At 59.0% G+C, this 60,945-nt stretch overlaps 2 protein-coding genes and 1 long non-coding RNA gene across 5 annotated transcripts; 2 read left to right on the top strand and 1 right to left on the bottom strand.

The window, feature by feature from the left end:
• Nucleotides 1–751: 751 nt before the first annotated feature.
• Nucleotides 752–32,090, top strand: SLC9A1 (solute carrier family 9 member A1). The gene is given in 13 exon segments (XM_075173535.1): nt 752–853; nt 855–1,218; nt 22,964–23,424; nt 25,326–25,576; nt 26,040–26,257; nt 26,617–26,819; nt 27,086–27,175; nt 27,548–27,618; nt 28,078–28,251; nt 28,377–28,491; nt 28,902–29,003; nt 29,324–29,396; nt 30,218–32,090. Coding segments are annotated over 13 exon segments (2,547 nt in total). The 3' UTR covers nt 30,541–32,090.
• LOC142092901 (uncharacterized) lies at nt 3,413–6,529 on the bottom strand. The gene is made up of 3 exons (XR_012677232.1): nt 5,295–6,529; nt 4,496–4,596; nt 3,413–3,432 (listed from the first exon to the last, which is right to left on the bottom strand). It is a non-coding gene; the product is annotated as an uncharacterized LOC142092901 (long non-coding RNA).
• A 6,254-nt stretch (nt 32,091–38,344) lies between the features above and the next one.
• Nucleotides 38,345–46,214, top strand: TENT5B (terminal nucleotidyltransferase 5B). Of its 3 annotated transcripts, none has more exons than XM_075173534.1 (3): nt 38,345–38,799; nt 42,637–43,688; nt 45,838–46,214. In XM_075173534.1, the coding sequence occupies exons 1-2, from the start codon at nt 38,623–38,625 to the stop codon at nt 43,654–43,656; spliced, it is 1,197 nt and encodes a 398-aa protein (XP_075029635.1). In that variant the 5' UTR covers nt 38,345–38,622; the 3' UTR covers nt 43,657–43,688; nt 45,838–46,214. The 3 variants fall into 3 exon arrangements, with proteins under 3 accessions (XP_075029635.1, XP_075029634.1, XP_075029633.1); XM_075173533.1 differs by having other exon boundaries at nt 45,592–46,214; XM_075173532.1 differs by lacking the exon at nt 45,838–46,214 and adding an exon at nt 44,168–45,381.
• Nucleotides 46,215–60,945: the final 14,731 nt, after the last annotated feature.

Here is a 60,945-nt window from a genome sequence, read left to right as displayed (position 1 = left end):
ACCCCTTTTGCTCTGCACCCCCTCTTGCACTAGCACCCCCAGCTCCCACGCTCTCCCTTTCCTACCCCCCCTGCTCCGCAGCAGCACCCTGCTTTGCAGGGCACCCCATCTCCCACTAGCCCCCTCCACTCCCGTGCTCCCCCCTTTGCACCACACCCCCCCCCACGCACCCCCTTGCACTAGCACCCCTCTTACACCAGCACCCTTGCCCCCCCCCGCAGCAGCACCCCGCTCCGCAGAGCACCCCATCTTCCACTAGCCCCCCCAGTTCCCATGCACTGCACCCCCCCTCCACGCATCCCCTTGCACTAGCACCCCTCTTGCACCAGCACCCCCAGGCCCCTCCCCTGCAGCAGCACCCCGCTCCGCAGGGCACCCCATCTTCCACTAGCCCCCCCAGTTCCCGTGCACTGCACCCCCCCTCCACGCACCCCCTTGCACTAGCACCCCTCTTGCACCAGGACCCCCCCCCCCCCCGCAGCTCCGCAGGGCACCCCATCTTCCACTAGCCCCCCACCTTTGCACCACCACCCCCACTCCCGTGCTCCCCCCTTTGCACTGCACCCCCCCTCCACGCACCCTCTTGCACCAGCACCCCCAGGACCCTCCCCCCTCCCCCCGCAGCAGCACCCCGCTCCGCAGGGCACCCCATCCTCCCCGGCCCCCCCCGCCCCGCCGCCCTCCTCCCGCCGCCGCAGGCGCTGCCTCCGCCCCTGCCTCCTCCCCGCCGCCGCCCCGGCCGCTCGGTGGGATGTGCCCCGGCGCCGCGGCCGCCCCAGCTGCGCTCCGGCTGACGGCGGGGCGGCTCCTGCCCCACGCCGCCGGCGGGCCCCGCCGCCCGCCCGAGCCCCCCGCCGCCGCCGCCCCCCGCGCCCGCCGCCATGGGCGCCGCGGCCCTGCGCGCCCTACCCTGGGCCCTGCTGCTGCTGGGGCCGCTGCTGCCCGGCCAGGGCTTGCAGGCCAACCCCATGCTGGCCTCCGAGCCCCCGCAGGGACAGCCGGCCCAGCTGCCGGGGGGCGAGATCGGGGGCTTCACCCCCGCGCCGCCCGCCTCCGCCCAGGAGATCCAGCCGCTGAACAAGCAGCCGGCCAACGGCTCGGGTGAGGGGCACGCCAAGCCCCGCAAAGCCTTCCCCGTCCTGGGCATCGACTACACCCACGTCCGCATCCCCTTCGAGATCTCCCTCTGGATCCTGTTGGCCTGTCTCATGAAGCTGGGTAGGTTGGCGGCGTCACGGTGGGGTTCCGGGGGAAGGGCACCGGGGAGGGACCCCCCAGCACCCCGGGGAGGGCCCCCCGTCTTCATGGGGCAGACACCCTGAGCATCCCAAGGAGAGACCCCCTGAGCATCCCAGGGTGGGACCCCGTGGCTGAATGGGACAGGCACCCGCGAGCATCCCCAGGAGGGACCTCCTGGAGCATCCCAAGGAGGGACCCCCTGAGCACCCCAAGGACAGACCCCCCGGAGCATCCCAGGGCGGGACTCCCCAAACAAACCAGGGCAAATTTCCCTGCACGTCCTGTGCAAGCCTGGGGCAGGGGTGGGCACCGCTCTCCCCACGACCTTGCGTCTCTGCCGTAGGCCTGGCAGGCAGGGCAGCGGCTCCCCGGCCCCTTTGCTCAGCACGGGCTTGCTCGTCTCGCTCTCCGGGAGCGGGGCTGAAGATGCTGCCCGAGCCCTGACCATCCCCTGTTCGGACCAGGTTTGCTTTCCTCCCTTTGGCACTCAGGCAGCAGCGGGGAGGAAGCATCCGGTTTGTTTCTTTGCTTCCTTTCTCAACCACAGATGCCTTTTGTAACCTTGGAGAAGTCACTTCAAAAATTTCCCAGTGCTTCAGCCTTCCCTTCCTCCCCCTCCGCAGCAAACCGGGGTGGGCAGCCGCCTCTGCTGCAAAGCCTCCGGAGGATTGCTGCGTTAAAGATAACGAGCATCAGGGGCCATAGGGTTGGGAAAAGTCACCCGCTACGGTGACCCGCTCTGGGAAAGCATCAATCTGCCAGGGCGGGGGTTGTTGACAAAGTGTTTGCCAAACTTCTGCAGCTGGATCAATACCAACCGAATTACCCCAAAGTGTGTGCCGTGATGTAACTGCTCCGCGCCCGCCGGCACCGGCGTGCCGGACCTGGCCTCGGGCAGTGCCGAGGTCAAGCTGGTCCTGGTCCCGTCGGTGGTGATAAAGCCAAGAGGGCAGGTGAAATGTTTGCCTGTTCCTGCCTTAGAGCGGGTGACGGGAGGGAGGGGAGCTCTGCGTTTCCTTCATTTTGCTCCTCAATTACCATCAGCGATTTAATAACGCTAACGGCAGCGCTCCTTATGGAGCGCTCCAGCCTGCCAGTTGAAATCTTGCTTTGGGAGCTTTTTTGAGCTGGTGCCTGCTGGAAACTGTGCCTTGTCCTGGCCCGGAGGGGTCCGAGAGACCCCCAGGAGCTCACATACTCCCTGTCCAGCTTTTCCTGAAAATACCTCATCCCTTTCCCAGCCGGCGTGAGTGTGCGTAGGCAGGTAAAGCCCTATTTTCACAATCCCTCCTGGGTGTTTTATTTACATGTAGGCGCAGGAGTGCAAACACTTCAGACCCGGAGGCTTCCTGCCTGGCTGGGAGACAAGCAGTCGGGGCAGAGTGGAACCAGACGGGATCGGTGGGGTTTATCCCTTCCCAGCTTTACCCAAAATAATTTAGCTAGAAGGTGCCTCGCCATAGGCAACGCAGCCGCAAAATCTCCTTTCCCAGGGCTCACCCAGCGCATGTTAAGCGACCTCTGCTAGCTGTTCGGGGCTATTGCACTGCGTTTTCAGTCCTCCTGCCTCGGAGAGCAAAGAGTGATGAAATCAGAAGTATCTGTGCGGAAGCTGGTGGAGAAAGGAGGGGCTAACTGCGCTGGCCTGCGGCCCTGCTCGGGGTGTGCTTTGAGAAACCGCCGCTGGAAAGCACCAGAATGGGCAGCGGAAAGCGGCTTCTCGGGGACGTACGTGGTGGGGGGCACGGGGGCATCGCTGCCCGCCGGCCGCCTCCCTCCCACGGGCACCCTTCGTCATCGGCGCTGCGCCGGGTCGCTGCGTGAAGCTGTTTCTGCCGCCCTTGCCTGAAGTTAGGGCTCATTTGTGCTGCAGGAAAAGTTATTTCTGGTGGTGAGCTGAGCCCTGTCGGTTCTTACGTGTTAAAAGTATTATGCAAGACTGTGTGTTTAAGGGGTATATTTTAGGAGGAGCTGCCTTGCAAGTTTGGCAAGGGTCCTTTAGAGATGGCAGGTGCTCTGCGGAGCTCCAGGGATGCTGATTATGCCAAAATCCATACCTACACCTCTAACAGGGGCTTCGACAGCAGAGCAGTCCTGGGGCATCCTTTTCCTTGGCCTCCTCTCCATAGCATTGCTTGTTCATGTTGTCTTGGCATGTAGTTCCCAAGTTGTTGGGCTCCCTCTGCTCGTGACCTGCAAAAATCTCTCACTGCTCAGCGTCTAAATACCGGCCCCGTCGATCCCGCCCTGGATCAGAGGATACTGTTCAGGAGCAGCAAAATATGCTTTTTTTCACCCAGGAATAGCTCTTACACAACTGGGCGCTGCTGCACGCCCGTGCAGTCCAACCTGCGATGGCAGGATGAGGCACACACATCTCCAGGCTCCCTAAACCGGCCAGGGTTTGGAGCATCCAGCTTCCATGTAGAGGGGAAGGGGGACGACGAGCAGAACAGGAATTTGCAGCGCTTTCTTTCTCCCCCCTGTCCTGTGTGCATTTATTGATGCATCGGGGTAACCCTGCAAAACCCTGATGTGCAGGGGACAAACATCTTTTCTCCAAGAGGGGGAATTTGTGCAGCGTGGACTGTGTAGGACAGCTTGGCACCTCCTGACTTCTTTTCCCCAGCTTCTCCTCCAGCTCCGGATGCCCCTTTGCTGGGTTAGGGCTGGTGCTTGAGCCACGTGTTGCTGCAAAACTGAGTCTTCAACCCTATGAATGATTTTTAGGTGTCATCTGCTGGTGTAGTGCAGGGTGACCATGTAGAGGAGCTCAGAAGTGCTTACAGGGCTCTATTCTGGGCCGGGAGATGCAACCTGACCCTTGTCCTGTTGCTCAGTTTCCTCCCATCGCTCTTGACGCTTCAGACAGCTATTCAGGCTAAAATGCGTCCCAGGGTTGTCCCTTCCAGGTGATTCATCCTCTCTCCAGCAGCTCTAACTGTGAGTTAGTTTGGGGAATCGAAGGTGTGAGCTGAGCCCTTCCCCTCTTGATGCAGTTTTTGTAAAACGGCTCAAAGGAGGTTGGTTCCTGGAGGATTCACCACCTGACAGAGGGTGGCTTTCTGGGACAGAGGCACTTGTCACCCCAGCGTGTCCTGCCTGCGTGGGCTGTTTCTGCTTTGCTAATCCCAGTAGAGAAAGGGAAGGCTAGTGCTGGCTGCTTTACTTAATACTCACGCGATATTTTAAGACTGTGTAGGAGAAGAGGGGGTGAGGGATAGCTACAACCATGCCCTTCCAAAGCCCCACTTACGTGCAGACCACATCTGGTGATGGCTTGACTTTGCCCGTAAGAGTGGAGAAGCCTTCGCTGCTGAGGGTTGCAACCAGACTTTGTCTCAACCTGTTGCATTGCTGCAGAAAGTCAGACCTTCATAAAACAGCAAATCAGAAGCCCTCTGTGCCCACCTCCAAGGTTTTGCAAGGATATTGTAAGGGTTTCCTTCGTGCCGAGCCCAGGGAGCGGTAGGGAAGGGCTGGGGGTCTCTGAGCACAAGAACCTGGTTTCCTGACTCTGAGGACTGACGTTTCGGCTCACATGGCTCCAGGAGACGTTCAGGGGAATTCAGGTTCGACTGTAAGTATTTTTCCATTTCAGGGGAAAGGGAAGGAGTGAGTCAGGAATGTAAATAACAGATTGTAGTTAGCAGTCCCTTTGCTGGCTGTGCGGGCACGGGCTGGGGCCCGGTGGTCAGAGCTTTATTGCAAGCTACCAGGTCTTACCCACCTTGGAGAAGAGTTGGGGTTACCTGTGTCTGCAAAGCACATCTCAGGCCCTACCTTCTACAGCAGAAAAGCACAGCAGTCATATTTCCACCCTGCGTTAGGAGCCGCCTTCGATCGAGGCATGCCCTGTTGTCTGTCTGCGGGGCCGTCTGTCTGCACCAAACGGCTCTTCAGCATCTGAGAGCTTCCCACCCTCCTTGGAGCATCCTGGCCATTCCACCTCGCAGCTCGAGTGCGTGGTGGGGACTTGATTTCCTACATGTCTACACCGGAGACTGCTGCAGAGGGTCCCCGCAAGGCACTACTTCACGGCTGAGCTCTCTTACCCTGCTTTTGCTCGCTGATGCACGCTAGACGCTAGCTCGTTGCCTGCTGCGGCGCTCGGGTTGGGGTTGGAGCCTATAGCAATCACTGAGTCATTGCTCTGTCTCTTCTTCCCCCTTCGCAGCACTCAGGTTTTTCGTGTGTCTGGGTCGGGGCTGTTGGCTGGGGTCTTCCCCCTCCCTCCACACTGTCTGACGGCAGCCAGCGCCAACCCCGTACTTGCAGAAGAATCACCACCGTGGGATTGTCGGGCTGGTGTAAAGCGAGCCGGGGAGAGAGTCTGTGCCAAGCAAGCAGAAAGAGAGCCCAGAGCTGTGGGCAGCGGGGTGTTATATGGGGACACGCTGCTGCTTTGGGGGTTGTTTGGTGACACCCGGTTTACCGGGCACGGGGCATCCCGGCGGCAGGCTCTGGTGTTCAGGGCCCCTCCTGCGGCAGCCGTTGCCTTTGGCCGGTACCGAGCGTCCCCATCGCTGCTGGTGTCCGGGGAGGAACAAGATTAAGGAAGTTCCCGGTGCCTGCGGGGTGGTGATAGGAGCTGGGAAAAGAAGAGCAAAACATGACGGATGTAAATGAGGTTGTGGAGCCTCACGGAGGCTCTGGGGTGGCTCCTGTGCATGAAGGAGCAGGGACGATTTCAAAATTGCCAGAGAAACATTTTTAGAGGCTGGCAGCTGCTGGCTGGCAGTGAGATTTGGGTGCTAAAACACTTGGGTGCTTTTCAAATGCTTTTAGCAGCCCACATCCCTCCCCTGAAACTGGGGCTTTTGGAGGGGCCACCCCAGAGGTCTTAGAGACCTGTGCGTCAGGGACTCGAGGATTTGTTTGGTTCAGGGGCGATAAGCGGGGTAAGAAACCTGTTGCGGTGGTGGCACAGGATGCAGGAACTGGATCTTGAGACCAGATGCGGCAGAAACACCCAGGAGCAAAGCCACCAGCCTGGGGACACCGGTGCCACCTGCAAGGCTTGGAAATGGGACAGCAAAGAAGCGTTTGAAGACGTGCGTCACCCCAGCCTTCGTCATCGTGTTGGAAATACATGTCTGACGTACAGGATGAATGTGCTGGAGGTTATCTCTGTTCCCCTTCTGCCACCGCAAGGTTGGCTTCTCTTGGGCACCGGGCAGGGCTGTGCCGGGTAGGCTTTGCTGGGGACGGCCATCGGCAAAGCTTGGCTGGTGGGAAGGGCTGCCGGTGGTTTTGTGGGCTGTTTCAGCTGGATCTCTGCGACTGGTTGATGCGGATTCCCTCGCTGAGCCGGAGGGAAATGTTTGTCTTAAAACCTGCCCGCTCGCAAGCGGCAGCCCCAGCTTATTTCGTGCGTGGGCTGCAGATACCAAGGTGGCGTGTGGTCTGAGATCACCCCAAATGTTTCCCCGTTTGTATCGGTGAGCTGGTGGCTGTTCTGCAGGGGAATTGAGGCTTGATGAATAACTGTCAGGAAAGGATTTTGAAATACTGATGCAGCTGGTGCCACAAAAGTGTAAATTGTCATGATAATGAATTTAAATAGCCTCTTCTAATGCCGACTTGTTGCATTCCCACTTCCTTGTCGGGGAATGATCCAAATGCATGCTGTGGTTTCCCTTTCTCTCTGCTTTGCCATCTCAGAAAGAACAGCCACGACATTTTTTTTTCCTCCCTGATCTGCTGGTGTCTGAGCAAAAAAACATCCAAACTGTTCCTTCCACGGATCTGAGAAAACCATTAGATTAATTGGGGCTGGAAGAGTGAAAGGTTCCCGCTGTGAAATGCGGGATGGTGATGGAGTGGGAAAAGCTGAACCTGTCTGTAATCAACAGCCCATACCTCCCCAGTGAGCCCTCATGTCCATTAAAGCAGAATTACGCTCGGTTTGCAGCCATTTCTCTGCCCCCTGCGGGGACCCTGTCACCCGCAGCGGTGCCCGGTTCACCTCTCTGCTTTCTGGACCTTGAGGCCGCTCAGGAACCGAAGCTGTTGTTTCATCCCATTTATTAACAAAGGCTTGGACACCTCGTGCCGGGGGTCAGGGAGATGGGCTGGCTTCCCACAGTGTCTGCAGGTGGAATTTGGGATGGGGGTATTGATTTGCCGAGTCCTGCAACGCCCAGAGCCCAGATGGGTGCTGGCCTGGCTTGCAGGGAGATGTCGGGAAGGTGTCCCTTCCCTGAGACCTCCAACAGAGCTGGAGTCGTTTATGGGGTAGAAGCAAACGTGCTGATATTTGGCTTGTTTGGTTCATGTCTTCCATCCCAAATAGCCCAGGCACCCAACCGTGGCTTATCCATGATACCCAGAGGTGCTGGAGTTCCCTTGGGAATTAGTGGGGTGGAGAAGGAGTCTTTTGCCTGCAATTAGCATGGCTAAATAGAGTCCTTCGAGGTTTGAGAATTACACGTAGGAGAAGGGGAAACCGGGTGGTGGTGGAGGGAAGGGGAGAGGGTCCTTCTTTGGGTTACGAGCGTATAAACCTGGGGCACTGAGGGACTGAGCCAGAAGAGGGACAGACATCTCAGTGGCACTTTTCTAAACCAGGCTGGCAAAAGAGTATTTCATTAACATATTCCTTTTCCTTTTCCCTCCTGCAAGTCCTGGGTTTTGGCTGTAGACTGCGGAGATGATGGGGCTGTAGAGACTGTCCCAGGGTCATGCAGGAGTTGGTCCTTTACTAGAGCATCGTTGGAGCTGTGGGTACCGAGAGAGGAAACTTTAAAAGTAATGAGGATAAATTACTGCAGCTGCCTCGTAAACATTTGATTTCTTTTTTTTTTTTCTCTTTTGGGTCCCCAAGGCTTAATTTGTTCAAATAAAAACTGAAATCCATCTGGAATACTCCGTGAAAACACAGCCTTGCCAGGCAGAGACAGAGCTGGGTTACACCTCTCCCCTTCGCTGGCTTCACTGGGTCATCAGCGGTTTCTTCTCGCCCGTCGGGGCTCGAAGCTGCTGATGTAGGTTTGATAACAGCCTTGGTGTTCTGAAACCTGGGCTGGTCGGCTTCAAAGGGAACGGCAGAGGAGCGGGGAAGTTGTGGCGATGGTTTGACTTGGACCAAATATCAATGCTTGGTCCTCTTGCTTCACGATGCTGGCTGATATACCGCCTTAGGCAAGCTGTATGATCGCCATCTATTCTACATGGCGTTTGATATCTTGCTTATCTCTCTAATTTTCCAACGTTTTCCAGTTCTGTGTTAATTGAGGGATGCCTATCTCATCATGTTTTGTTCTTCTGCTTTTTCCTCGGGCAGAAGAACGCTTGTGTTTCTGCTTGGGAAGGAATAAATGAAATTAAAAGCTCTATAGACGGGCATGCACGCACATGTTGCTGCATGTTTGTCAGAAAAGGCGAGATCAAAGATTGGTCATTGCTTGGCGTGGAGCAGTGAGAACAAATTTGGTGGTGTGTCATCTTCCCAAGAGAGCTTGGCCCATCTGCGTGATGGATTTGATAGGGACAGGGGTGACCAAAGGCTTGTTTGAAGTTGGGGTGATGTTTTGAGATCCCTGAGCAGAAAGTTGGAGAATGCCAAGTACTTTTTGTAATCGGAAGAGAACAAATGCGTTTCCTTGGGTTGCCCAGGAGTGACTCATAAACATCATAGCATCAATCGTCTTTGTCTCCAGAAAGTCGCAATACAATCAACCTCGAGGGACAGCTCTTAAATTCCGCTTAATAGAGGGTGCTGGTAGGGAAATAATTCCCCTCTCTCTATCAAGCCTGCCAGACGCACATTTGCAGAAGCAGACTCCCTTTTGCAGATTTGCAGCGGGGCTTTTTTCAGTGCTTGGAATTATTCTGCGTTTCAGAGTCACGACATGCTAAATCTTAATGATGTATTTGGAGAGAAGGCAGCTTCCCACCCTGGTGCTGGAGATTTTAACAGCCCAAATGCCACAGGCGCAGACTTAAGCACGCGCAGGCCTTTAAAGAGAAGAGCTGGTGTATCCAGCCTTGCTAGTGCCTCAGTTTCCCTTGGGAGCGCTTTTCCCACGGCAGTCTCGGTCCCTGGGGGGGGGGTGTTTTGCAACGTAGGGGTTCCTCTCATGTCTGTGAAGTGCTGCGTAGAGGAGGGAGCATCTGCTCCCAGGAGCACTTCTGTTAGCTTGGCTGGGTGTGAAACAGCATCGCCTGCATCCCGGCTGGGGGGGGGATGCTGGAAGACTGAAATGGCGTCTGACGGGGACGGCTCTCCAGCCCACGGGTCTCACCAGCGTGGGCTCAGCCGGTGGGGTCTCTGCGTGCCGGTAGCTCCTGCCAAAAGCTGGGGAAGAGGTGAAGGCGACTGGGTGCTCACCTTGGCTCTCAACTCGCCGCTGGCGTGTGCTGCGAGTGGTGTTGCTTTGTCCGGGTTTGCAAAGCCCGGTAGTAATCAGTGATAATTGCAATTACCTCCTCCCTCCCATCAGAGTGGAGACCAACAGGTTATTTCCTGAAAAGCTTTTGTTTGTCTTTCCTGCCCGTGTTCCCGGTAGGAAATCTGCCCTTCCTGGGAAGGGCGATTGGCATTATTCTGCCTGTGGAGTTTGTCCGTGGTCACCTCGGGCTGGCTCAGCTTTAACTCTTCCCGAGGCTTCGAGGGCCAGCAGGAACCGTGTATTAAATGCTATTAAATGTGGTTGAGGGCAAGGAGCTGGGAGAGCGACTGGAGCCTTATTTTGGGTGACCAAATTACAGCCTTATTTTGGATGACCAGGTACCGTCTCTTCACATCGCCTTGAGTACCTTCTGCTCCAGAACAATTCAATATCCGCATTAAACAGCGTGAAGTTCTGCTTTGCGCCATGCAGAAAGTAACCGGGAGGGTTTTATTGTAGGAATCCCCCAGCTTCAGGCAGATGTGCTGCACTGACCCCTCCTAGCCCAGCTATTCGTGGCATCCAGCGCGTCTTGTGACAGCTGAAGCAATCTGGGAAGAGCGTGGCTGGAGGACGGTTATGTTTAGCTCCCGGCCCCTTTCCCTGGAGCATAAGCAGTTTTTCTAGACTTTCTTTTATTAGGCCTCCTCAAAATGTTCAAGTCCAGCTGCTGTTGCTGTTCTGATGCTTTTGAAGGATATAAACTCAGATGAGGATGCTGTTGCCCTACAGAAGACTCAGTTTTCCGGAGTAAATGATCTGTGCCAGGGAGAGCCCAGCCTTGCTGGCTTGGCTGCGTGATGCACCCATCCAGAGATGGTGGAGAAGAGTCAAGATGAGTCTTGGAGCAACAACAGCAGAAATTTGTGTGGCTGTTTGTCCCCGTGCACCTCCGTACCTGCGTGCCCAGCTCCTGCCGGATGAATGCCGCAAACTGGTAAAGATTTGTACAGTCCCACCTTAGAAAAACCGTGCGTGGAGCACACCTGAAGGCTTTAAACAGGTTTGCTAATCTCAGCCTGCGGTTTGGGAGCGGCCGTGTAACGTGCCCGTTAGAGGAATGTAGTCAGCGGGGATCGGGGTTACTGGAGTACCCGCCAGTCACCAGGGATTTTTAATAGCCAGCTTGGCACGTAGCGCCAAACCCTCAACTGGTTTCTCAAAGCTCCTCTGGAGGAGAAGGTTGGGTTTTGCAGCACCTCATCATGGGGCAGCTCTGGAGCTGGGGAGAGGTGGAGGAGAGCTGCTCTGCTCGCAGCTGTGCACAGCTGGATCTGGAAGAGGTTTCTTCAAGATGCGATGGGACCAAGCCTTGCGGCCTCCCCAACCATCGCTGCTTGCTCCAGCATCTCCAGTTGGCTCTGTGTTTTCCTCCCTGTTGCTGTAGCTGTTGGGTGACAGTCCAAGGTGCCGTGGGTTTCTCAGTCTTTAATAGCAATCAGGTCTTTCTTAATATCTGCTTTTCGTGCAAAGCGTCCTTGGTTTTTCTTCTGGTTTGAAGGAGAAGCGTTATCTAAACACAGGACTGGAAATTGGGAGCTGCTGGATTCTCACGCCAGCTCTCACGCCGTTCACTTGGGGACTTGGGCAAGTCCATTTAATATCTTTTGTCTCTCATTTCCTTTTTAAAGCTGGGAGGAAATTAATACCAGCTCTATAAAAGACTCCCAATTGATCTCTTAATTTCTTGTGAGTGCTTCAGAGATAAAATGAGGGTACATGCCTTTGCTGCATCGGTTCTCCCTGCTCTCAAAAAAAAAAAAAAATTCAAGTGTTTCTACTAAATGCCTCTGTCCGTGGATTGCCATCCCGGCGCGTTAGGCAGTGCCTGGGCACCTTCTCCTGCCGGGAGGCTGATGCTGTCCTCCCTGTCCTCCCCGGTGTGTTCACCAGCGCTCTCCCAACCCAGCCGAGGTGCCGTTGGGCGAGCGGCAGGCTGTGGTCGGTCCCAGCCTGGTCGGAGGGGGACGTTGGTCCCAAAAGGCAGCTGTTGTGATGATCACCTCCCGCAACGTGAGCCCTCGGGGCCGCCTGCCTGCGTGGATGCTCCCTGCGAGCTGCCTGGAGCCTGCCCGCCCTGCCGCCGCTTTCCGTCGTTACACATGGGGCCGTGCAGGGAAGTGGGATGGGGGGAAAAAAAAAGGGATTTTTAGGGCTTGCCTGTGAGGCGCTGCTGAACCAGGGGCGGGTGAGTCAGGGAGGCAGCGATCGCCCCTGCCCTGCCTGCGAGGGCAGCTGCGACCTGGCACTTCTCTGCCTGTTTTAAGAGGTTTTCCTGGCCGTGGGTCTCTCCCAAACGTGGCTCTTGCAGCGGGTGCCCCAGGTCAGGGCGAGCTCGGCGGGGAGGCGCTGGCTGGGCTGGAACCTGGGCAGGCTGGTTTCTAAACCTAAGCCTAACCTAAACCTAAGTCTAAGGCAAGTGAAAGCACAAGTTGGAGTGGTGCAGACGGGGAGCAGGATGAGTCCCGCTGATGGATGCCAGCGCCGCAATTAGAGTTTGCTGCAAGCTGCTCCACGCAGCACAGCAGAGCCAACTGCTTAGTTTGGGTTGATCTTAATTAATTAGTGTATCTTTTAGAGTTGGAGGGGGGGAGGATTAGAGCATGCTCGGGCTGTCGCTGGCTCGCCTGGCTGACCAGACCTGGTCAGGGCAGCAAGGTTTAATTGGGAGGAATTGCTGCCGGCTGTTTGGCTCTTGTCTGCGAAGTCACAGGCTGGGTGGCACAAACGTTCGCTGTCTGATTTGCAGAGCTGCAGGGAACGCCGGTTGTTGGACCATGCAAAGCTCAGCGGGCTTCCCTGAGCTGTCCCGTGCCGGGTGCTTGGGAAGAGAGAGGGATGCAGCCCCTTCGGATGGGGAAATAGCTGAGCGGGCAAACGGCAAACCAAGGAGCAGCTCCCTGTCCCCAGTTTTGTGCTGGAGGGGTGAGTTGGTGCTGAGCCTGGATCGGGTCCCAAGGAAGAGATCTCCCCTTGTTATCGTTGAAGTTCTCTTGGTCTGTGTAAACAGCTTGTTTATAAGTGTATACAGCGGCTTTCTGCAAGGGGGGTCCGCCCATCCTGGCAGGCTGATATCCAGGGTGCCTGCAGATGATTCACAGCTCTCCTGCGCGCCTGGGATCGTTGCATCCTCCTCCCGCTTTGCAGCACTGCAGCGCTGCCGTCGAGGTCCCGCGACGCTCGCGTTTCACTTGGCTGCAGCGCAGCATCCTCCTCCCCTGTGACCTTCCAGCAGGGCTGTGGGCAGAAAAATGAGATTTCCTTTGCCAAGGGGAGCGTTTTGCTTCTGGAGGGGGGTGTCAGGGCAGGTAGGGAGCTGGGCTCATCTGCATGCGGCTCGTGACTCCGGCTGCTGCAGGATGCAGCGACATCTTTGGTTGTGTTCCCCAGGCTGCTCATCTTTTTGGGACCTTTCTACGTCTCCGAATCCAGCCCTACGCTAAAGGAACAACCTTGTGGTTTACTGGTAGCGCCGTCATCGTCCGTGGGTATTTCTCTGCTGACGTTGCCCGCGGCTGGGAGGGGGCTGCATTGACAGGCTGTGAAGTTTGGCACCCCTGCATCCCTTTGGAGCCAGGCGATGCCTGCCACGGCTGGTTACGGCCCTCCGTGGAGCTGGCAGCCCTGGGGGGGCTGAGCAGGCGGTCCCAGGGGAAGGCAAGGTGAGGATTACAGGCACATTCCTACATGATGTTGCTGCAGGCACTAAGTTACCAGAAGAGGCTTGCCCCTTGCCCTGCCGTGGCTATTGCTGCTAGTGCGGGGGCTCGTGGGCAGCGTAGCTCAGCTCCTCGCCCTCTGCGCTCCCAGCTGTGCCGTGGCAGCAGCCGGCGCGGGGTGGGGAGGAGCGGTACCCGCCTGCTCACCCTCCCCTCCGTGCCCTGCCATCACGGCTGGTTTGACAGCATGCCGGACCCGTTCCCATTATCACCAGTGCCCATGGCCGTTGCTTATCCTAGCAGCTAAAATGCATGAAATGGCTCTAAATAACTGCTCTCTGAAGGGCTCCAGGCATGAAATAGCCCAGCCTTGCACCCCAGCTCTGAACTGTCCTCGCCTTGGCCCCTTGACTTCGCAGAGTGCCAGACCAGCATGGCTCCTGCTGATGTCCTGGCATCCATCCCCCGAGTGCACGGGGCATGGGGAGCTCTCAGCATCCTCCGGAGGAGGAAGGCTCTGGCTGCAGCTTATTCTCTGTTTATCCTGTTCTGGGGTGTGGGCTTTGCTCTCCGAAGGTCCCCAGGGGACAGTGAGATCTGGGAAAGGCAAGTGCGTGTCTGCTCTTCAGCTGCCTCGGGGGTGCAGGGTGTCTAGACTTGTCTCCTCTCCCATCGGAGGATTTGTTCGGGGTGCGCCAGTGGGAACTGGCTGCAAACTGTGCAACTGGGAAACTGTCAGACATCGCAGCCCTGCTGCAACCCCGCCGCCAGCCCCTCCTGGCAAGAGAGATGCAGAGAAGCCGTCTGCCCTTTGCCTGGGTTGAAGGGCTCTTCCCTTCTGTGATGCTGCACTAGCGGGACCGCCTGCTTTTGCTAACGTGGCTGTACTTCAAGGCCTTGACCAAGCCGGTTTGCACGAGTCCTTGCAAGGTCTGCAAGGGCCAGGCCGGTGCAAGTTATCAGTTGCTGTGGCTGACTGGGCTAAGCTGCAGCACGCTGGTACCTGACAGTGTCTGCTTTTTGTTCTGCAGCTTTCAGGTTTTGACTCATTCGTGGGTTGGCCCGATGCTATCAACGCTGTTCTTATCTTCTGCAAAGCAGGCAGGGTCCAGGCAGGTCACCTTCTCATGCACGCTTGCCTCGCCGTAGGCGTTAGGGCTGAATACACGAGATGGAGTGAGCCGGAGGCTGTACCAGGCGACTCTCGGTCTCCTATCGCAGGAAACTCTTTCCAGTTGCCCCCGGTTTGTTTGCCCTGGGGAAAAGAGGGAAAACAAGGGGCAATTCAGCGGCTGCAAGGTGCTACCCAGCTGTTTGAGCGAGGTCTGTAGGCAAGGGGGACGATAACGTCACGCCGAGAGAAAACAAAACCGTACCTTCGGCAACTAGCAACGGGTTTTAACGGCTGTTGACTGCGGTGACGCGACTTGTAGGGATGTTGGGTGCACTGAGGTCCGGGAGTTGGCCACCATCACAGCCGGGCTGCGCTGGGCACCTTGTGTTAGGGTGGACAGACCCTGCGGGGACCCAGCCTGGGTGCAGTGGGGCCAGCGGCGGTGGCTTCGGTGGGTCTGAGCTGGCAGAGCTCTGCGGTGCAGCACGGGGCTTCATCTCCCTACTCGCCTGCATCCCTGCTTAAAGCAGACAAAATGGTTGTACTCCATCCCCATTTCTTGTAGACTGAAAAGGTCTGGAGGCTGCAACGCAGTGCTGGATGCTGGTGGATTTTAACCTGAGTTAAAAGCGTCAGGCTGGTCACAGCCCCCTGCCCGCGGGTGGCTGGGGTGCAGAAGAGTGATCCCCGAAATTAGGGCTGGATGTCTTGCTTTTCCCTTCTCTCCCTGTGCTTGCTTTGCTCGCCAAGCCTGTGGTGAGGTTTGGGTGGGTGCCGGCTGTGTGGCCCCTGTGTGGTATCTGCATTAACTCAGTGAGTCACAAAAAGCAGTATAAATTAATTACCTTCCTGGTTCTTGGCTTTTCTTTGTAATTAGCGACAAGAAAATAATGAGGCTTGAATGAAACATTTGGTTTGATCTGGAAGAAATTGTTTTGCCTAGGAGCTCTTTCTGTACCTGTATCTTTTTTTTTTTTTAAAAAAAAGTCAACTTCTAAACACAAAATGTCATTTTGGAGTGGAAAATCCAAGCTTTTCCATTCTGGCCATTGAGGCGTCTCTTAAAGGGTGCCCCAAGCAACCCAAATTACTGAAACCAGCCCAAAGAGAGCTGCAGGAGAGCACTCGGGAGACCCGGATCTGCATTAAAACCCTGCTCTGTGGTGAAGCAGAAAAGGCTTTGGCAAAGCCGAGGGGCTGTTTGTTTCCCACCGACCTGCGGCGGGGCCCCGCGCGTGCCGTCCCGGCGGAGCGGCTGCCGGAGCGCGCGTTGGTGCTCGGTAGGGCTGAAGGTTCAGGGCAGGTGGTGACGTTGGAGCTTGCGAGATGCAATGGATGTAATTTAAGTATCATGGTTTTACCTCCTCCCCTTGCAGGGTGACACGAGCTGTGGCTTTGCTCTATTTTTAGGTGTAAATCACCAGCTATTTAATTCCTTTCTAGCAAGTTAAATTTTCATCCCTCTCCCTCGAGACTTCCCCATTACATCTGGTAGCCGTGCCGGTGCCAGGCACATACCAGCCCTCTCTCCGTGCCCTTCCCCTGGCTCCTCGCTCCCTGTCTTTGCAGGCAGGTCGATGGATCCGGATCCATTTTACGAGGGAGGCTGCAGAGCAGGGCTGAGACACGCTCCCAGCAGCTACGAGACATCCCATGAGGGTTGTGCTGGAGGCCACCAGCAATCAGCAAAGCTTGGCAGATCTTTGGGCAGCTGCAGCAGCAGCCCTTGGTCGGGCGGGGAAAGAGAGAAATCCAGTGCCTTTTTTGGGAGGAAAGGGGATAAATAAAGAGAAATCCAGGCAAAATCTGGGAGCCTGAGATGGGTTTTCCCCCAGGAGCCGATTGCAAAACGTGGACGCGGTGGGGTCGGGAGCAGAGCGCAGCCGGATTCCCAGCCAGCCTCCTGCTGCGGGACAGATGTCTGGCGGGGCAGCATCCCCTCGGCACGTCCGGCACGGACCCCGGCGGACCCGGGGACGAGGAGGGCCTGCGGAGAGGGAGGGAGCATGGTGCCTCGCCAGCACGAGGGATCTGGTTTAGGAAACCCTTGGCTGATAAAGCCGGAGCTAATGAGATATCGGCATGGCAGGAGAGCTGGCAGCAGGGATTTCTATTCCTGCAGGGCTTTAACCCTGCCTGGGGCTTAACCCCACATCCTTGACCCTTTACCACCCCAAAATACAGAGCTTGAAAGCCAGGTCAGGGTGGTCTCGGTGCTTTGCAGACCCTGGAGCCCAGCCCCAGCCCTCCTCCCCGCCCCGCTGTTTCTTCTGAGCAGAGAAAAAAGAAGGGAATGGTGCTGGGTAATGGCTTTGCAGATGACTAGTCCCCGTGGCTGGTGACACATCAGTGACTTTGTGGCTCATCCAGCAAAGAATCCACGTGTCAGGGCTCTCAGTGGTCCCCGTGTCCCACAGGAGCGTGGGAAGGTGCCTGCACCTTCCTGCATCCCTCACCACCGGGTCGATGGGTTTGCTGATGACGCAGGGCTGCTGCATCTCTGTAGAGCCCACCCGGACCCTGCCAGCCTGGTGTCCTAAAGGGTTAAAGTGGCCTTTGGAGGGACCCTGGTGCTGCTGAGACACGTGTGTCTCCTCCAGCCTGTGCTCTCTGCAGTGTCCTTCAGAAGGGCAGCCCTTCTGAGCATGCCTGCTCCCCCTCGCCGCCTCCTTTCCAACCCCGTGCCTTCTCCTGGGGCTTTTCCAGCACCGCAGCGCGCTCAGCATCCAAGCCGTGCCGGTGCTCTGTCCCACCCTGCAGCCCAAACAAGCACCCATGGGTCCCCAGGGCTGCAGCGAGCATCACCCGGGGGGGCTTCACCACCCCCTCGCCCAGACAAACTCCTCATCTACCTCCTTTCAGAAAAAAATCATCCAGGGGGTGGAAGAGCTGTCTAATCCCCAGTTAATAATTGTGTAATTTCTCTCTCGGGGCTGCTGCCTGCCTGCCGGAGCCTGCAGCTGCTCTAATAAACTTCTGAAGCCTGGGAGGATGGGGTGTTTTTGTAACCGTTCTCATTTCTTGTGCCTCCTCTTAGCTAACAGGCATCTTCCTGGAAGCAGCCTGGCTTTCCCGCAATGCTCCCGTGCGTGGGCGCTCGGGAAGCCGGGGTGAAGCCGCAGGAGCATCCCGCTTAACCGTGAACGTGCCGAGCCCTCCCAGCCATGCCGCGTGCTCCCTTCCCTCCTTCCTCCCCGTTTACCGGGCTCTGACTCAAACGCCGACCAAGCCGAGTGTCTGACGTGGGTTTTCTTCCCTCCTCCTTCGTATTTCTTTTCCTCCTGTGAAAGGAGGGGACGTTAACCCCAGCCAAATTCAACCTGCAGCTCTGGGAGGATGGGATGGCTGATGGCAATCCCATCTGCAGGGACTGGCTCCTGGGGACGAGCGTGCGGTGGCTCTGGGAGCCAGGGGGACCCCATAGTGCTTGTCCCCAGGGCTGTCACGCTCTCTCGTGGTGCAGGCTGCCTCTGGCATCGGTATTATATATATATATATTAAATTTTAAATTTTATTTTGTTTTATTCTTCATTTATCGCCTCTGAACACCAGTATTTCTTAGGACCATGGGGATTGCTCTTACAGCTCCAACTCCAGCAATGTCCCCGCGGTGGAAGCCAGGGTGGGAGATGTGGATGTCTCCCAGACCTGGCCTGGAGCAGGGAGGTACGTGAAGGCTTCGCCTCCTTTCTTTCACCATAAGTGTTCTTTTGAAGTGTTTGATTAAAATGTTCTTTCCGCACTGCTTTGAGAGAGGTCTTTAAAATTAGGGGAGCGCTGCCAGAGCTGTGACTAAGCCTGACCTGGGGTCCCATGCCATATGGAGCGGTATTGCAGCAGCCGGGGTGATGAGAAGCGAGAGAAGTCCTGCATGGGTGGGACAGGGAAATGCCGTCAGGCGGGGAGGGAGGGGACCTTACGGATGCTGTAGGACACGGCGCCTGTGGTCCTCGGGGCTTTCTGCTGTGCGATGAGGCTGGGCTGAGCAAAGGGGACGTTCCCTGCTCTCTTTTGCAGTAGGTTCCCAGCACCGGAGCTGCCTCAAGAGCTTCTGTTGGTTTGAGAGCGGCAAATCATCCCCTTCTGGCCTTGAGAGAGGGTTTCTGAATTGCTGTGAGCAGCTCGGGGCATGGAGATCGCCTCTATTTTAATGCTAATTTTTAGCATTATCCCTCAGGCAAATGCTCCTGTGGGACCCGGCTCATTTTGACAGCAGTGCTCCCCTGGGGTGGGGATGCTGGGTCTGGATTGGGTGCCCAGCACCCTTCCCTCCGTGTCCCTTCCCTCCGTATCCCTTCAGGCTCTTTGTGCCCAGGCTGAGGATGGAAGCAGATCAGATATGGTGGGTTTTGAGTCATTAGGCAGCGAAGAAGCGGATGCTGCTTATATAATGCCAGGCACAGCATCCGCCCCGTGCGCCGGGGCTGCGGTAACCCAGATACAGCCGAGGAAGGAAAAAACCACACGTAGGTCGGAGTCTCTCCCAAGCTGTTTGGTCAGGAGTAAATATTTACATGGCACTGCATCCGCCCGCAGCCAGGCCTTGGGAAAAGCAGCCCGGCTCCCCCTTGGTAGGATGGGGATGAACCTTTAGCAGCTGAAATGGGAACCCTCGCGTTTGCTAGGGCGAGGACCGGCCCTTACAAAGTCTGGAGACCGAAGGCTGCTCACCGTGCTGGGGCCGTGCTCGGGCGTCTTCGTTCAGCTTCCAGAGCCTCCAAAATACAGGCCTGCTTTATGCACCTAGGGGAAAACTAATCTGCCTTGCTGCACAATCCAACAGACACCGGTGGTTCTTGCCACCGCTGAAGTTAGTGGAGGAAAATTCCTGATGTTGCCCTCGATTGCCTGCACTTGGGTAGAAACGGCCCCGTGCAAATCTGCTGACACCAAAATGAAGATAACTCGTGTTCGGAAGCTGCAGAGCGAACTTTTGCAGCACGAGCATCGCCTTGCAATAGCTTTCCTTGCCCAAAATCTCTTTAATTTGAAGGATGGTGATTTCCTCTTGTTCTTCAAGTGCTTAGACTGCGGTTAAAACTGGAAAGCCAGTCCCCAGCTCCTTTCTGCCCTAACCCGAGGAAGAGCTGACCACCAGCGGAGCGATCCCCGTGTTCGCCTTGCTGGGCACCTAAGCCGGGGTGCGTGATGTGGGCAAGGAACCGTTTTAATAGGAACGATTAACTTCTGGATTTCCTTTTCCTTGTTTGCTCAAGCTCTCGGGGTTGATGTTTACTCAACTGGTTTTGCTTTTAATAGTTTCGGTCGTGTTTGATGCCATTGATAGGGGAACTGCTCCCATGGAGTTTGTTTTCCAAAGGAAGAAACTTGGGTGACTGTGCGTGCCCCGTGCTGGTGATTTGGGGATCATGGGTTGCTCTCAGGGAAATGGGATCTCAGGGGACTTCCTTCCTGGTGGGGTTCAGGAAAACCAGCCGAAACCCAACGGGTGCTTCTCCACGGGAAAAGCTGTTCCATGTGCTCGCCTACCTGCTCCCGCGCATCCCTGCTCATCCTCCGGACGCGGATGTGCTGGAGACCGGCTGCCGTGTCCCCTCTGCTTCCGCATCACTTGTTTATTCAGGGTGTGCTGGCAGTGGCGTACCGGGAGTCTCGTACGCCGGGTGCAGGCGCTGCCTCTCCGGTAGTGCTCCTCGCTCCTTAGGGAAGCGCTTTCCGTGCAGCCGGCGCAGCCCTCCCAGCCAGCGGGTCCTCTCGGGTGCCGGCTTCTGCCCTTCTACTGCGGCAAAAAGCACTTGCTGCTTAACAGAGGAAAAGCATTGGGGGTCTTGCTGTGCCCCCCCTGCCGCCCGGCTCGTCCCGGGTTTGCGTGGGCGGCAGAGGATTTGCAGCACCCGCTGCGGTAGATGGGTCCCAGTTTGCAGCAGGGCCACCACAGCTGGGGACAGGCGGGTGGCAGCAGTAGGTACCCGGGCAGGCAAGCGGCACAGGCAACTGCTGTGCAAATAACCTTTTACAGGAACAGGAGCCTGGGGGGGTTATTAAGGCTTATTATTATTATTAAGGCCATTATTAAGACTTACTCCCCTTCCCAATGCCCCTGGATGTGCCCGTGGCTGAGCATCCTTGGCTCCCGGCATCCTCGCTCCCCAGGGTCCTGCTGCAGCCTTCCTCTTCCTCCGGGAGAGAAATTCAGGTGCACAGCTGGGATGGGGCTGGTTCGCCCCTGCCTGGCATCACCCCCGCAGCGAGAGTGTTTCTTCCCACTAATCACCCCCACCCCGAAGCAGGATGCCAGCCCGGCACTCGGAGCAGGATCCCAGCAGGATCCCAGCAACAGATTGGTACCGATGAGCTTTCGAGTGCTCTAAAAATACTGAGCGGAGAAAACGGGGAGCGAAAAATGGCTGAGATTCAGCGAAATCAAAGGCATAATTAACATGCAGCCCATGTGAGTGTATTTTTAGGGCCCTACAAAAAGGCTCTAAAACATTGAATTCACATCAGCACGCGAATGTTCCAGTTTAATGGGATCCTGGGGCCTGTGGGGAAGAAGTGAGAGATGCTTAATTGTCAGTGTTTGTGTTTTATTCATGATTGAACATACTTAGCAAGCGAAAACTGATTTGCTGCGGGCTTCTCGCTGCTTGTGTGGCTTTAAATCTTATTCCGGCCAGGGCTGGCATATGCTGAGACGGGCAATTGCCCGGTGTGCTGGAAGGGCCGGTTATTCCCGGTGTTTGCATGAGCTGTGCTTGGAAAAGGGATTATCGCCTCCGCTCCCATGGGGAGCTCCCTGCCAGGGCTGCCTTGGGGTGCTCAGCGCTTGCTTGGGCTCCGGTGGGGGATCGGAGACAGAAGAAAAATCCCATGGGGGTAAATCAGGAACCGCATCCAGCCCGGGAGGTCCCTGAATCCAGGTGGCCGGACACTGGGAGAGCGTTGGGAGAAGGCTCGGGTGCTTCCCGTCTCCTCCCGGCTTCCCCTCGTGCCCGAACCCGGGAGCGGTTTGCTCAGAGATCGGTGCTGCGGCAAAGCCAAGGTAGAAACCAGACTCCTTTCCACATCGCTCCGGTGCCCAAGACCTGCCGGAGCCATCCAGGCTCTGCCGAAACGGCGCGACCGGACTGCAGGGAGCCTTAGGTGTCATGAATCCTCCGGCCTCTGCGGTGCCGGGCTCGCCCACACCGGAGGCAGTGCCTGTGGCTCAGGTAGCAATTTGAGGTCTAATCCTGCCCTCGGGGACCTGTGCGTGACCGTGGCTGTGGTCGGTAGCTGACTCACTGCCCGTCCTTAGGGAGGGATTGTGGAAGCAGCTGCTTTTCCCATCGGAGCCGCATTCGTGCGGTGCCTTCCCCGCTCAGCTGTGCAGGTGGAGGAGGGATGAGCTGGCACCGCAGCGCAGATGTGGTCCCTGCAGGCTCGGCAGCGGGGGGGGGACAGGGGGGCTCATCGCAGCTCCGGATCGTCAGCGGGATGGTGGCTCGTTAGGGAGGAGATTTTTTTTAATCTGTTGTGAAATGATGTGCAGATGGCACAGCCGCCCGGCCGGAAGGAACGGAGGAACATGGGATGCCAAGGCAGGGTTCCTTATTTTAAACCGCTTCCCTTGCCAGGGAACAAATGTGCCTCACTTCAAAATAATAATTATAAAGCCTGGGAGAGGATCCAGGGAACCCAAAATCCTTCTGTGGGTATCGGTGCGTTGGCTGAAGCGCTGCTTCGGTTGGCATCGTGCTGCCTGCCCGACCCGGCAGGCAGATGCCCGCGTTGCCGTGGGGTCTTTGGTGGATGGATGTCGTCCCAGGGGGTCAAGGCTGGCTCGGAGACCTGCGGTTGGGGTCGTGCTGTCATTTAAAAAGGGGAAAACTTGTTCCCTCTTACCTTGCACCCCAGGGAACAGCCCTGCACCGCGAGGATACGTCCTGTCCCCGCTCCGTGCCCGGGAGCGTCCCTGCCTGCAGGGGACGCAGGCGTTGCTGCAACCGGCCTTAGAAAACCTCCCAGCTCGTTCCTGAAGCTGCAGGAGGGGGAATAAGGACCCGCTCAAACCCACCGAGCACCAGCTCCCCTCCCCGTCCCCTGCGTCGGGGACACCCGGGGACGGGCGCTGCGCTGCTGCCTCCTGCCAGAGCCTGGCACGCTGGGTGTGACGGGGGGTCAATGCCAGCGCCTACGTGCGCTCGGAGTTAGTAGCCGCGATGGGAAGAGTTGGAGCCAGCGACAGCTTGTGTTGTGAGAACTGCCTGTGCCGCAGACGGCTGTCGCGGGGGTCTGGGGGTCCCCTCAGAGACCCCAGGGTGCCCAGAGGGCGGCTGCCGCCTGTTAAACTGGGACTCGCTGTTATTTTCTGGCCTGAGATCAAGCAGTGCCGGGGCGTGTGGGCCTGGTGAAGCTGCGCTTTCCACTTTACAGCTTGGGAGCATGGGGAAGAAGGAGGTTAGAAGGGGAAACTGAGGCACACAAAGAGTAAAGGATCCTGAAGAGTGCAGGGAGGGCTGGGAAGTGGTCCCCGACTCCCGCAGGGGTGTCCTCCTGCAGAGAGCATCCTCCAGTCGTGTAGCCAACGTGTCTTGCTCTGTCCTCCTCCTCTCCAGGATTCCACGTGATCCCCTCGGTGTCCAACATCGTTCCCGAGAGCTGCCTGCTCATCGTGGTGGGCCTTTTGGTTGGGGGGCTCATCAAAGGGGTGGGTGAAAAGCCCCCCATCCTCAAGTCGGACATCTTCTTCCTCTTCCTCCTTCCACCCATCATCTTGGATGCCGGTTATTTCCTCCCTTTGCGCCAATTCACCGAGAACCTGGGCACCATCCTCATCTTCGCCGTGGTGGGGACGCTCTGGAACGCCTTCTTCTTGGGTGGCCTGATGTACGCCGTGTGCCAGCTCGGCGGCCCCGGCCTGAACCACATCGGCCTCCTGGCCAACCTGCTCTTCGGCAGCATCATCTCGGCCGTTGACCCGGTGGCCGTGTTGGCCGTCTTTGAGGAGATCCACATCAACGAGCTGCTCCACATTTTGGTCTTCGGGGAATCCCTTCTGAACGATGCCGTCACGGTTGTAAGTGGATGAGGGGGATGACCCAAGGGGATGGGCTTCTCTTCGGTGGAGCGTCTCTGGGTGGTGGCACCAGGATGGGCAGCTGTCAGTCAAGCCCTGCGGGCAGAACCGTAGACTGGGCCATTGCAAGTTGCCAGGTGCCTCCTGCCAGCTGAGCTGCGGCAGCTCCGCTTGCTCCTAACCTTTTGCAGGTGCAAAGCTAAATATAGCGGCTTAAAACACCGCAGAGGTGGGTTAAGGTGAAGCGTTTTACTTGGTGGTTTGGGGAGGCCGAGAGCACATCGCCAGCCAGCTACCACCTCTCGGTGAAGAGCCGGACTGTGCCTGGTGCCTTGCTCTCCTGGGAATCTGCTCTCCTGGGTGAAATTTTTTACAATGAGGGTGCTGAAACGCTGGCAGAGGTTGCCCAGAGAGGTGGTAGATGCCCCATCCCTGGAAACATTCAAGGTCAGGTTGGACGGGGCTCTGAGCAACCTGATCTGGTTGAAGATGTCCCTGCTCCTTGCAGTTGGACTAGGTGGCCTTTAAAGGTCCCTTCCAACCCAAACTATTCTATGATTCTATGAAATGGCTGCCTGCTGCCGTGCTCACGCCTGTCCTCCCAGGGAAGCAGGAGCGCGGAGGGGCTGGCGCTGGGTCGGGCGGCTGCTGCTCCCTCCTGTCCTTCCTCGTGGTCCCTGCTGTGGTCTTCCTTGCTGTCCCCCAGCTGTAGCACACCGAGGAGGTGTGAGGGCCGGACACGGCCAGCCGTAGAGCTGTGGGGGCTGCAGCCTGGCTGGCGTCCCGCCTGGGTCACCCCTCAACCCCAATCTTTTGAGCAGCAGCTTTGCAGGGACCTTTGGGAAGTTCGGGGACCAGGCCACCCCACTCTGGGGCCGTGCCGTTTCCAAAGGACTTCTGTGTCCAGGTGCTGGCTTGGCCGTTGGCGCGGCATCCTCCTCTGCAGAGCTGACCTCTAAATTTACTTCTAACCCACTGCTTTTTCCTGGCTCTTCTCCCATATCCCAGCTGTCCGCTTCGGAGCTGGCTGCTCAGCGTGCTGCTGACGGGGAACATACTGTCCCACCACAGGGCTTTTCCCAGGCGCTTCACTTTTGGCCGGAGGGGCTCCCTGCAGGGTCTGTGTCCCCGCTCCCATCCCTAGGGAATGCTTTTGCCTTCTGCTGTCACGTCTGTCCCTGCCAACGTCCCAGGACGCGGCCCTGGCAGGGAGGAGCTGGCACCTCACCCTCTCTCTGCTTGCAAGCGCTGCCATCCCTGCGGGATGCCCTGAAGCCCATTTCCCATCCTGACACGGCTGTGCCAGCTTCTGCTTTAAAATCCCTCCAGTAAACGTGTCTGGGGATGGGGGAAGGTGATGCAGCCCGGGGTGGGCTCCTCTTCAAGGTTGCCCTTTTGGCTACAAAATGGTGTAAGGGTTCGGGTTGTTCTCCGGGCTGAGGAGGGCAGATGTTGGCTTTTCTCTCCATGTCGGGTGTCCCCCAGCCTGGATCTGTCCTGACCTGCTCGTTGGGAAGCAGGAACAGTCTCTGGCTGGTTCAGACCTTGACCAAAGCCCCTCCTCGGACAGCAGTTGGGGCTGTGTTGCAGAGCAGAGCTGTCCCAGACACATCTCCCATGGCACCATGCCCCTGCGAGCCACGGAGGACGGGGAACGGGTCTCTACGGGTCTGTGTCTCAGACAGCAAAGCCTCACCAGCTTTTTTTGGCATGAGGCTTGGTCAAGCACAGGACCCAGCTCAGGGTCACCAAGCACCGGCACACCTCATCCCAGGTGTGCGGCGCTGGGTACCTGCCTGGCTCCCTTTGCTGCTGCTCTGCCAAGGAAGGTCCCCAGCAGGTCTCCTCCGAGGTGAGGCCACTGGGGCAGTTTGAACCCCCCTCTTCTTTCTCCCTCCTAGGTCCTCTACCACCTCTTTGAGGAGTTTGCCAACTTCGAGCAGGTGACCATTATCGATATCATCCTCGGCTTCCTCAGCTTCTTCGTGGTGTCGCTGGGCGGTGTCTTCGTGGGCGTCATTTATGGGGTGATCGCTGCCTTCACGTCCCGCTTCACCTCCCACATCCGAGTCATCGAGCCCCTCTTCGTCTTCCTCTACAGCTACATGGCGTATCTCTCTGCGGAGCTCTTCCACCTCTCTGGCATCATGGCGTGAGTTGGCACGGGTGGGAATGAGATGCCCTCCTATCCCCAGGATTTACTCTGATGTAACCACAGCCCTCTGGCTGTCCCAGCATGGCCAGTAGTGTGTTTGGCCTGGGATATGCAGGAAGGCAGATGAGGGAAGTGACTCTCTTGAGTTGTCCCACAGATCCCGGGGCGCTGGCAGCCCGTTGCCCGTTCTCCTGGGCACACAGTAGCAGGCAGGGCCTGCTGAGCACTCAAGATGACATGGTCTTGTGCTGCCTGGCTCCAAGGCTCACTCCTGCCCTGCCAGGGGGAAGGAGGAACCTCGTGTTGCCTTCTCTGGAGGCCTTGAATAAATTGCTGGTGTCTCGCAAGCCCTGTCCTGCTCTGAGGTTTGGTATAAGAGCACAAAACGCTGCTGCAGGACCAGCGGTTGGGGCTGTCCCCATGTCCCCATGGCTGCTGACTGCCCCCACCTTGCCCCTAGGCTCATCGCCTCCGGCGTGGTCATGCGGCCTTATGTGGAAGCCAACATCTCCCACAAGTCCCACACCACCATCAAGTATTTCCTTAAGATGTGGAGCAGCGTGAGCGAGACCCTCATCTTCATCTTCCTGGGTGTCTCTACCGTGGCTGGCCACCACTACTGGAACTGGACCTTTGTCATCAGCACGCTGCTCTTCTGCCTCATCGCAAGAGTTTTAGGTGAGGTGTCGGTATGGTGGCAAAGTCCTTGGGGACAGTCCTGGGTGATGGGCAACTCTCAGGGCCATGAGGCCCAAGTTTGCCTTGCTGGGGAGACTGGAGTTGACTGGGTGGCACTGCTCCACCGTGGGCATCAGCCTTGCTGATTGTTGGCTTTGTGGGGAGATGGCGTTGAGGCCAAGTTTGTGCTAGGCGTGGGGTTGAAGATGGTGAGGGGTGTTGGGATGAGCGAGCAGGACAGCACCCACCATGGCCCCACTGCACTGGGCTGCAAGCTGGGCTCCTGGGGGGGTTCTTCTTCAGGGCTGGAGGGCATCCTGCACTGTCCGCTCACATGAGGCCCTGCCCCACTCCCCCAGGCGTCCTGGTCCTCACCTGGTTCATCAACAAGTTCCGAATTGTGAAGCTGACGCCAAAGGACCAGTTCATCATCGCCTACGGGGGCCTGCGGGGAGCCATCGCCTTCTCCCTCTGTTACCTCCTGGACTATAAGCATTTTGGCATGAGGGACATGTTCCTCACAGCCATCATCACGGTCATCTTCTTCACAGTCTTCGTGCAGGTTGGTGGCATGCAGGTGGTCACAGCGCAGTTTCGGAGGGAAAGGGGGTTATTCCATGAGCCTCGTGTGTGTGTGTGTGGACAGTGAGGAGCACGTCCCCAGCCTCCGTCCCTGATGCTGTCACTGTCCCCTTCTCCAAAAGCTCTTGAGGCTGCCAAGTGACACCGGCAGTGCAGAGCCCTGCCATGGTTTGGCTGTGCTGAACCCATCCTGCTCCCACCGGTGGGCCTTGAGGAGAGGTCTAACCCACCCTCCCCGTTCCCTAGGGCATGACCATCCGGCCCTTGGTGGACCTGCTGGCCGTGAAAAAGAAGCAAGAGACGAAACGCTCCATCAACGAAGAGATCCACACGCAGGTAACTCGCTGCGCTCGGCCGGCCCTTCCCGCACGCTTCTCTTCTCCGCCTTAGCCCTCTTCTCTCTCTGCTTCTGCCACCTCCACCGCTGTAACCAGGCGGGAGCTGCCCTTAAATCAGTGCCCAAGGTAAGGGGGGACGGAGCGAGGGCTCTCCCCCATCTGTATGGTCCAGTGCCCGCTCCACCCAGACCTTCCCAGCAGCAGCCCGGTTGTGTAGGACCGTGCTGCCCTCCTGAGGCCATCCTGGACCCACAGCTCTGATTTTGCACCCCCCGAGTGCCCTCACCCCTGTGTCAGTGAGGGTGTCGGGGCGGGGAGAGGGTGGGCAACAACCCTGCGAGCTGCCTACGCCTCGGACCTTCTCTTCCAGTTCTTGGATCACCTTCTGACGGGGATCGAGGATATCTGTGGTCACTACGGGCATCACCACTGGAAGGACAAGTGAGTGTGAAGGTTTGGTGACTCAGGGGACCTGTGGGGGAGATGGGGAAGGGTTTGAATCGTCACCTGGCAGGTTCTCCAGCCCTGGGTTGGATTTTTTTCCCCCGGGCTGTAACATCCACACGCACACTCCTCCCGATGAATTACGGCCCTGGGTCGGGTGCGAGTGGGGCTGCGGGGCTGCACCCCTTCACCACGCCACCCACGGCGTGCCCACAGCAGTGCGGGAGCTGCCGGGGGCTGGTCCCTGCCGGAGCTCAGGACCATCCGTTGTGGGTGGTGGGTGTTTCGGAGGCTGCCTGGCTCGGGAGGGAGTGGGGGAAGGTCTGGCCTGACCTGCTCTAGTGGGAACTGAACCATCTTCTGCTGGCCTGGGCCGGGGCCGGGGAGCTGGGAGTGGGTTCTGGGGCAGTGGGAGGTCTGATATATCGCTGCTCCTTCCCCCACGTCCTCGGGAAGGCTGAATCGCTTCAACAAGAAGTACGTGAAGAAGTGCCTGATTGCGGGGGAGCGGTCCAAGGAGCCCCAGCTCATCGCTTTCTATCACAAGATGGAGATGAAGCAGGCAATCGAGCTGGTGGAGAGTGGGGGCATAGGCAAGATCCCCTCTGCTGTCTCCACCGTCTCCATCCAGTGAGTTCCTCCCACGGGCCCCTGGCGTAGGCTGAGGGCTCCCTGCTAGTGGCCACAGGACCAGCAGCCGTTCGGTCCTGCTGTGACCATCGCAGCGTCACTCTGAATCCTGTCTGTCCACGCAGGAACATCAACCCCAAGACCCTCCCCGTGGAGCGCATCCTTCCGGCCCTCTCCAAGGACAAGGAGGAGGAGATCCGGAAAATCCTTCGCAACAACCTGCAGAAAACCAGGCAGAGGGTAAGGTGTCCCCTGGCACCGTGCGTGTCCCCTTTGCTTCCCTGGGGGTGGCCAGGACCAATTCCAACCAGAAGCCCTCAGGACCAGCTGGGCCCTTCACCCCCGGTGTCCCTGCCCTGCTGCCCCTTGTGTTCCTGGTCTGGCTCCAGGATGGTGCTGGGATGGTGCTGGGATAGAGCTGAGGGGGAGGCTGGCTCCGTCGGTGGCTGAGCCCAGCGTTGAAACCCTTGCTGGGCCAAGGTGGGTCAAGATCAGGCATCCCGTGGTAGCACACAAGGGACGAGCCTGGACGTGCTCTGCCCACTGGTGGCTGTTTTCATCCATCTCCAAGGGAAACGGAGCCGTGACCTTCCTTTGCCTTTCTGTGTGGTTTTTTTAACCCGTCTCCTTTTCTCGGGGCCTTTTCCCAGTTGCGATCCTACAACCGGCACACGCTTGTGGCCGACCCCTACGAGGAAGCCTGGAACCAGATGCTCCTGCGGAGGCAGAAGGCCCGGCAGCTGGAACAGAAGGTGTCAAGGGGACGCTGGAGCAGGGATGCTGCCGTGGGCTGGGGAGGACGGGGGGGCTTCCCAGCCTGGGAAGGACATCGGTGTCCTGCATGAGGTTCAGATGACAGTGGGTGACCCCAAGCCTTGGGGGTCCTCTGATCACCCCAGGCTCCGAGCCAGTCCTCGCAGCACGGCTGAGAGGATGCGTGCGCGTGTCCTCTGCATCCCGCTGCTGCTTCTCGCTCATCCCCGTGGCCTGGGGTCAATTCCCTGCTTCCCCTTCCCCGTTTACCCCGGCCACTCCCATACAGACGGTCCCTCACGCCGCCGTCCCATTCCAGATGAACAACTACCTGACGGTGCCGGCTCACAAGCTCGATTCGCCCACCATGTCCCGGGCTCGCATCGGCTCAGGTAGGTGGGACTGAGCTGCGGGGGGAAGCGCCGCTGCCGGCACCTCGCTGGGCATCGCCGGCGCTTCGGTGCTGAGGCACTCGGAGGTTGCGTTCTCCAGCAACCCCCTCAGCTCCTCTGCTGCTCTCTGGCCCCGATCGTCCCCGTCCCGCTCCCCTGCGTGCGATGCAGCCAAGCCCCAGGGCTTTGCTGTTCTCGAGCCCAAGCTCTGCCTGAGCAGAAGCACCCGGCTTGCTTCCCGGCACGGTTTCCATTAGGAATTGAGCTTGGCCGGTCGGTAGATGTGTCTGGAGCTCAGCTCGCTCCATCCACGCAGCCACATTTCTGGCCATGCCTCTCCCTGCCCTCTGCAGGGGAGAGGAGCAGGAGCGCTCAGCCCTGAGACCTGCCCCTGGACTCCCAGCTTCTCCAGCACACGTTTGCTCTGCCGTCTTTGGTTCCTCCTGGCCTGTGTGTCCTTCCCTGCTTTGGGGACAGTGTGACGGGGGGTGACGGGGGGTGACGCTGCTGCCGGCGCTTGCGGAGCCGGCGGTTAATCGGCAGAGGGCAGCTTCGCCCCTTGCAAACGGCGCAGTCCTGGGAAGCAGGGCTGGGCTGTCTGGAGCGGTTCCAGATGGGATGTGGAGATCAAAAAAAAAGGAATTAAACAGCAGATTTGGAAACTGGGGAGAGAATGAGCCCAGGCATCCCAGCCCCAAACATCTGGGATGCATTAGCTGGGCGTCCCTGAGACCCCCCCTTCCCTTCCCCGGGCTATCCTGACCCAGTTTGTTCCTGGTACCATGGGCCGGGCCCTGCCTGACCCCTCTCCGCCTCCCCAGACCCGCTGGCCTACGAACCCAAGGCGGACTCGGAGAATCTGCCCATCATCACCATCGACCCAGCCTCCCCGCAGTCCCCGGAATCCGTGGACCTGATGAACGAGGAGCCCAAGGGCTGCGGCGGCCTCCCGCCCTCGCCCGAGGAGGATGAGGAGGGGCTGGTGATGCGGGTGAAGGAGCCTTCCTCCCCGGGTACCGACGACGTCTTCACCCCGGGGACCGGCGACAGCCCCAGCAACCAGCGGATGCTGCGATGCCTGAGCGACCCGGGGCCTCGGCCGGAGCCGGAGGAGGGGGAACCCTTCATCCCCAAGGGGCAATAGCAGCTGACGCGTGAAGCCTCACGAGATGCTCCGTGCGGTTTCTCTCTCTCTTCATTTGTTCTTCTTTCTTTGCTCTCCTTTTTGGTTTCCTCTGTCACTACACACCGGGTTCGGGAAGGGGAGACCGTCCTGGATGGACTGGGATTGCCAGGACAGCTCTGCCCAGCAAGCCCTGGGCTGACCCCAAGAGCGGGGAAGGAGCCCCCGGATTGCGCCGGGCTCCTCGGCCGCCGTGGCCTGGGGGTGACGGACGATTTACAGCCCGGCACTGGGATTTGCAGGTGCCTCCCAGCCCCGGCGAGGCTTTCCCGGAGGCTGCCCACCCACTCAGGACCCGCGAGCGGCTCCTCAGGGTGGCTGTCGCTGGCACAGGGTGGGCTCTGGCCGGGGAGCTGGGGGTGTCGGGGGAGGCTGCCCCGCGGCACAGCTTGGCCTCTCCCCGGTTTGCGTTTTACCTCTCCCCTCGCCTCGCTCCGGAGCGGAGGGATGGGAAGATGGGAGCCAGGCTTTGTGCCGAGGCTGGCGCACCCACCACCTCCCCCAGCACCCTCCCAGGGACCTCGGCCTCATGCCGCTGCTCCCTGCCTTGGCCGCTTCCCCCGCGGGGCCGGCTGCCGCCCGGGAACCTCTCCTCCGGCCCCGCATTTCACGCCAGGTCTTGTTAAATAAATATCCTATAGCCATGCAAGGGGGGGAGCCGGGTCCCCCCTCGCTTTGAGTGGCCCCGCAAGCCCGGGCCTCTCCGTCCCTCCTGGAACCGCTACCTGTCACCCATCCCCGCAGGGACCCTCTGCCAGCCTCGGCCCCTCGCCCCGTGCCAGCGCGGCAGCGGCAGCGGCTGCTCCTTAACCAAAGACGGCGTCCGGGCTCCCCGGGCACGGGGATGGGGCATGCAGGGGGTTGCATTTGCATTATTTTTCTCTCCCTGCAATGGAGAGGAGCTGGGGAAGAGCCGGGGGCCGGCTCGTCCAGCGTGGGGACGCGTTGGGGACGGGAGGTTGGCGGGAGGGGGATGGCTGGGGGTATCGGGGGTCCTGAGTTTGGAAGGACCCGTCTTTCCCCAAGGCTTGGCTGGGAGGGAGCGCTGGGTGTTTGGGTGACTTGCAGCCTTCCCCCGGGGCTCTGGGTGTCCTTCATCGTGCTGGAGCGTGTCACCTCGTCCCCCACGTGCCACCCTTCGCCGTGGGTGGTGCCTCCCCCATGCCGCGGGGTGCTCGTCACCCCCTCCCCGGCGAGCCCGGGCTGCTTCCCCCTCCCCACGCCGTGCCTTGCCACGCATCGTCTCTGCCCCGCTGCCTTGGTGCGCACCCATCCCGCGCACCCACCCGCTCCACGTCCCAACCGGGACCCCGGGGGTCCGGCATCCGCGCAGCTTCGTCACGCCAGGGCGAGAGCCCACGTCGCTGCCTGCGCCTGCCTGCCTGCCCTGCTCTGTCACCAGGAGGAAAAAAGCAATGAAAATTCTCTTGTATAAAAAGGAAGAAAAAACACATGTAAAGAGAATCTTGGTTTTTATCATGGATATTCTAATAAATTAATGTTAATTTTTACTGGGGTTTTTTTCCGGCTGTTTGGGCTCCTATCCCCGCTGCGGAGTCCCGGCTGTCCCGGATGAATGAGGCGGCTGCGAGACCTCATCCCTATCGTTCCTTGGGATGGAGGGTTTGTCCCTCGCCTTCCCACTATGGCTTGGGGAGACGGGGAGCCCCAGCCGGGGGGGCACTTTTAAAGCCATTCCCCACTTTGCCGAAGACAGAGGCTCCACAGAGCCTGGACTCCCGCATCGCCCCCCGGGGCTGTGCCGGCGCGAGGGTGTGTTGGGAGGGGAGAGGCTGGTTTTCTCACTTTGGGGGGGGCAGAAGGCAAAGGGCAGGTCCTTTTGCAGGAGCTCAAATCACCCCATCGCAGCCCTGAGGTGCCGCCTGGGCATCCCGGGCAGCTCTGCCCCCCCCGGTGCCCGGGGGGGAGGAAGGGGCAGGCATCCCGCTGCTGGCAGCTCCTGCCCGTCCCGGGTCCCTACTTGCACTACGGTGGGGTTTTGGGGGGCTACTTGCTCCATCCCCAGGGGAAGGGGGCTCAGGGACTTTTGAGCCCTGGGATTTTTTCCCTGGGTTTCCCCAAGGAGCCGGGGCTGAAGCCGAGCCCTCGGAGAGGAGGCGCTTCCCACCAGCACCCCGCAGCTGGAGAGAGGGAAGGGGGTCAAGGCAGTACCCGGGTGAGGGGCTGCACCCCGACCCGAAAATCCCCCAGGAAAGACCTTCCCGGCCCCAGCAGCGCTTGCACCTTCACCCCCCCCCCCAAGGACCCCCCAAGGCCGCGGGTGCCCCGGGGCGGCCGGAGCTCCTCGCTTTTGGGCAATTGCGAGGGGAGCGTGTTTCATGGCTGCAAATTAAAGCTCTGATTCAAGGAGGCCGTGACTCAGCCCCTCGCCATCCAGCAAGCGCGTAATGGCTGGCGTTGCTCATGTGCTTAAAATACCTGAAGCCCAGGGTCCCCCGTAGCCCCAGGCTGGGACTTGGCCCAACCGCCGCACCCCCGGGGTTCCCCCCTTGCCGAGGGGTCCCTGGGCAGGATGAGGTGGCCGGGGATGTGGGGCAGGGGATGCCATGGAGCCCATGGGGCAGGCGATGCCAAGGGGCTCGTGGTGCCGGTTCGGTGGGTGCCATCCTTGCACCCCGCGCGGGATTCGGGGTGGCTCATCCCCAGGGCAGCGGTGCCGGTGGGGGGACCCCAAAGCAGGAGGGGTTTGGCAGGAATGGGCAAAGCCAGACCTTGGCTCCGTCCTCGCTGGAGGAGAGCAGCAGTTTTGCCATCCCAGCCCAAAGGGTGGGAGTGCTGAGAGGTGCTGGCTGCAGCCCAGAAGCCGGGTGATGGCCACCCATCCCGGGCACGGAGGGGAAAACAGGAGCGTGCGGCAGCCCCAGGCTGCCCGAGGATCTCACCCACCCCACGTGCCAGGGAGCGTCACGTGCGGCCGCCCTCTTGATTTCAGTCATACCTTTAATGCGAGAACTCCCCAAACCGAGGCATTTCCAGGATATTCTTGTTTCTGTCTTAAGGGGTGAGTAACTTTTTTAATGAGGGAGGACTAATAACCCCTCCAGGGATGGGCTGGCACCGCTGAGCAACTGCCAAAGCACACGCAGCACCGAGGCCGGGGGGGGGTGGATGGGCCCCGGCACGAGCCCCCGGCCCCGCGGACTGGCGGCGATGCTGTTTCCCTGTGCGTGGCCCCCCCATGTCCCATCCCCCCCTCCAGCTCCCCCCGCTCCCTCCCAAAGCTCCCTGGGGCTGTGGTGGTGGCACCAAGGACAGGGAGAACAGGGGGACCCTGAGCGGGATGACCTTGTCCCCGCACACGCGTGTGCCGAGGCGTTTATCCCTCCTCCCGTAACCCCCATCCGTGGGGATTCAAGAGCTGCGGCCTCTGCAGCTGCAGGAATCTGCCCCGGCCAGGATGGCTGGGCTTCCCCGTGCCTCAGTTTCCCCCTGCGTGGGCTGGCACGAAGCCCAGGCTTGCAGCGAGGGGCCGGGGGGGGAGCAAACGGCCCCGCAGCCCTGCACCGCGGCACGAGCAGCGAGGACCGAGACCCCTCGGGAAGGGCCGTGAAGTCACCCCCGGTGTCACCGGCCCCGGGCTCAGCAGCCACCCAAAGCGGAGCTCCCGGCGGGCTCCCCGGCCCTCCCAAGAGGAGCGTTAGCGGGGCGGCCGGCGATGGGACGGGGTGTGCCCGAGCTGCCACCACCCGCAGCCGTGCCCGGGCATCACCCGGGGCCCGAAAACCCAAAGCGAAGGGACCAGCTGCGCTCTCTACCAGGCTCAAATTGGTGGCATTAAGATGGGTCGTCCCTTGCCACGGCTTTAAAAGCAATGTCAGGCCAAGCAAAACAGCACGAGGTGTCACCGGGAAGCCACCGAGGCCGTGACACGCAGGTCACTGTTCGTGCCACGGGGTGACCAGGGGATGGGGACCTCCCCGCTGGTGACATCCCGGGCAGCTTCGAGGGGGCAGCTCGGTCCCTGCCCCATTCCGGGGACACGTCGGTGCCGTGTCCCCCTCCCCATGCCCCGGCGGTGCCGTGTCCCCCCCCGCGCTCCCCAGGCAGCATTTTGCAGCAGCCGGGGGAGGTGACGGGTGCCATTCCCCAGCTCTGTGTCACCTGCAGTAATAACACCCTGCGCTCCCTTTCATCTCAGGGCCTCCAAGGTGGCCCTCTCCAGGGCGAGGGCGTCCCGGCGTCATCACTTATCATTAATTCCAGGAGGCAACCGGGGATGTGGCGGGGTCTGGGGGTCCCGGCCGGTGACACAGGGACGCCAGACTGAGAGCAGAGCCGTGACACCCCTCGTGCCGGGCAGTGAACACGGGTGCTCGCCATGCAGCCGCGCTGCCTGCGACGCTGAATTTGGCCTTGCTGGGGCCACTCGGGGCCACGGAGGCAACTGGTGGCCCAGTCCTGGGGACAGTGGCACCTCTGGGATGGGCTGTACGGGAGCGAGCGGGGCCGGACATGGATGTGCGCGACTGGGAGGTGTCCGGAGCGGTGTTTGCCGAGGGAGGCTTCGGACACGGCCGAGGAGAAGGGCTCCAACTCCTAAACCCACAGCGGGCGCAGGGAGGCGGGCACCCGCATGGGGATGGCACCATGTGCGTGGGGACGGTGGCATGGGCATGGGGACAGCAGCACATGTGCATGGGACAGTGGGCACGGAGATGGTGATGTGTGTGCATGGGGATGGCAGGCAAATGCACGGGGACGGTGGCATCTGCATGGGGACAGCTCGGGCACACACAGAGATGGCTGGTGCATGCACGGGACAGTGGGTGCATGCACGGGACAGTGGGTGCATGCACGGGGACAGCTGCCACGGGCACAGGGACAGCCTGGGACATGGCTGGCATGTGCACGGTGGCGATGCCGGGGCGGCTGCCGTGGGAGCGGGGCAGGAGGAATGCCCCCGCCCTGACGGGGAGCCTCGCTGCTCCCCTGGGGCGACACTGGGTGACGTTGGTGGCTCCGGGAGAAGGGCTTGGTCCCTCCTGCTTGCTCAGGGGGGTGGCACACACCCTGCTTAATGGCAGGAGGGACGAAGCCGGTCCCACGCGGGTCAGGGAGTCCCCGAGGTCTCTCTTCACCCCCAGGTTGGGCTTTCACCCCCCGTCCTGCTCCCCCAGCTCCTCCAGCCCTTTCCCCCCAACTCCCCCACTGGGCAGCCCACGACGGGGCTGCAAAAGGTCCCCAACACCCCGGGGGGCTCCGCTGGGATGGGGGGGCTCCCCCTGCCCCTCTCCATCCCCCGTGGCAGTGGGGTGCCCTATTCCTCCCCACTGGGTACGTCCCAGCTCCTCCCCGGGTGATTTCCCAAGCCGGTGTCCCCCGGGATGCTGCCAACCCCGGATCCATGGCACAAGTGGGGTCACGGCATCCCCACCCCCACCCCCCCGCCCAGCCCCTGGCCCACCCTCACACCCCCGAAGGGGCTTTGCGACCCTCGTGCCATCCCCCTTGAGGCAGGATCCGCCCGCGTTTCACCCCAAGACAGTGATTATTTCTTAATTGCCAGCAAAACAAACGAATAAAGCCCTGGCTGGCCCTCGCTGAGCTGGAAGGAAACGGCCTCGGTGCCATTCCCGGAGCCGGGTTCGCTGCCGGCAGCTCTTTGGGAATAATCGTTTGGTGATGGATGTTAACGAGCGGCTCAGCCAGTCCGGTCGGAGCGCGTCAGCTCTTTTTAATGGGCCGATGATTTCTCCGGAGCCCTCGGCACGCCTGTCCCTCTCGGCCCGGCCCGTGGCTCCCGGCTCATCGCCAGGCCACCGGCTCGTCCCCCAGCGCCTCCTTCATCCCATCGGCTCCACGGCCCCAGCCTGCCCCAGCCCCCCGGCTGCTGGGGACCCCCAAAGCGCCCTGGCCGTGGGGTGCTCAGCACCCAACCAGCCCTTCCTCCCGCACCCGAATCCCCCCGGCCGGACCCTCGGGATGGGCTGGCAGGGCGGATCCTGATCCCTAAAGCCATTTGGCCCCTCTCAGCCTCTTGGGAAACTCTTCCCGATCCGGCTCTTTTGCCAACAGGATCAAAGGGGTTTTGCAATGGGAGGCGGCTGCCTGGTTTTTTATCAAGTTCCTTGGAAAATCGCTCTCCGGCAGGGCTCCCACCCCCCGACTCGGAGCCTCGCAGGTCGTAACCAGGAGCAGCGTTTAATCCCGACGGAGATGCCTGACGGAGCCACACAACGATGCCGGCGGCAGCCAGAGAGCAAAATCACCAGGGCAGAGGGAGCGTCCCCACACGGGGACCCCGGCAGAGGGGACCCCAGCCCCCCACCGGCACCCCAGGCTGTCGGTGCATCACAGCGTGGGGAGGATTTCAGAGGGGAGCCGGGCTCAGGGCACCCCAATCCCCTCCAACCCCAGCTGTGGGTGCTCCTAAACTCCCCATCTCCCCCTAAACCCCCCCATCTCTTGGTTACTCTTTCCACAGCCAGTTCCAGCTTCCAGCGGCAGAATCCTGGGATATGGGGGAGGACAACCTGCCGCCATCGAGCCCCGGCTTCGGAGACGGACAGCCTCCACGAGACGAAATGTTGGGGGGTTTGGGGGTTTTTTTAGGGGTGCTTTTGCAATAAACCCCCTGCCAGGGTGTAAAAATAAATCAGCGGTGGCTCGTCTCCCAACAGGGCTCGCGACTTTGAAGGATGGATCCCAGCTCCGAGCAGGAATTGGGGAAACGGGAGCGGCGGCTGCAGATGCAGGAGCCTGGAGTCGTGCCCATCCACGGGACCGCGGGGCATCGGGCACCGGCTGGGCGGGGAGGCGCCTCCTGGAAATGTCTGCGGGGTGAAATGCCGCGGAGAAATGAGCTCTTTAAAGGGATGGGAATTGTTGGGATGAAAGGAAACGGGCGGCCAGCGGCCGGGGACACAGCTGGCCCGGGGAGGAGGCGGTGGCTCGGCCGGCAGCGGGGCCACGCGCTGGGTTTTAGGGGTTGGGGTTGAACCCCCCCCCGGGGCTGGGAGTGCCCGGTATCAGCCTGCTGAGCCGGTGGGCAGCGTCACCCCGGGGGCTCACCCCGTGTCTCCTGGGTGCCAGAGCTCCCTGCAGCTGGAGGGTGCCGTGGGTGTCTGGGGTGCTGGCTGGGGAGAGAGGGCCCTGGGGTGAGGGGGGTCAGGCCGGGGGCATTGGGCTGTGGGGTGCCAGGGCATGGTGTATCCATGGGGTATCAGACCATGGTGGATCCATGGGGTACCAGGGGCATCGGTGGGGCGTCAGGTCACAGGGCATCAGTGGGGCATGAGGCTGTAGGGCGTCAGCGGGGTATCAGACCTTGGGGCACCAGTGGGGTGCCAGGCCATGGTGTACCCATGGGGTACCAGGCCATGGGACATCAATGGGGGGCATCAGATGATGGGGCATCAATAGGGTGCCAGGCCATGGTGTACTCATGGGGTACCAGGCCCTGGGGCATCAATGGGGCATCAGGCCATGTGGCATCAATGGGGCACCGCGGGCCGAGGGCAGCCCCGCCCCCCCGCGCCCCGTCCCGACCAATCACCGCCGGGATTCCCGCACGCAGCGGGCTGCGCCGGAGGGGCGGGGCTCCACCCGCTTGTCCCGCCCTCCCCGTCCTTCGCCCCGCCTCTTTCCCTATGGGCTTCTCTGGTTGGTGTCCAGCCCAGCCCCAACCTTCATCTTCAACCTATGAGAGCGCCGGAGAGGCGGCGAGGCTGGGCAGGGATTGGCGGTGGGGCCGGGCCAATGGGGGCGCGGCCCGGGGGCCTATATAAAGCGGCGGCAGGGCGCGGGCGAGCGCAGTGCTCAGCGTAGCCGGTGGCGGGCGGGGAGTGGCGCGGGCCGGTTCGTTGCAGCGTCCCCCTCTGGGCACCGACCGCGCCTCCCCGCCGCCGCCCCGCGGGAGCCTTCCTCTCAGAAACAGCTTTTTCGCTTTTTTTTTTTTTTTTTTTTTTTTTTTAAATTTTCCTCCTGTTTCCCTCCCCAACCCGGCACTTCCGGCTGGTTTCCAGGCCGTTTCCGGGTGACTCGGGCTCCTCTTCCGGTGGCGTTTCGGCTGAAGGGAGGGCGATGCTGGTGGCGGCGGCGGGGCCCGCTCCGGGCGCCTCGGAGCAAGGCGGAGGCCGCTTCAGCGTCCTGACGTGGGAGCAGGTGCAGCGGCTGGACCAGATCCTGGGCGAGGCCGTGCCCATCCACGGCCGCGGAAACTTCCCCACGCTCTCGGTGCGGCCCCGCACCATCGTCCAGGTGAGGCCCGGGGCGGGTAGGCCCGGGTAGGCCGCAGTGGGCCCCGGGGTGGGGGTGGAGGGTACAGGCCGCGCTCCGCCGCCTCGTTGGACTCTGCCCCGCTCCCGTGGGGGTCAGGGAGAAAATAAAACTGCTGAGGCGGCGGGAACCGGCCCGCCGGGCCCCGAGCCAGCCCGGCCGGGCAGCCGCTGCCTTCCAGAGCTCCCGGCCCGCACGGAGCGGGGTTGGGGTTTAAAAGCTGGGTGGGGGTGCGGTGGGGAGTTAGCACCCATCGTTCCGGGGGTGCTGGGTGCTCGGCTGGGCCCGCTTCCGGGTCCTGGAGGTCTCGGTGGGGCTGGCTGCTGCGTGCCCCCGTCCTGCCAGCAGTCATGGCAGAAGTGCCTAAAGCTGGAAGGGACCCTCCTGGAAACAGCCTTCTCCAGAAAAACCACACGCGTTTAAAATTCACGCCTGATCCCTGGAGCTGCTGCAGGTCGTGCCGTGGATTCCGCTTTGCTTCCTCCCATCCCGTGTTCTTCCTCCTTTCGAGTTGGTTTGGTGCCCTAAGAGCTGCGAAATGTGGGTGGCCAAGGCGAAGTGGCTTCTTGGAGCTGTTTCCACGAAATGGCTTCGTGCTGGTGGACATGTTGGGCTTGTGCGTTGTAAGAGGCAGTTATTAATTTAAATGCTAGATCAAATGTCAGTGTCCTTTGATTCTTGTCACACTGACTGTATCCTCCAGAGTCTGCCCAAGTCTTCATCTTGTTAAAGAGTTCCTGTTAGTTTAACCATAAAGTAATAACTGTGTTTAATATTAAACTAACAATGTAGTTCAAATAAGCTGATGCATATTCATGTTTGGGAGGCAACTTCATTCCTCAGTAATGACTCATCAAATGTAAAATCGGGCATGTTAGCTTCTAATTAAAAAGGCTATTCACAAAGCTAAAACCAAACTGGCTTTCACAATAAACTAATCACTAGCATTTTGAAGCCTCAGCTGCTTCAGAAATATTTCTACTTAAGCCTGGAAAATGGAAAGGTGACATTTGAAAGACATTCCGCTGTATGAAAGCCTCAGCTGATTTCAAATTCCTCGAGTTCCTGCTGCATCTGTTGAGGGCAGAAGTGCTAAATCTTGGCTGCTAAAGCTTTAAACTGATGACAGATGAGAGCTACTGTCAGGACGCTGCCCTTGGGTTGTGCGATGCCAGCGAAGCTCGGTGCTGTCAAAAGCCCGGCACGGTGCAGCATCAAATGTTCCACCATTATTACTGTTTAGTTCCACAAAACTGAAGCGTTTTGGTGTCGGAGCTGCTGAAAAGGATGTTGCCACTAGCAACTTCAAACACTAAATAACTGAGGGCTGTAATTCTGACCAACTGCGCTGGCAGACCCTGTATTTAGGGCTGACTAATCTGAAACAAGTAACCTAAAAGGCAGTTATTTATTGCATGCTCTTGTTGTTGTGGGAGGTGGGAAGCGGCAGGTCAGGACGCAGGCAGGGTTTGCTCGCGCCTGGCTGTCAGAGTCAATTATCTGAACCACACGTAACGTGAGGTGCTGTTTTGGGAAGCAGGTCAGCAGCTGCCTAACCCTCGAAATATCCAACCCTCTGGGGAAAACGCATTCCTGAACCCACTGGCTGCAGCTGGGGAGATGCGCTTCAGGTTGAGACTGGTAGGCTGAAGCCTGCTGTCCTCGGGGAAGCGGCAAGGTTCTCTGCAGGTTGGAACTTTTTTGGGTGATTTGGGACAAAACACCCAAAGCAGTTGGATTTTTTTTTTCCCCCCCTTTTCTGAATACATCTCACGTGGGCGGACCTGTAAACCTGGGGAGCTCCAGTAAGCCTGAAGCTTACGGGTCTGAAATGCTGCAGGTCCTGAGCTGTGCCCAGAAAGGGGTTAAGCAGATGTTCTTGGGGCTAGGAATTTAATCTGGAATGAGATCTTCTCCAAGCACTGGTCCTAGCTCTGCATCTAACACTTTTGTGACCTATATCTTGTCTCTCTAAGCCTAATAGCACAAAACTCTTAACTCCCCAAGTAACGCTGGAGCCGTGCCTCGGGTGAGTGACTCCAGTGACTGATCAGTTGGCAACAACTGCACGCCAGGAACTCCCTTGGATCGACTGCCTGATATTTGTTCTATAAGGGGGAATAACCCGGTGCCTCTTTTGAGGAGTAAATTCAGTTTTCAGACTGCCTCCCTTTGAGAACAACTGCGTTCATGGCTGGATTGGATGTGCTGGTGGGGACTTAGGACTTCCGATGGTGAATAGCCATCGGATGGTTAACTGTTGCCTGACATGTGACTGTCACCATTCGGTTGGCAAGGAGCCCGGGCACATTTCTAGCCTCAGCAGCAGTGGCTCATGTCAGGGAGAAATAGGGGAAACACCAGCAGAGAAGCTGCATCATGAGATCTAACAACCTCCAACTTTAAAAACATTCATGGATTTGTACCAAGTTATCTTCTGTTCGCGAGGGCACCCTGGGGCAGCAGAAGCTCGCTGGTGTGGCCTCTTAGCTTGGTCACCAAGAGGTCTGCGACGTGCGAAGAGTTGCATGCTGCAGTCCTTCGCCTTCATGTATTGTCTCTTCGAAACCAAACCTGTGCAGGGGCAGTTTTACAGCTGCTGAGGCTCACTGAAGCTGCAATGCTCCGGTGTCCCCGGAACTGTCTGCTCGGGGCCGCGTCAACCAAGCAGGGGTTTTGGCCCCTCTGATAAAGTTTTGAATTTTGGTGGTGCCTCTCTTGAACTAGGACAGCCTCACAGGGCTGAGAAGCCCAGTCAGACTGGCTTCTAGTGATATAATTTGTCCATTCGTGTCCCAAGCTTTGGCTCTTTCAAGCTTTAGCCTTGCTTCGAGCACCGGGTGAGCAGGCTGGCTAGCTGGGACTCACAGGACGGTGGGTAATTGCTAGAGAAACATGAAAGCAGGATGAGAGATGGGAAGAGCTTCTGGTGGAAGATGTGAACTTAATCTTCCTGGGATCTTTGAGCTCAGTTAAACTCAAATTATAAGCTGGTGTCCAGATAGTTTATTTTATGGTCTTGGGGTTATTTCAGCCTCCTGCATGTTAAGTAATCGGGCAAGTGATTCAGCTTCACTCTAAATGAACAAAGCTTTGGAGGTACCGGTGGGTGTGCCAGGACTGAGCAGGCAGCATTAAAATCACTGGAGTAACACCCGTAAGATGAAAGCTGCCTCTTGTGCTTGATAGCATGCCAAGTTCAGCGCGAAGCTCTGACACACTGGAAATTGTTAGGATACACTTACTAGTTAGGACATGAACTTGCATACGCCTGGCTGGGGCTTTTGAGCAGTTCTGGCATCTTGATTTGCCTTTAATGAATCTTGACAGGCAAAGGGGATAGCTAAAAGGACTGAGCCACCCTGATTAAATCAACAAGGACTGCTGCAGACTGTGCTGCCGCCTTGTATTTGGAGTCCTTTTTGGATCGGCTGGTCTTAGCTTGATGGCTGGAAAGGCTGGCTGCAACCATGGGGGGACGAAGGGGCAGAGACCGCCCCAAGAACGGGATCAGATAACCTCTCCGCTTCGGTGGGGGGAAGGAAGGGAAGAGCAAACAGCTCTACTGGAAGCAGAAACAGCTGTTCGTGTGCAGTAAGAGCCCTCTAATGCAAGGGAATAAGTAAAGGAGAGCCACCCCCAGCTGCTGGCGAGACTCTGGATGCTTTCCAAAGTGACCTATTTCTGATGGATTAGCTTTTTATTTCACTGTCTTGCACTGGAGTGACCCATATAAACGCAGGGAATGAATCCTGCTGCCGTAACCAGGCTGCTCCAAGAATGCTTTCTTGCTTCTCACTGACTCTCTTTATATCTCAGGTTGTCCGTAGTCGCCTGGAGAAGAAGGGAATCGCAGTTCATAACGTAAGGTTGAATGGCTCAGCAGCTAGTCACGTTCTACATCAAGACAGCGGCTTGGGGTACAAAGACCTAGATCTCATCTTTGGTGTAGATCTGAAGACCGAAGATGTCTTCCAGCTCATTAAAGATGTGGTCATGGACTGCCTTCTTGACTTCCTCCCAGAAGGTGTCAACAAAGACAAGATCACCCCCATGACTCTGAAGGAGGCGTACGTGCAGAAGCTTGTGAAGGTATGCAACGAAACCGACCGCTGGAGCCTCATATCGCTCTCCAACAACAGCGGGAAGAACGTGGAACTCAAATTCGTGGACTCTCTCAGACGGCAGTTCGAGTTCAGCGTGGACTCCTTCCAGATCATCCTGGATTCGCTTCTGCTGTTTGGGGAGTGTTCAGAGAACCCCATGGCTGAGAACTTCCACCCCACGGTCACTGGGGAGAGCATGTACGGGGACTTCGAGGAGGCAATGGACCATCTCCGGAACAGGGTCATCGCCACGAGGAACCCAGAGGAGATCAGAGGTGGGGGGCTTCTGAAATACTGCAACCTCTTGGTGAGGGGGTTTAAGCCCAAGTCGGAAGTGGATATGAAGGCACTACAGAGGTACATGTGCTCCAGGTTTTTCATAGACTTCTCTGACATCGGTGAGCAGCAGAGGAAGCTGGAGTGCTACCTCCAGAGCCACTTTGTCGGGATGGAGAGCAAAAGATATGACTATTTGATGACCCTCCACAGGGTGGTCAATGAGAGCACAGTCTGCCTTATGGGACACGAAAGGAGGCAGACCCTGAACCTCATTGCCATGCTGGCTGTGAGAGTCCTGGCTGAGCAGAACATCATCCCCACGGTCACAAACGTTACCTGCTACTACCAGCCAGCTCCTTATGTCAGCGAAATAAACTTCAACTACTATGTCACCCACGTGCAGCCCTTCCTGCCTTGCAATCAGTCTTACCCAACGTGGCTTCCCTGTAACTGAGCCAGGACAAACTTCAGGGTCTGTCCTCCAAGGTATTTCCTTGCCTTGGGGAGTGGGGAGGGTGGGGGGGGAGACAACAACAACAAAGACCTTTCTAGAACTGCAACAAAAAGAAACTTCCTGGACTCTTGCTTGAGCGTCTTGTTCCTGGGGTTGTTGGAACGAGGCCTGTCTGCTGTACACTGTGATGGGAAGTGCAGTGTTATGGAAATGAGATGACTTGGACGTTTACAGGAAGACTCGATCGCTTATTGAATTCTGGAGGCAATGGGGGAGGGTGGGGGTGTGTGAGGGGAGATTGTAGAATTACGCTAAGGTAGAGCTGCACTGCCCTGAAATGGATCTGAATTGGTTTTTTTTAGTGCGGGAGGTGTTATGGGTGTGCAGACTTGTGGTTTCTGAAGATAGAAGCCAGAGTGGCTAATTCCTTTGAAGGACCAAAGAATCCTGTTTAAGTGCCTGTAACAATATAAACACAACTGTACTGTAAACCTTATTTTTTTTTTTGCAGGGGCTGACATCCCAAGAGCTTGAGTGGGGATGTCCAAAGAGGAAAATGTTTCTGTTGCCGGGGGGGGAGGGTCGTAAGATCATTTCTGGTAACCTCGCTGAAGCAAGAATGGGGTTGCAGGTTACATGTCGCTGAGGTTTTTTGGCATGGCTTGCTGCCTGTGAAGGACCAGCTGTAGCAAATAGCTGTCAAAGTGGAGTTGCATAAACAGGGCTGGGCTTTGAATGACTACGTGTAAATGCCTAAAACTGGGGACACTGGGTGGGGAGGGGAGTGCATGGTGGAAAATGCTGTGCAGAGCTTTCTGGCGAAAAGGCAGCAGGGACCTAGCTATGAATTTACTCAAGCTCCCGAGTCTGCAGTGCCAAAATGTAATCATGTACATAAACGATGAGGCAGAAGATCTGTCCAGGAGCCTACCCCAGGCTACCGTACCTAATCGTGTATTTTCTAGGGGAATTTGAAATGCTGCTTATTTTTTTTTTTTGGCATGCAAGTGTGGTTTTAATGCACAAAGCCAGAGGCCAGCTGGGTTATCTGGGAAGATGAGGCTTGTCCTTTGAAGCACAAACCAACTAGTTCACTAGTCAGTTATCTCCAGCCGTTGCTGTGATGGGGGCTGGAGCCTGCGTCCTTCTAGGAGATAGGCAGACCTCTTCCAGACTCTAACCTCCTACGGCTGGAGATCTTCCCTCTGCCCTCGGGCAGGTCCTATCTTCAAAAGCAGCCTATTTCCAGCTACGTGATTCCACGTGTGAGCCACTGATAGCATTTGAAATTCATTCTCTAGCTAGAAATGGAGCTTGGGGGTGGGGGAGGTTGTGCAAAAGTCAGTTGGCCTTAGGAAAAAGTATGTCTTCTCTAAACAAACCCTCTTGTGTCTTGAGGGTTTGGCTCTCTTAGTCAAATGTGGCTTTGAAGTTGTTGGGTGTCTAGAGCACAAGCGGTCTTTCACTGAGGTGCCTGGATTGCCGTGCCCGTTCTCGTGAAACATCATCTCAGACTTAACTATGCACGGATGGAGAGGTGGGTGAGCAAGCAGGCGCTCCCTAGAGATGCTGCTCTGGGAACACCACGTTTTCGTGGTGCTTCCTCCGAGGCTGACGTACTTGAGTATCTTTCCTAACTTGTTTTTTTTTTTTTGTTTTGTTTTTGTGACAAAACTGTAATAGCTGGGCAGATTGAATGCTCTAATAAAGACTAGATCCTTGGAATGTGTATAGCCAGATTGCTACCTTTTTTGGGGTAGGGGCGATGTGGAGTGGGCATAAGGGGGGGGGGGGGGCGGGGAGTGATTTGGGGGCTCTTGCACTTAACACGAACTAACCAATTTGAAATTGGTCCGGCTTTGCTTCCTATCCAGTCAGAGCTGAGGAAGTGTCACTAACGATGTAGTTATTACAGCTTTAACTGCCTTCCCGTAGAACAGCTTTGCCTTCACGGCCAAGGCTGGCGTGTGGACTCTGCCACAGCCCGGTAACTCCCTGGTGCCCAGAGCCTAATCCCTGTGGTGGGAGCTTGAGATTTTCCAGTGCAAGGTAAAAGCGGTTTAAGGGCTGCTTTCGAGATCCTAAGTATGCCACCTTCATGGCTTCAAGGGAAGATTTTTTTTTTCTTGCATTTTAAACTTCAGATGAACATAGATGACATGTAGCGTGCTTTTTTTACAGGCTGCTTACCCTCCACCCCCGGACACGTAGACGCACTAAACTGAGATTCCCTCCTTCCCTTTAAGATGTCGAAAAGATTCCCTACAGCCAACAGCTCGACAGGGCAATTTACGTTGAGATTGCACTTTTGATTTACGGAGTGTGTGTGGTGGGACTCTTGTGAATGGGTTGAATCTGAATTTTTCTAGACCTTGCAGTGATACTGTGCTGCCTCCTGTGAGGGGGCAATTGGAAGATTCCAGTAGCTTGAATGGCACTTGATTTTGTTTTAAATGTTGTTTTTTTTCCTACACCTGTATCACTTGTCATGCGATGGGCTTGACATAGACTCACTAGATTCTTTAGAATCTGTTACAAATAAATACAGTGTATTCAAATCTGTTGGATTTTTTTTTTTTATTTGCTTGTCCATCCGGGTAGTGTGGTGTTGAGATGGCTGACCCTGCTCCCACTGAGAACCAGCTCCGAACCAACTGGTCACCTCGAGGAGCGAGCTAGATCCTGGTTCTGGACCTGGCCGAGCGCTCCTTGTACGTCAGGCTGCTTAGTCCCTCAAACCGAAGCAGCTACGGAGCCTGGGGAGCGCGTAGCTGTTGGCAGGTCACTCCGGCGGCTGAGGGAGGTTTCTATTTATAACTCTGTTCTTTAGTGTTGGGCATCTTCCCTTTTCCTGGTGGCTCCTCGAGTTGCTGGTGGGGGAGGGTGGCCCGAGGTGGCAGCCTGCTCGGTGTCGGTGGTGACCTCGGGTCCCTTGTCTTGGGGGACGAGCTGCTGCTGCCGGCTGTCCATGACTTCATTCTCGTCTGCTGATGGTCAGGAACAGCAAAAAGTTGCTTGATTAATTAAGACTTGCTTATTTTGTGCAGCTGACCCACCTGCAGAGTGGTTCCTCTTGGAGAGGGGAGGGCGAGAGGCTCTGAAAGGTTTATCTCCCAAAAAATCTTGGATCCGCTGATGTTCAGGCCAGATTCCCGTGTGATGGCTGGAAGCTGGCTGCCTGTAGCTGGGTGCGAGCTCCTCCAGCTCTGGCTGCCCTCCAGCCTAAGATGAAGTTTCACTTCCCCTTGTCAAGCTACAGGCAGTTCTGGTTCCACTGCAATAATGGAACTGACAACATGCCAGTCCCAATTTGGGACAAACTTGCTGACTCTGCATCTCCAGATTTTTACAGTCCAGGGCCAAGCTTCCCTCTGACAACACGCCTGGGCTGCTCTTGCTGGGCTGGCACCGTGTGAGACCCTGTCCCTGCTGGAGTAGGACCCTGCTCTTGTGGGGCTGATTTCTCTCTAAACCTGTTGGCAGCGAGCTGGGATGCTCGCCTCTTGCTGGTATGCGGGAGCACGAAGCTCCTGCCTTCCCTGAGCGTCTCGTGTATGGGAGCGGCTCTAAACTATCTGCGTAGTTTGTCAGCTGTCTTCTCGGTGCCAGTGGTCGGTCCTGCCGATGGTGGCTGATGCTCTGGTGAATAAGCTGCCTCTGGATTTGTATCCCTGAGCAGAGGCAGCAAAAGCCCTGACAGAGACGGCTTGTCATTGTTGGAGCGGATCAAACTGTACAAAAGGATGTTCGTGGAAAGCACTAGTTGTGATCAGAAAGGAGCTATCAATGTTTACAACTGAAATTGGGATCCCTCTTTTGTTAATCGTCAAATAAAAAAAAAAACAAAAACAAAACAAAACCCACCCATATATTTTCTCACAGCCTGTAGTCTGTCATTATTTTTCTCTTTGAACAGAGGGTGATGGACAAGTCAGGATGTGCCCGAGTATCTGGTGGATGAGATTTGGACTCTAGTGATGGGTGTGTTGGTGTGCGCTGGGTGCCCGGGCGCTTCTCTCGGCCTCGGCTCCAGAGCCTTGCTCCTAGGAAAGGCGTGTGTTGGGGTGGCCGTGGCTCTGCCCCAGCAATTCCCTATTTTTAGACCACTGGTGTTACGCCCGTGGCAGACTGGTCTGGGTTATGCTGGCGGTGCCCAGCTCCCATGACTGAAGCCGGGAGCGGAGAAGCCCACGCTGCAGTCTGCGTGCGAGCACGGCCGCGCGTGTGCCCTGCAGCACCTCTGCAAAGGGCTGGTGGGTGAGCGGTGCCTTGATACGTCCAAAAATACTCAGTGTTGTATCAGCCAGATCGTTTCCAGGGCTTGCGATGCAGGGTTTACATCTGCAGACCTGCCCACGGCAGCTTTTTCTCCTGGAAGGACATCTGGCCGAGCTCCAAAATCACTGAAACGGGAGGAATTTGTCTTGAATCTCCAGAATGCAAGAAACATCTTGCTCCAACCTTCCTGCTTTCGGCTGTCCTTAATCTGTCGGCTCAATGCCGAGGGTGGCACCATCAATCCGCAGGCGGGTAGCTAGACCCAGCGTGGCATTCAAATTGCATCTCAGTCTCTCTAATTTTTCTCTCGTACTACGCCAGTGTTTCTACCCGGCTGCCCTCCTCCTCGGTAGCCGCTCGGGCAGCGCGGGTGTTAACTCTGCTATTTGAGATCATGCAGAATGAGAGAACAGTCTGTCTGTGCGGCTCCTCTTTCCATTTATAGCTGTGTTTAGGCGATCCAGCACACGGACCCTTGTGCTCTGACGCCCGGTGCCAAGCACGAGACAAATGCTTCATTGATATGGACGTACCGGGAGGGCAGTTTGCTCCCGGCGGGGCCGTGGCAGCAGGGTTGGGACGGAGCTGAGCTGCCGGAGGATGGCACAAATTCGGTCCCTTTTGCCACGGTCCCGAGGCCGGGGAGCGGCTGAGCCTTGGCGGGGTGAAGGCTGATAGTGAGAAACGTGCGGCGTGGAACTTGTGCTCTGTCATTGAACCCTCCTATCTTATCTTCTGGCCCTGTCTGCTGGAGGTTCTGGTTTAGGCTCTTGTATGACAAATAGGATTGCAGCTTGTGTGAGAGCTGGTTTGGAGGCGGAGGAGCGTTAAAAGGCTTTTCTTTTTTTTTTTGTCCTGTGCATGGGGCATTTGCGCTGTTCAGCTCCAAGTGCAGTTTGCTGCAGACCTTCTGGCTAGCGGCAGGGAGGCAGCTCCACGAATCCCCTGGGTCACCTTCCCCCACCTCTGACTTCTTGCATCCAGCCTCGAATCGGAAGCTCAGGCGTTCCCTTCCCTCCCGAGCCATTGCAAGAAGAGATGGGCTCATGCCGCTCCACCCAGGACAGCAGTCCAGCTCCCCGAAACCCCCACGCGCTTCTGCGAAAGCCCAGGCCGGCTCCCCAGGCGCCTGCTCTTCCCTGCTCCTTCTCTTCTTGCAGCTCCGGCTTTGGTGGAGGGAGCCGTAGCCAGTGAGAGCCGCGTGTGTGCCGAGCGCCCGGCTGCGGCTTGGGCTGGAAGCTGCGGTCGTTCTGCTGCTCCCTCGTCTGGGTGGATCCCAGTGCCCGGCCACCCATTCCAGCTTGTAGCGACTTGACGGCTCTGACAAATTCGATTGAAATCATCTGCTGGCATCCCGAGTTAATAAGGAGAATGACTGACAGCTGTCGCAACGTCATGTTTTCTTAGGAAAGAAGGAAAAAAAGATCCATCGGCAGCCTTGAGCTGTTGCACAGCCGAGCCGTGAGATGTGCCGGAGACGGGGTGTCCTTGCACCCCCCCCACCCCAACCCACTGCATGACCCTTTGGCGATGCCGAAGGGAAACAATGGCATTTCTAGGAGAGAAGAGAACTTGTAGGTGGGACCGTGGTTTTGGAGACAGGCATTAGGCTGGAGCGGTGCCAGGGGAGGCGCAGGACGATGCGTAATATGTTATCTCTCACCCCGTACAAGCGAGAACATGCATTTTCACTCCTAAGAGCTCACTTCGTTTTTCCAGGGTGTCATAATTGAGGATGGAGAGTTGCCACCTCTCCGTCCTGGCCGGGAGGTTTCTCTTTGATGAGGGATGGGGACGTCTCTCTTCGGGGTAGCTCTGCGCGGGGCCAGCTCTTCGGGGCTCAGCCGACGGCACCGGCGGGGTTGATCGTTGCCCTTTCCTGCCACCACGGCATATTTACCCTGCTTATCTTGCCGCTATCAAACCCCAGCTTCAGCAAGAGCAGTGTCACCCTGCCTTCAAAGGAAAAGCCACCAAGCAGCGCGTTCCCCGGGGTGTTTGCGTGGCCTATATTTTTACCTTGTAATCCAAGGAGGGGCTGGATGCACGACACCCCTCCAGCCCTCCTCCCTTCCCCCCCCCGTAGCCACCGGGCCGGCGTGGCTGGAACAGCTGATTACTTTAAGCATCCCTCTACTAATATGCAATTACAGGTCGCTTGGGCTTGAAATCCCGGTTAAATCCGCATGTCCGCGGTGTGACTCACCTAACTACTGCTCCCCTAATGAATCCTGGATGCATTCCTTAAAGACTGGACGTAATGTTAACATGCCACTTACTAACCACCCTTTTCAAATATCACCCGTGTAACGAGTTAAGCCAGTTTCTTCCCCTGCTCCTCCTCCTCTGCAGCCCTGGACGGTCCCTGCGTACTCCGATGGCGAAGGCTGAGCGTCCAGGGTGGAATCCCCCCCGCTTTGCAGAGGGGTTTTCTCGCTGCCGCAATGGGGCTCAGGAGGAATCGGTCCCTGAAAGGGTGATGGTCTGCCCGGGGGTGTTTTAGTCGAGATCCCGAGCAGCGCTGCCAGGAAGGCTAAAAAAAACCCCCTAATTGCGGCTGGTGGAAGGCAGGAGGGGTGCAGCCCTTCCCTGTGGTGACAACCACCTGCGAGGGACTGCGGAGCACGTCCGTCCTTCTCTGCAGCTTCGGGGTTGCTCCTACCCGCAAGCAGCTCGGGGGTTTTGTAACGTGCCCTCCCGAAGCAGGCGGCCTTTGAACCCAACCTGCTCATTTGGGGCTGGATGCTGCTATTCCGGCTCGTGCTCGGCGGGTGCTGCCGGGCTGCCCGTGACGGAGGGCGCAGGGCGACGTGAGTAAGCACATCCTCACCACCATCCCATGTCACGGGTGACCTAACCCTGGGAGGGGCCGGCTACCCTCCATCTCCCATTAATGCCCAGGGAATCGGAGAGGGTTGGCATTGCTAATAGCAATAATTGCCCGGTAGTTAGTTAGTTGATGATTTGTTTTATCCAGGCAGGCTGCCTTACATCCAACCTCAACCCCTCCGCCCCCAGGCCATCCCGGTGAGCCAGGAGAGGCTGCGGGGACGAGCTCTTGTTTTCCAGCCGGCTCCGGGCTGGATGAACGTGGTTTACCCCGTGCCAAAAACCGAGCCCCATCTCTTGGCCATCCCTCCAGTTTCTTACCTGCAAGCATCTCTTTCTTCGCTCTTTGGGATGGGGAGGATAAAAGAGATGTTCAGGGCTTTTGGGGGAACCAGGGGGGCTGGCAGTGGGGGAAAACAAGGTTTCAAATAGGGTTTCTCCCCATCTGCGTGAAACCTGCCCTGCAGAAGAAACCAGATACCCCCAGAGCAGAGCAGCGGCTCTGGCCTGGCTCCACGAGTGCCCCTCTCGCTGCCGTCCCGCTGCCCCAGCGATAGGGACGGCGTCTTTTTGGCCGGAATAAAGGAAATTCCCCCCACAGCGCAGTGACTCCTGGATAAACCGGGATGCACCCGGCTCCCAGGGCTTGCTCCTCTTCCCTGCCAGCACAGCCATCCCCTGGCAGCCCCGGCAGCTCCCCACAGCCCCAGGTAAGTGCAGAACCCACCGGCAGCCGGGAAGAGCCGGCTCCTGCCTCCGGGAGAGGTGACGGCAGACGCTGCCGGCTCGAGCGTGCCGGCTGGGCTGGGGGGTCCCTCTCCCCCGGGGCAGTTGGTGGTTTTTAGCCAATGCCAAGGGGAGGCGAGGGTGCTGCAGGGCGTTTGGGTGCCGGGGCTTGTGTTTGCAGGCAGGCGGGGAGCTGCTCCGCTCCCCGATTCACGGCACAGCGAAAGCGCCGGGCTCCTCGGCCGTGGCGTGGGTGGGAGGAAGGCAGGCTCATCCCGCAGCAGTTGTCACTCGCCTAAACCTTCGAAAGCCGGGATTACTGGCGTTATCCTATAATTGAGGAAATCCACCCTCTCATTAGCCCCATCAGTGGCTGCTGCCTCGTTCCCTTTCCTCCTATCTTCTCGGGGGTGCTCCCCTGGTCCCCCAAACCTCAGCAAAGGCACCACCGGCCCCGCGTGGGGCTGGGGAGCCCATCAAGCTGCCGAGGTGGCTTCAGGGCTTCCCCCAGCCACCGGTTCGTGCCATCAAGGGCTGCGGGATCAAAGGTGTTGGGTTGGGTTGGTTTTTTCTCTCTGCTCTAACTGCAGGTCGGCAGCTGCCCGCGTTTGCCTCCGGGCTGCTTTGGGATAAAGCTTAATCGTCTGCACAAGGTTTGCTCCTTGGTGGAGCCGTCAGCAGGAGCCTGCTCCTCCCTGCAGCCTCCTGAAAGGAGCCTGGTCGCTGCCGAGCCCGTCCCTTTGCACGCCGGCTCCTGCACCCCGTGCCGGGACGTCCCTCGGCGAGCAGAGAGCGGGCTGCGCCCCGACATCGGCTGCCCCAGAGTCTGAGCACGCCTGTAACAGGACTCGGATCCAAGTCCAGCTTTGCCAGTGCTTTCCAGATGTGGCACATCTGCCTAGAAGGGAAACGGTGCCGGGCTGTCCCGGCATCCTGACCCTCCTCCTGCCTCCTGCTGCCTGTCTTATGGGAAGGGAAAGAGCCCTGCCGTGCCCCGCGCCGTGGGACGTGCGAACCTCACCGCGCAGGGCTGCTCCCCGCGCCGGCTGCCCGGCCGGGTTGGCTCCATCACCGCTCCTGTGGAAGAGGAGGATGCTGAGACACCCGTGAAAACCCACCCTCATCCCCCGCGCCGGCTGCTCGCCTGCCCATTTGCAACCCGTGCCGCTGCCCGACAGCCGCTCCGCTGTGTCTCGAGGGATTAACGGGGTGAAAGGAGGTGTTACCAGTGCAGGGGGAGCACCCGGGCTGGGGAGAGCATCGGGCTGGGGGGGAGCCAGGTCCAGGGTGCACGGAAAGGGGGTCCCCTTCCAGCCCGGAGCAGAGCCTGACCCTGCCTGATCTTGGCCGGGTGGCTGGGAGCCGGTCCAGCTCGATAAGCCGTGCACGGCTGGGCTAGCCCAGCGCTCTCGGGGCCATTTCCAAGGAGGACTTGGCTGCGGGAGGAGGCGAGAGGGGAGACCAGCGTGGCCTGGCGCTCACCGGGGTCTCCCCCAGCGCAGCCGTGCCCTCAGCCAGGCTTTCCTGGGGCTCCTGCGCAGGCGTGTCAACACGCCGGGCAGATCCGTCGGGAAGGACGAAGAGGTCCGTTTAGGCAGGAGCAGCTGTGTGAGCGCCGGATCATTATTTCAAGCTGGAATACGGATGGAGAGAGTATTTAGCAGGTGGGAGCACCCAGGGCTGCCCTGAGCCGTGGCTCCAGGTCACGCTGGAGCTCGGGGGGTGTCTGAAACGTCAGGGCTGGTTCAGCCGGCCACCCTGCCCGGGGTAAAGGGGTGCCAGGAGGGGTGCCAGGAGGTGGCTGGGCATCGGGAAGAGACGTGGAGCCCGGCTGAGGCCGGCGCACCCTTGGGGCTGTGCACCGACAGCACCCACCAGCACCCCTGGCTCCATCCGGATAGAGGTGCCGCCTGCACCTCGTCCACCCGCGCCCGGGGCTTGCGTTGTCCCGGTGGGAATTGCCTTTCCAGCCACACCGGCAGGGCCGGAGGGGCCGGGGGACGCGGCTGCCACCAACCTGCTGTCACAGGCAGGGCAGGAGCAGGGCCACCCGTGCGAGCAGGACAGCGAGCCTGGAGCGGGTGCTGGCAGTGGGTGGGGGTGTCGGGGGAACATCACCCTCCCAAACCGGACAGGGCGGCTCTGGGTGTCCCCACGCCATGTGTCACAGCCAGGGAAGACCTTCTAATTGTCCCTTTGCAGGACATGGGCTGGAAAAAGGAGGTGATGAGGCGCTGGGTGCTTTGCGATACCCATCTGCCCAACTCCTCCTCTCCAGCCCACGCGGCTGGGGCCGGCGCTGCCGGAGCTGTGCGCGGTCAGCGTGGGCCCGGCCCCGGCCCGGCAGTCGACACGCGTCCCCAGCCGTGGTAAGGCCACCCGAGATAAAGACCCGGCTGTCCCTGCGCCCCGTGCCGCGCTCCAGCCCGCTCCCTTGGCCCCGGGCTGTGGGGGGGCTAATCCAGCCTTTCCCCTCCCGGGAAAGGGGATGAGTTTTCCAGCGGAACCGAGCCCTCCTGCTGCACACGCGTGTGCTGGGACACGCCGGGACAGGCGTGTGGGCTGCATCCTGCTCCGGGACCACGCGATCCCACGTGGTGCAGGGGATGGGGAGGAGATGTGGGTCCCCACCGTCACCTCACCCCACGTCTCCGTCGTGGGCTGGCACCTCGGCGTGGCACAGCCCGGTGCCGGGGCTACCTCGTGCGAGGCTCACGCTGGGTTGTGCGGGCTGGAGAGGTCGGATCCTGCCTCACAGCATCTGCTGTGCATCTCCCCAGTGCTGGTCACCCTGCCACCAGCATCAGCTCCATCCCACGAGGCACAGTGGGATGAGGCGAGTCCAGAAACTCCCCTTCCCGTGTCTCTGAGCCCAAACCCAGCAATGCAGCACCAGCGCAGCACCAAAAAAAAAAAATCCCAAATCCCGGAAAGCCGCAGCGAGGCCGGGTTATTTGCTCTCGGTATTTGAATTTCTCCCCGGTGACTCTGTGGGCAGCCCCGGCCGGAGCAGAGCGAGACAGCAGGTAATAAATTCCCCTTGCAGCGCCCTGTTCTTCAAGATTACAGCAACCTTGGTGTCCTGGCCGCTTTCTCCCAGCGCGGGCTCTGTGCGCAATACGGGAGATTACAGACATTTAGCGTTATTTAGGTACATAACTTGGGGGTTATCGGAAGAGGCTAGGAGAGGCAGATAGCAAGGTTCAAACAGCTTTGGGTTATAATGCAATTATAAGGTTAAAGTGATGGGTTCCTCAAGCGCGTAAGCCGCGGTGAGTGTGAATATTGTGCCCTTTGCTTCACTCGGGATGGGCCAACCTTGCAGCTGTGCAAAGCCAAGTGAGCCTTTTACCTTTTTAATTGGCTTTTTGGGGCATATTACACCTGCTTTAACAGGCCGGGGTGGTAGGAGGAAAATAATGCGGCTGTTTTCCCCCCCCAGATGGGTCCCCAGACGTCCCGGGCTCAGCCGGACCCATGGGCACCCCAGGCTGGGTGCTGCGCTGCCGGGCTGGAGGTTTTCTCCCAAGCAGCTTCTTCTCCAGTGGAAATACAGCTTCACCTTGACCAAAACTTTAGCAGCAAGGGGGGATTTGGGCTAAAATCCTGGGCTGAAAGCAGAGCTGGTGATGGGGCCTTGGAGGGTTGTGACCCTGGGAACCCACGGTGCAGCTTGGGCTTAAATTTAGGATGTTTTCAGGCTTTGAGCTCAAAAGTGGTTCACCTGCCATACTTGAAACTTTTATTCTTAGATGTAAGGAGGACTTAAAAACTTTCAGAAAGAAGGGGAGTGGGGAAAATACAACCCTACGATCCACTTCAGAGGGGCTTCGAAAGGACGGGCAGGGCTTTTCGGGGTTCGCACCGCAGCAAGCGGCATCCCGGCAGCTTTGCCGGCAACTCCCCGGCCAGAAGAAAACAGCAGGGACCCGATCCAAAACCCTCGCCGGGAATTTTTCCACCTGCCGTGCTGGGCTGTAGATCAAACCTCGGGTGACCTGCGGGGCTGACAAAGGGAGAATGGTCTCTTGGGGTTTATTTAATGTCCCCGGGGCTGGGAAGGGACGTTCCTGGCCTCCGACCTCCCTTTGTTCCCAGGTTGAGCATTGTAGCGCGGAGCCCCAGCTGTGGGTGCGCTGCCCCGGGCTTTCTGCGTAGTCCTTGGTCGGCTGAATTAAAACTCTTGGGTTTTGGTGCTCACAAGGATTTTCAGGGGGTTTTAGGACTCTGCATGTGGCGGGGGGGTCTGTTCTCCGGGGTTTTACAGAGCAGGGGGTGAGGATGCAATGCCAGCATCTCCCTGGGGTGGGAGGGAGCGGAGGGGAGAGGATCATCCCCAAAAAAAGGATGGAGCAGGACCTGCTCTCACACAGAGCCCGGTCTGGTGTGGGCAGGAGGTGCTGGCCAGGACAGGGGGTTGACAGCACCCGAATCTCTCCATCAGGGCTCCCCGCATGCAGGGCAAGGGATGGGTGCAGGAGGAGGGTGCTGGTGCCACCCACCGCTGGCGGGTTTCGGTTTCAATTCTCCATCCCTCCGTCCTCCCACCAGCACCGGCGAGAACTGAGAGAGGAATTGCCGCAGACAGGCTGGACGTGCTCCGCTGCGGCAAGTCAGCCTGCGGCCGAGCCCCCCAGCCTGGCAGACCGCAGCCTCCCGAAGTTCCCGTGTCCTTTTTCCCAGCAAAGCCGGGCTACGGTTTCACTGCAACCCCCACGGCTCAACCACAGCATCGTCTGCAGCCTTGCCGAGCCCCTGCCCGCAGCCCCTGCCCGCAGCCCCTGCCTGCAGCCCCCCGCAGCCCCTGCCTGCAGCCCCTGCCCACAGCCCCCCGCAGCCCCTGTCTGCAGACCCTGCCCACAGTCCCTGCCTGCAGCCTCTGCCTGCAGCCCCTGCCCGCAGCCCCTGCCTGCAGCCCCCTGCAGCCCCTGCCCACAGCCCCCCGCAGACCCTGCCTGCAGACCCTGCCTGCAGCCCCCTGCAGCCCCTGCCCGCAGCCCCTGCCTGCAGCCCCTGCCCACAGCCCCCTGCAGCCCCTGCCTGCAGACCCTGCCCACAGTCCCTGCCTGCAGCCCCTGCCCGCAGCCCCTGCCTGCAGCCCCTGCCCGCAGCCCCTGCCCGCAGCCCCCTGCAGCCCCTGCCGCAGCCCCTGCCCGCAGCCCCTGCCTGCAGCCCCTGCCCGCAGCCCCTGCCCGCAGCCCCCCGCAGCCCCTGCCTGCAGCCCCTGCCCGCAGTCCCTGCCCGCAGCCCCTGCCCGCAGCCCCCCGCAGCCAGGGGCTCGCCGGTCGGTAGCCGGCATGTGGGAGCTGGCAGAGGCCACAGCTTTTGCTCGAGGTTGTTTTGCCCCTCAGGAGGGGTTTATCGGGGCAGCCACCTTTTTCCACCGGGGCCGATAGCCGGGGAGCAGCCCAAGGACGTGGCAGGATCCTGGGGACGCGGGGACCCGAGGAAGGGCTGTTGGCTTTGCCTATCGCAAGGTAAAGGGCAGGAAAAATAAGGCGGCTCCACGTGGCTGCGGCCGTGGGAGCCCCGCTGGCATCGGCAAAACTTTCCATGGAAATTGGTGACACTCGGCGATAACGCTTCACCTCTGGGACACACCGGAGGTGACACACCTTGTCCCCATGTCCTCCAGTTGCTCTTTGGTCACCCAAGGGACCACAAGCCACCCGTCACGTTGATGGGATGGGTTACTGGGCTCTAATGGGATGCAAAACAGGCACCACTCCCCAGCCGGGGTGCGATGCTCGTCCCGGGGGAGCCGCGGTCCCGCAGCCGTTCCTGCCACCACGGTGCTGCCAGTCCCCGTCCCTGCGTGTCCCTCCGGTGCGTATTTTTCTTGGCAGCCCCCAGGCAGGAATGTTTCCCCGCTGCCGAGCGAAAGTGGAGGCAGGAATTGCTGGAATAGCGACAGGCTGAGTAACAGCGCTAACTTTATTCTCCGAAACAAAGGCCAGTGTCCCAGACGCCGAGGGCTGGTCCGGCTCCCGGCGGCGCGGAGGCCAGGGCTGGGGAGCGCGGGCAGAGCCAGAAACGCCGCTGCCGCAGGGGCCCCTGCCCCAAATTCCTGCCTGGAAGTCCCGCAGCCGTGCCCGGCTCCCACCGCAACCCCCTCTCCTGCTGCCTGCCAGCCAGAAGGGCATTTCTAAGAGCAAAGGGGGGGGGGTGAAAAAAGAGCACAAAAAAGGGCTGGGATTTCCCTCCCAGACCTTCAAGGAGCTTCCCAGCCCTTCCCAGGGCTCTTCCCTCTGCAGGTGTATCCCCAGGGCATGTCCTTGGATGCTGGGGGGGGCTCCGAGCCTGGTGTGGTCCTGAGCACCCCGCGTTGCCTCTCCCTGCACCCCGGGGTGCTGCGGGACAGGGTGCTGCCCTCCCCTCCAGCCCCGCTGCCCCCTTCCCTGGGTGATTTCCCAGCTGTGGAAGTGGCCGAGGAGGGGCTGGAGGAGGAGGGTCCCCTCGCCGGAGCCCAGAAGCTCCACGGGCTGCGACAGCATCTCCCCACCCAGCTCCGAAGAAGGTCCCAAATCCCCACGGAGCATCCCCGGAGCACGAGACCAGCCCCGGGCCGGTTGTTTCCCTTCAATAAAGAGCACGGTTTTGCATCTGAGCAGGATCCGTCCTCGGTGCCTGGTGCGAACAGCCTTCCTGCCAGGGCCGGCCTTGGGGCTCGGGGCAAGGCAACGCTTTCCAAAGCAAATATTTGCACAGCGCAATAACATGTGGGAAAGAGCCGGGGCGTTTGCTTCTCCGACTCCGGGGGGGAGGTTCCCGGGGAACCGGACTGGGTCCGGCGGGGTTCAGCCGTGCGCTGACCTGTCCCCGTGCTGAGCTGCCCAGGTTTCAAATCTCTTTATGCTCTGTGGGTTTGCACAAAGAGGCTTTTAATTTGCACCCCGGCGAAGGGGCATCGCTCTCGGCTGGCCCTGGAAAACCCTGATGGGCACCAGGGCAGGAGGGCTCAGGGCCCGAACCCACGTCCTGCTCCCCGCCCTATCCCAAAGATGCTCAAAGCTCCTGCGGTCCCCAAAGACCCCAAATCTACCCCAAAATCCTTCCGTGTACAAAGTTAAGCAACGTTGCTCGGTGGCAGCACCGAGCTGTCGCAGCGGGACATGGCACATCGGACGCTGTCCGTCCTTCCTCCCTGGTGCTGTCGGCTGCGACGTGGCCACGCAGCCCCCCCCAAACCGCCCCCGGCCCCTCGCCCCTGCGGCGCTGTGCTTGGGGGGGTTCCCATCCACTGTTTATTTATTCTCTCCATGGTTCACATCCTGAGGTTTCTCCCCGTGGCTGCAGTACCCTAAAGCATCGCTTCCTATCGCTCCTGAAGCCAGACCCTCCCGCGGTCCTCAGACGGCAGCCGACACCGGCCCGACGCTGCTCCCTCACCGCAGCCATTGCGGTGCGCGCTGGGCGTGCTCCCCATCCACCCAGTTTTTCTTGGAAACGGTGTGGGAACTGGGGAGAGAGCCCGTGCCAGAGGCGAGGGCTGATGCACCAGCCCAGCGAAGGCTGGGGCACCCAGCGGCACCCAGCACCCGCGGCCGGTCCTTCTGCTCACACCTTGGCAGAGACCGGCTGACCCCCGAGCATGGCGGGTTGGCACTAATTGGGCTAATTAGGAACACAGAAAACCCCGGGGTGAGGCCAGCTGAATGGCCTGGCTGCTCCCAGCCAAGTTACCAATGCTCTTCCTCCTCCTCCTCCTCCTCCTCCTCCTCTCCAGGAGGCATCGGCTGTAACGTGAAAGTGTCAGCCCTGCCCGTGGTCCCACTGGTTTTTAAATCACTGTGGGGTTTACGGCAATGAGTCCCTTTGCCCGTGCACGGGGAGCTCCCGGCGTGCCCGACACCTGCCTAAAACCTGGGGGTGATTCGTGCATCTCCCGGGGGGAACCCACCACCCCGACCGGCCGCAGCGAGGGCAGGACCCCCCGTCCCGCCATGGCCGGGCAGCTTCCAGCCATGTCTCGGGGCTGTCCCCATGGATTACGGCATGTCCCAAGCACGTTTTCCCCCCCCTCCGTGTCTTGCCGGGGCGGACGGAGGCTGCTGGGGCTCTGCTGGGTGCCCGTGCGAGCCAGGGCTTCCCCAGGGCTTCTCCATAACGGGAGCTGCTCCCGGCCCCTCTTCCCTCCTGCTCCTCTCCATAAGAGGCGAGGCGACGGGGAGAGCCGAGAGGAGCCTGCGCTTGGCTTCCCTCCGCGGATTCCTTTCCTGCCTGTCACCGACCGATATAGTCCCCGGCGTCAGCCCGGCCGCATGTCAGCGGTGCCCGGGGACGTCACTGGGGTCTCGATGGCGTGTGGTGCCCGGGGGTCCTGCGCAGGGTGGTGGGCGCAGCACCCTGCCCGGGGGGTTATTTCCATCCGAAGAGGCTGGGTGTCCTGGTGTCCCACGGCACGGCGATGAGCTCGCTGGTGCTGCAGGTCCGCCACACCTGCAGGCGTGGGAGAGGGAAGAGAAGGAAGGGCTGGGGGTTGCTTTGCTTTCCTCTACTTTCCTTCCGTCCTTCCCTCCTTCCTTCCATGCTCGTGACATGGCAAAGCCGCTCAGCTCTGCCACCGCACGCTCACGGGGCTCCAGGAGCTCGGGCCTTCGCGGGAGCTGGGCGGCAGGACCAGCACCACGTACCCCTGCGCTGAGGCCGCTGAGCCCCAAAACCCACTCCGTTTCTAGCTCTGCCAAAGGAGCTTTGCTGGTTGAACGACCCCGGGGGGGTTATGGCACTGCAGTTTGAGGAGATCCTCCTGGACCCCCCGGCGTGCAGAGCCCAGGGACCCCCGGGTCCTCCCGGGGGAGGCAGCAGGCGGGTGGGGGGGGCTGCAAGCAATAACTGGTGCTTTTGGCAATTAATCTCTTTAAACCCCTTAATGACCCGTGATCAGGTTACAGGTCTCCCGTCACGTCGGATTGCTGAGGATTAGCAGGGACAGCCGAAACGTGCTGGGGGGGAGTTGTCTCCCTTCGTGTCTCCGCTCTGTACGTCCCTGCTGCAGGGTGGGGTGTCGGTTTTAATTTTTTTTTTTTTTTTTAATTATATATATATTTATATACATACATATAAGGGGTTGCAGGGGGGATCTGTTCCCACCTCCCCCAGCCCTGCCGTGCACAAGACGGGACAGTGAGCAAGGCGAAACCACTCACCCGCACCTTGCCCTTTGCTGTACGTGCTATATAGCTATTTTGGGGTGCAGTCCTCTCTCCATCACCTTTCCTGGGGCTTGCCGCAGATTTGGCCGCTGCGGGTGCGGGAAAACCCTGGGAAGGGGAGGGAAGGGGCTCGTGCATGTCCTGGGATGCTCGGGATCAGCTCCCGGGAGCAGTGGGGGGATAACTCCCCTCCGTTGCAGACACAGCCCTGGGAGAAGACGCCGGCTCCTGCCCGAGCCGGTGACATGAAGCACCTGTGGGCTCTGGGAAGGAGCCGGCCGCGGCGCAGGCGGAGGCGTGT

This window comes from Calonectris borealis, chromosome 25 (assembly GCF_964195595.1).
Source record: "Calonectris borealis chromosome 25, bCalBor7.hap1.2, whole genome shotgun sequence".
In the NCBI taxonomy this organism is placed as follows: domain Eukaryota; kingdom Metazoa; phylum Chordata; class Aves; order Procellariiformes; family Procellariidae; genus Calonectris; species Calonectris borealis.
This window is presented reverse-complemented; position numbering and strand designations above follow the sequence as displayed.

What these genes read in the sequence shown, in the direction of transcription:
- TENT5B (XM_075173534.1), top strand. Translation starts at nt 38,623, where the DNA reads ATGCTGGTGGCGGCGGCGGGGCCCGCTCCGGGCGCCTCGGAGCAAGGC. An exon ending in GGCCCCGCACCATCGTCCAG is followed by an intron (nt 38,800 to 42,636) that starts GTGAGGCCCGGG and finishes TTTATATCTCAG; the next exon opens with GTTGTCCGTAGTCGCCTGGA.